This window comes from Pagrus pagrus (assembly GCF_965226575.1).
Source record: "Pagrus pagrus genome assembly, contig: HAP1_SCAFFOLD_125, whole genome shotgun sequence".
NCBI lineage: Eukaryota > Metazoa > Chordata > Actinopteri > Spariformes > Sparidae > Pagrus > Pagrus pagrus.
In genome coordinates, this window is record NW_028175338.1 from 1 (window position 1) to 72,089 (window position 72,089).

A 72,089-nucleotide genomic window follows, 5' to 3' on the forward strand; every position below is an offset into this window, starting at 1 on the left:
CAATGTCCTCTGGCACCTCCCACATGCCCTTTGCCAGTCCCTTTGCACAGTCCGGCTCCCGGGACTTCAGCCCCTTTTCAAACCGCCGCTGGCGGCGAGACTTCCTGGGCCCCTTCATGGGCCCCTCAAACAAACTGCTGTCCAGGGTTGAAAAGAGTTCTGGATCGGGCCCCTTTTTCGGCCCTGGGTCGGCTGTCACCCCCGCCCTGGCCTGGGTGCGGGTGATCACATAACCGGACAAACCCTTCCCCAGGTCACTGTCTTTGGGGCCGGCCTCCAGCAGCACGTCCAGCAGCACAGGTAAGTCCCACCCCAGGATAGCAGCAACAGGTAACCTTTCCACCACCCCGACCGTCAGCAGGTAAGGTTGCTCATCCACCACCACCGTCACCTCAGCTGTGGGGTAGGAATGGCTGTCCCCGTGCACACACAAAATGTCTTCCTGTCTGCTATAATCCACCACGCCCGTTGGCACCAACTCCCTTCGGACCAGCGTCAGGAAGCTCCCCGAGTCAACCAGAGCAGTCACAGACTCACCATTAATGGTAACGTCCTTAAAACGCTGTTGCCCTCCCCCAGCACTTGCAACCTCAGCCCGAGGAGTGTAGCATGCCCCGCTAAGCTTAGCTTTTCTGATGGGGCACAACGAAGCCTTGTGCCCTGCTTGCTGGCAGTAGAAACAGATGAACTCCTTACCGGGGCTGCGCTGGCGAGGTGTGGGCCGGGATTCTCCAGGCGGATGCTGGCTGGCTCTGGCTGCTGGTCTGGGCTGCGACGAAACCTGGCGACTGGGACCACCGTGATAAGCAGGCGGGCCTCCCCTCCGTGCGTTGAGGTACTGCAGCGCTAGCTTGCCTGCAGCTAACCCATCCGTTGGCTTGTGCTCCTTCACCCAGGTGCGGATGTCTGTTGGGAAGACTCGCAGCAGCTGCTCCAAGATGACCTGCTCACCGATCTGCTCCTTGGTATGCTGCTCTGGCCGAATCCATCGACGGTAGAGACCCTTTAAGCGGTGGTAAGTTTCTGTTGGGTTCTCTCCCGGTGGAACTGCCATGGCCCGGAACTGCTGGCGATACGTCTCCGGTGAGACGTCAAACTTGGTCAGGAGTGCCGCCTTCAGGTCCGGGTATGAATGAGCCCTCTCCTCGTCCATAGCGGTGTACGCCTCTAGCGCCTTCCCAGTGAGTAGCGGCACCAGGCGACACGCCCACTCACCATCTGGCCAACCACACGTTCTGGCAATCCGCTCGAAGCGAAGCAGGTAATTTCCAATGTCCTCCCCAGCCAGGTACTGGGGAATCTTGGGGTCACCAAAGGGTCTGCTCTCCGGCCTCGGAGGTTCTGTCCCACTGCTCACCCCAAACCTTGCCGCCCTTAAGGGTGAACTGCGGCGCGGTGCAGCAGGTGTAGGTAAGTCCATTCTAAGGCTCATCAGCGACCTCTCAGATGGTGATAGGGACCCAGGTGCAGGGACAGGTGCTACCGGCCTCGGCCCTGCCACTGCCTGATCCAGTTGCGGGGGCTGGCCACGAAGCCTGGAGTCCCCTGAGCTCTGCCAGGAACCCCTCCTCTCTTCTCTGCTGTCCCTCCAGGAAGGTCCTCATGACCGCCACCAGCTCCTCTCCTGGACTTGGAGCTCCAGGGCCGGCCTGCCGGACTGGGGCCGCCGCACCCCCTTCGTCCTCCTCGGCTGTGGACCAGGCTCCCTCCTCGCCATCTTTGTCCTGCACTGGTTCCTCCTTTTGTGAGCGCAACCCAGTACCCGTCTTCCTGTGTACCGGATGCGCCCTCGTCGACTGGCCATCCCACTTCTGACACCAAATGTCGGGGTTCGATACTTTGAAACGCTGGTTTGGAAAGATGATGGCCCAGTCGGCAAACTTTAGTTTGGTGATTTTCTTTTTATTACACCAAAAACCCAAAGACAAAAATACCCACAGGTGGCAAAGCAACAAAAAAAACGCAGGAATATTTACAATATGACAGAGTAAAAAAAATATTTACAAGGAACAGGCAGCAACTGTTATCCACATGCCACTCAGCCGAATCCTTCCTTCAAGTGAGCCGAGCTCTCTTTAAAAACCCCCTTGGCCCCTCCCCCGGGCAAACCAATTAACAAAACACGGGTTAAGAAACATAAACTGGGAAACAAAGCACAAAACTAACAGAACCCCTTTAAATATAACCCCAGTACTGTGGCACTAATAACCCCTCATATGGCTGTGCCACTTTTCCCACAGAACACATACATTAACAATATTTCAAAACAATTAACACACATAGTTTAGTCCATGGTCGCCTGACCCATGGAAGCACGCCACAGTGCGCTACTTATGACGTGGCCCGGAACTGCCTCGGTTCGGCCCGTGAACCCGAGACAGACCTCCGCAGCAACAGCAGGTGAGCATGTGTGTAGGTGTGTGTGTGTGTGTGTGTGTACGTGTCGCGTAGGCGCCGAGTGTGCACCCTCGACAACCCACGGAGGGGAGAACAGAGTTCAGGGTAAAAAGTTTATGTCACTGCTGGACCGCGACATGCGGCCGGCGGGGAAACAGGTGATAAGGAGCTTGGCTCTGCCGGAACAATGAGGCGCCCCACCGGCACTCTCTGAGAGAGAGAGCGCGCCGGTCAGGAAATGACGGGCGTTCAACAGCGCTCCGCCACACAAATTCAACCAGTTCAGGCTAGAAAACCTGTTTGAAAGACCTTTTTTCAGTGAAATGCAGCTTAGGCGACTGTACAGTGCAAAAACAGGCTCCTCTTGCTCTGAAACGCTCATTTTTCACATAAGCCACTTTTCACCCTTAATGAATTAAATTCCAGGTAAAAACTCCTTTGCCATGAAGAAGATCCAAATTCAACCAGTTCAGGATAGAAAACCTGTTTGAAAGACCTTTTTTCAGTGAAATGCAGCTTAGGCTACTGTACAGCGCAAAAACAGGCTCCTCTCGCTCTGAAACGTCTATTTTTGACTTAAGCCAGTTTTCACCCTTAATGAATTAAATTCCAGGTAAAAACTCCTTTGCCATGAAGAAGATCCAAATTCAACCAGTTCAGGCTAGAAAACCTGTTTGAAAGACCTTTTTTCAGTGAAATGCAGCTTAGTGCAAAAACAGGCTCCTCTCGCTCTGAAACGCTCATTTTTGACATAAGCCACTTTTCAGTCTTAATGAATTAAATTCCAGGTAAAAACTCCTTTGCCATGAAGAAGATCCAAATTCAACCAGTTCAGGCTAGAAAACCTGTTTGAAAGACCTTTTTTCAGTGAAATGCAGCTTAGGCTACTGTACAGTGCAGAAACAGGCTCCTCTCGCTCTGAAATGCTCATTTTTGACATAAGCCAGTTTTCACCCTTAATGAATTAAATTCCAGGTAAAAACTCCTTTGCCATGAAGAAGATCCAAATTCAACCAGTTCAGGCTAGAAAACTTGTTTGAAAGACCTTTTTTCAGTGAAATGCAGCTTAGGCTACTGTACAGTGCAGAAACAGGCTCCTCTCGCTCTGAAATGCTCATTTTTGACATAAGCCAGTTTTCACCCTTAATGAATTAAATTCCAGGTAAAAACTCCTTTGCCATGAAGATGATCCAAATTCAACCAGTTCAGGCTAGAAAACCTGTTTGAAAGACCTTTTTTAAGTGAAATGCAGTTTAGTGCAAAAACAGGCTCCTCTCGCTCTGAAACGCTCATTTTTCACATAAGCCACTTTTCAGCCTTAGGCGACTGTACAGTGCAAAAACAGGCTCCTATCGCTCTGAAACGCTCATTTTTCACATAAGCCACTTTTCAGCGCAAAAACAGGCTCCTCTCGCTCTGAAACGCTCATTTTTGACATAAGCCACTTTTCAGTCTTAATGAATTAAATTCCAGGTAAAAACTCCTTTGCCATGAAGAAGATCCAAATTCAACCAGTTCAGGCTAGAAAACCTGTTTGAAAGACCTTTTTTCAGTGAAATGCAGCTTAGGCTACTGTACAGTGCAGAAACAGGCTCCTCTCGCTCTGAAATGCTCATTTTTGACATAAGCCAGTTTTCACCCTTAATGAATTAAATTCCAGGTAAAAACTCCTTTGCCATGAAGAAGATCCAAATTCAACCAGTTCAGGCTAGAAAACCTGTTTGAAAGACCTTTTTTAAGTGAAATGCAGTGTAGTGCAAAAACAGGCTCCTCTCGCTCTGAAACGCTCATTTTTCACATAAGCCACTTTTCAGCCTTAGGCGACTGTACAGTGCAAAAACAGGCTCCTCTCGCTCTGAAACGCTCATTTTTCACATAAGCCACTTTTCAGCCTTAATGAATGAAATTCCAGGTAAAAACTCCTTTGCCATGAAGAAGATCCAAATTCAACCAGTTCAGGCTAGAAAACCTGTTTGAAAGACCGTTTTTCAGTGAAATGCAGCTTAGTGCAAAAACAGGCTCCTCTCGCTCTGAAACGCTCATTTTTGACATAAGCCACTTTTCAGTCTTAATGAATTTAATTCCAGGTAAAAACTCCTTTGCCATGAAGAAGATCCAAATTCAACCAGTTCAGGCTAGAAAACTTGTTTGAAAGACCTTTTTTCAGTGAAATGCAGCTTAGGCTACTGTACAGTGCAGAAACAGGCTCCTCTCGCTCTGAAATGCTCATTTTTGACATAAGTCAGTTTTCACCCTTAATCTATTAAATTCCAGGTAAAAACTCCTTTGCCATGAAGAAGATCCAAATTCAACCTGTTCAGGCTAGAAAACTTCTTTGAAAGACCTTTTTTCAGTGAAATGCAGCTTAGACAAAAATAGGCTCCTCTCGCTCTGAAAGGCTCATTTTTGACATAAGCCAGTTTTCACCCTTAATGAATTAAATTCCAGGTAAAAACACGTTTGCCATGAAGAAGATCCAAATTCAACCAGTTCAGGATAGAAAACTTGTTTGAAAGACCTTTTTTCAGTGAAATGCAGCTTAGGCTACTGTACAGTGCAGAAACAGGCTCCTCTCGCTCTGAAATGCTCATTTTTGACATAAGCCAGTTTTCACCCTTAATGAATTAAATTCCAGGTAAAAACTTGTTTGCTATGAAGACAAGGGCGCAATTTCCACTGGGGACAGGGGGGACATGTCCGCCCCACTTTTCAAAATCATGTTTTTGTCCCCCCCACTTTTTACACTTTGAAAACTAACAGTAGGCACAGGCTGTAATTGCAAAACAACAAGAAACCCTGCGTAAACTGACCGCTCGGAAGCCCCCCTCACACTACGTGCTCAATCAAAGACACAGACAGGACGCGGCACAGCAGCAAAAAGATGAAAAGGAGCCGACAGCTCAACTTAAAGTCCTTATTTGGAACGGGACTAAAAAGGAAGAAAGAAAATGTGGGTTGATTAGTCATTACTGGTATTTCTAACTTTACTCTATACACTATTGTAGCTAACGTTAGCTAACTAATATGTTAAACCAGGCGCTTAGCCATCTCTGTTTAAAACGTGTATGCAGCGCACTGATCACACAAGGAAGAGAGGAGGTGAAAAGAGACAACAACACCGTTACCTGTTGTATACTGGCCTCAGGCTGTACGATCGCTAAAACGCTGACGACCAGTGAGTAACGAGTTTGAAAGTAGCCTCTAACTTAATCAATCAATCAATCAATCACATTTTATTTGTATAGCACTTTACAATAGCCAGACGGTACCCAAAGTGCTTTACATCAAAAAAATAAAATAATACATAAAAGCAATACATAAAAAACACAGGAAAGTGCTACAGTGCTGCAAGAAAACACAAGAAAGTACTACTAGTGCTGCAGGGTGTTAAAGGCCCTCCAAAAGTGCATTAAGTAAAAAACAGGCAAAATAAGTACACCTAAGAGCAGGACTACCCTAGTCAGAGTTAAATGCCAATCTAAAAAAGTGTGTCTTCAGCTTCGATTTAAAAAGGCTGAGGTCAGTAGTGGTGCGAATGTCAGGGGGCAGTCTGTTCCACAGCCTGGGAGCTGTGACAGCAAAAGAACGATCGCCCCACTGTTTAAGTCTTGACCTTGGTACCTCTAACAGGAGCTGGCCGGAAGAACGGAGGGCCCTGCCATGATCGCGGACAGTTAAAATCTCTGACAGGTAGGAGGGAGCCAGGCCATTAATGGAGTAAAAAACAAACAATAAAAGTTTAAAATCAATTCTAAAACGAACTGGAAGCCAGTGGAGTGACGCAGCACAGGGGTAATGTGTTCACACCTGGACGTGCCTGTTAAAAATCGGGCAGCAGCGTTCTGAACAAGTTGGAGACGCGAGATTAAAGACTGGCTTCATGAACGCAGCTCAAACCAACCCGGTGCCTCAGCAGGATGACCAAGCCTTGATAAATACACCGGATCCGCGCATCCTCATGCATTTCAGCCGGGTCGCTACCGGAGCTAAATTAAAAAAATAAATAAAAATAAAAATAAAAGCGCTCCTTGCGGTGGAGCTGAGAACAGCGGAGTTTCCTCTACTACAGCTGAACAGCTGACATGTGGTCAAGACGTACAGACCTGTCACAGTCTCACGGTGCATTTCATAATTATAAACTTCAACCTCAGAGCTCTCTGTCCTCAGACTGTCCTCACCTGTCCTGAACATCACACAGGGACAACATGGAGCCATGGAGCTGCTTGTGTGATTGGTTACTGAGTTGAGTTGATTTGTGTCTGACTGTCAGTCTGTGACCAACACTGTCTATGGTGCTGAAAGCTCAAGCAGGTTGATGTCTGGCTGAGTCAGTAGCTACCATGTCTTTGGTACAACACAAACATTAAATGGACACAGACAGTCTACAATTAACATGGTAGCTACATGGCTTAGACATGGTAGCCACTGACTCAGACAGTGACCTGTGTGTGTGTGTGTGTCAGAGGGGGTGATCTGTGGCATTGTCTTCTGCAGAAATATTTAGTGTGACTAGCATGTTTAAATAATGGAATAAATGCAATGTTTAAATAACTATCACAAGGGCCCATCGAGAATGCTCCTCCCTCTCTGTGCTGAGACCCACGCTCCGCCACTGGCAGTATGGCTAATGACAAAATAGTAGGCTAGGGTTAAATAGAAATGGCATGATTTAAGCTCTACGCAGGCAGAAATCGAGCGCACTGTGGTGTAGTGAAGAATGAAAACCAACTTGTAAGCTCAAGGGACTTTACTCAACATCTTCAGCAGGAAGTACAGCTTCATAACAACAGCTCCTTCTTCTTCTCTTCACCTACATACATAGTCCTGTCTTATTCAGTGGTGCCATCTAGTGACACTCCAACGTAACAGCGTTACAGAACACAACACGCGCTATGCGTACACAAATTTGCCGTTCCTACTTGTGTCCCCCCCACTTCTGAAACTAAAGTTTCGCCCATGGTTAAGTATATTTCTCCAGGAAAGTTTCTTCTGCCTCTCAAGTTTATAATTACAGTTTATAATTCAAGAGAAGGTCCGAACAGTCTGATGACATTATTTTGCATATGAATTAGCCATGTGCTTCTGTTCCTTCGCAGACCATGTCAATAACACCCGAAGACATAGTGTAGTCGGATTCTCTGAGCACCGCAGACAGTTCAGTCCTTTTGAATTCTCATTCACATCTTTCTTTGACCTCATGACGCTTTCCAACAAGGTCAAGGTGTGGTTTGGTAAACACTAGGAGGTCATTTTTGACTATGCGCGTTCCTCCCAAAACGGCGCTGACGTCCCCTGCAGAGTTTAATCTTGACATTTTCAATACGTCTTTGTATAAAATCACAATCGAGTAAGTCGACATTAAAAAAAAAAGCGTTGAGCATGGAAATGTAATTTGTTACATACTGGTTGAAATAAAATCCATGGTGACTACAGCTGTGGCTAGTGGTTGTGGCTAACCTTGCATGCCACCATATGCACAAAGGATTGTGCCATGAGAACAGCTCATGGCAGTCTATCACAGATGTTAATCATTAAAATCTGAATCACTTTCACTGTTTGTTTCAATCTCGTAATTTATGTATTTTGTAACTTTACAATCGACCTAATACGGCTTGGCTTTATTCGCGGACTTCATGCTACGAGGATACAATAGACGATAGTAATTAAGGTTTCAAACATTTAGTAAATGGGGTAATTTGAATGTCGACAAGATAACATGCAAAAATTAATTAAAAAAAAATAGTATCGCAAACATACCTCCAGTCCTCAGTCAACTTCTCTGCACGATCCGCTTCTCCGATTGCATTCACAGGCAGTGGGAAACTTCACTACTGTTATGGCCTCAAATTGAAAGGAAACTTTTATCAAATGTTTCAATGCAAAAATACTACAGATTGAGGTAATTACTCCCATATTAAATAATTACTTCAAATATAGTTTTAAGCAGAGTGAATACTACGAAAACTGCCTATTAAAAATGAAATAATCTTAATATTCTCAGTCATGCAAGCCATGGGATGGTTTTGATTAGTAAAAATGAGTTAAAATATTTTTTTATCTTCAAATAATTTCAAATCATAAAGGGATTAAGAAGTTAAACATGTATTAATAATCATTATTTATTCAGTTCCAGGAAATCAGTAATTCCTGCCTGCCTTGAACGCAGCAGTGTTTTTGGAGGGAGTTTGGAGGTGCAGGTGCATTGAAAGCTCCCCTCCCCCACCCTGACTTGCACCTGACCTGACTGTGAACTTTCAGAGGAGCATGTAGTATGGCACTTATTCAATCTGAGATACAGAGCAGCACAAGTCTGAACTTTTTAAATGCTGTTTATCTTTAATAGGGATTTTCACATATTTTATACCAGATATGTATATTTAAATTACTATTGAAAATAAAATAAAAAATACAATTAGAATTTTTCTTTTCTATTAAATTTTGTAACTTGTAAGAAATGACTTATAATGGAAGGCTGAATATTGAGACAATATTTAGGAAAGACTGATATTTTAGCTCTGGCAGCTCATTGTAGTGACACTGAAGGTCAGTTTCTAAGCCTGTTGAGTGGCATCCTATGGTGGCATCCCCTCCCCCACCCTGAGTCCTCTCTTAACAGCCTTAGCTTTGAAGTCTGTCTTCTCCCTCTCACTAGAGAGATTTCTGATGCTGCTCGGGAAATTGCCTCCATACAGAATTGGGGGAGCATACGTCAGTCCGACCACCCAAAAGTCCGACTACCCATTAATCCGAGTTACTTTACAGTGTTAGGGTTAGGCTAAGGCAAATGTAATCAAATAATGCCCTATTTGCATATTTAAATATATATTCATGGAAACCTCCAATACAAAGGATGTTCTTATTCATGTCAGTGATCAACCTGTGAAGTTTCATGGATATATCTCTTAGTTTAAATTTTTGCCCTATTCACCTCAATTATACTGGGGCTAATATTGTGGTGGCCATATTGGATTTCCAGCAAAAAATTAACTTGCTTGTCCATATAGGTTGTAATCCTACTGGGTCATAGATATTTTTCTAGTGGCCAACCTTTTATAACATTGCAAATGCAGCACCCCGGGTGGATCATCTTATTTGTCCTCCAACATGTCAATCATTCTGAGGAAATGCTCACGTCACGCTGTCATGCATGCTCTTTCCTGGCTCGTTTCCACTAGCTGCACGTGCACTTTGATTATTTATGTGTCCCATGAAATGTCTGCGAGGACTTTTACCCCAGTTGGTGTGACAGTGGAGCATTACCGGCGGCCCGGTGGATGGTGCAGCGGGGGCTCCACCGGCCGGGACCGCACAGTAAAGCCGGGGGCATGGAGGGGGTGAAAGGGGAGGCTATACAGTAGGATATACAGTAACATGTTTTAATAAAAGTATTTTAAACATGCACAGAACAGTAACACTCTTGCATAAAAGGTATGCCCCAGTGGTCAGCATAATCCGACTCGAAGCAGACTGGTGCATTTGTGTGCAGATTAAGAGGAATAACAGAGTTTGTCATCCTGAATGTGTACAGAGTGTTTTGAATAGGAAAGCTAAGTAGCTTTAGAAAGCTCTAATCATTATGGGACAAAAATATTTTTGTATGACACTTATAAGTGAGCAACATAAAAATCTGGCTAAATCCCTTCAATCCTGTTTTTTCACCTTTAATACCCCCTGTCTCTTTGGCTGCCATGCAGCCCCCTTTCACCTTAGAGACCCCAAAATTTGCATGGAGGTTGTCTTGGGGCCCCTACACAAGAATACGAAAGCAAAATATAAGTCATTTAGAAAAAAGGTCCTTTTCAAAAACCCAAGGGTGTTACACCCTCTGACATACTGACAAATTTATAGCATTTTTTTTATAGAGGTCGTGGAAGTCTGAGCTTTTGATATGTTGTTCTGTAGCCCCAGATGAGTAGATAAGCATTGGTTTGGCTTTGATTAAACATCTACTTTTTGGTAGGCGGGCCTTCAAACTTTCACATTTTTAAACCAAATGAGGCTCACCATTCCAACAAACTGAATGACTTGAAACTTGTTATCTATTCCAAAAGCTCACAACTGCTGGCCACTAGGAAAACGAAGAACGCTCCAATTATGGGACCAAAATGTTCTTGTATTACAATTTTAGCTGAGCAACATACTCAAATCGTATTCATTTAGAATAAAGTTTTGATATTTTTGTTAAACAGTTTTACATGTCTTTTTTGGCCTTAAATGGCCCCCTTTGACCCTAGAGACCCTAAATTTTGCACGGTGGTTGACCCCCCAATACAAGTGTGCCTAAGGATTTTTCATATTGCAGGTTATACTGGTTTACAAAATAAATGTAATGTGTGAAAAATACCATTTGAAAAGTTGAGTGAGGATTTGAAATGTTTTTTCAAGACACAAGAGCACAAATTTAACCGAAAAAGTGAGCACAGCGCCTAAAAACTCTCTCTGTCTCTCTCTTTTTTTTTTTCCAACATCGCGTCATATTACGTCACAAGAGGGAGTTGTATGCTAGCAGCTGCCATAGCTTAGTGTGGGAGCAGATGGCTATTTGTCAGAGCGGTCGTCTTATCGTGAGTCAGTGTGTTTACAGCAGGTTTGGATTGCGTTATCATGGACATGGTAAATTATTCAGTTTGTGGTGGTTTCACAAACTCCAGCCTGTCACGACATCGAGTCCACCGGTCCACCAGAAAAAAAACGGTGCTATCTTCCGTGCCTGGGTGCGTGTTGTGCAGCTGAAGAGACGGGGCTTGACCTCTGCGTCAGCTACGAAAAACTCGGTTGTGTGTCGCTCAGTTTAAACCAGAGGGTTATCACTCCAGCGATCTGATGGAGTTCAACTGGGATTCCGAAGCAAGAACTGTGCGACCCCCCGCCCCCCTCTCCCCTCCAACCCCCGGTGCGGTGCGGTGCCTTCGGTGCCGACAGCCTCATCCGGACCGCTGTCTGTCAGCAGCTGCTGGTGCTGCCGCCCCGGCAGGAGACAGTAACGGATCAGACAGAGACTCAGCTGAACGTGAACAGCCACTTGTAAGTCTTGTTTTATAACATTTGCGTGAGCTAGAGTGGGTGACATCATCGCTAGAGTGGAGAGCAGCTGCAAAAACTTGAGAAAAAACTCTCTTCATCTTGATTTGGGTCCCACAGCTTTTACTTCACATAGACAATATATACATAGAAATGTAGGAAATCTTGTTGGCTTTCAGGTGATGTTCTTATTTCAGATGTAGGACTTAAACTTTTGGCTGTAGAAGCCCTCGAGCGACAAGCACTCCAGCAACTCCCCCATAAGCTGCAGTGTTAACTTTGAGCCTAAATTTCTGGAGTGGAGCAGACGGTACCGGTTTTGTCTCTCGCTCTGGCTCCCTCATTTTTCACTTTACAGAAATAAAAAAGACATCACATGGTTCAGCAATGTCTCCTGTTACTCACTGTATACATATTTTGGCCATAACCATTACACTTTTTTCTAAACCTGCAGGAGTTTGGGAGGTGTTTTCCCATTCATTCTTATGGGGACATTTTCAACTTTGGTTCTGCTATTGCTCCAGCATATGCAGCTACAGAAACTGTTTGGCTGTCAAACTGTTCAGCTTTTTAAGCTCTTTCAGCCTATTACTTTTCAGCTTTTCAGCCTTTTCATCCTTTTCAAATATTCAGCTTCATGTTCAGCTAGAGAAACCATCCAATTATCAAAATGTTCAGCTTTTTAAGCTCTTTGAACCTATTACTTTTCCGCCTTTGACTTTTCAGCTTTTGAAAAAAGACAGCTTTTTCTGCAAATTCTTGACCATTCATTCTCATAGTTGTATGCATTTTTTATGCATTAGGCAAGTGTTTTCCAGCACATTCAGCAGATTTCCGAAATCACTTCAGCCGTCAGCATTCACGCTGTATTTTCGCAGGAAATACAATTTTTCGAGTTATATATGCTATCTATATGCATACAGGCGGTACAACTCCAACACTATCTGACCTCCATTTTTAACACACTTGAACACATTCTGTGACAGAGCTGTTGTATGGGATTGCAGGTTGGACAAGGGTATATGTAGTAAACCAACCATTGAATGTATTAAGTTACATATTTGTATAAAGATTGACCTCTTATTATCCTAGCTTTCCAGGCACAGCCCAAGATGTGTCATGGTGCAAATTAATAGGTAATTTTCTTTTTTCAGGGCTACTGACAAGTTCATTGTGTGCCAAAGCCAGCTTATGTCTCTATTTACTAACTGCTCAGCCTGTTGTGGAGAAACTGAAGTAAGTAACTCCAACGGAAAGAAACATTGAGACGCAGGAGGGAACTTGTGCAAAAATAAAGCAGGTAAGGGTCTTCTTGTGATTTCTGATGAAAAAGTATCATAACTTGTATTTCAGTTTGTATATCTTGTGTTATTTATGTACTGTAATCTTCTGCCTTTCACATATGTCTTTCATGTCTGTCAGCATTTTTGGCTCCTCATGGATTCTCTGAGAGTGCGAGAGTGCAGCACTGTCCTGTCCTCGTCTGCTGCGGCTCCCCTTTCCAGATCCCTCCAGAAGATCAACAAGGAGGAAGCTGTTGGCATATTCACTGCCAGCATTCATGATTTGATACAGGACATTGATAACTCTGAGGCTTTTCATACTCATAACACTGTTTTTTTTTTTTTTAAATGGGTCAGATGGTATATTTCTTTTGATTATTAATGAATAATAACCGTTTTTTACAATCTGGACCTTATTTCTAGCATAAAATACGATCATTTACTCACCCAGATAACTTTGGTGTCATTACAAGTCGTTCCAACGAAATTAGATCCAGCTGAGAGCCGCGTATATCTGTATAATGCAAGTACACAGGGCAGTGCAATGTAGCCTCTAAATAACACATTATCTGCCGCAAAATTCGTTAATTTCACCAATATTTTGTTATGATACGCTACTGCTATTCCCCTCTGAGTCCGGGGTTAGCTGTTGGTCTGTAGGTTGACCTACTAACCTCTGATCTGGATGATGTCATCTCCGACTGCGGCGCGCCTTGTTGCTATCGCTAATGCTACGGTTCGTTTCTGCGTGTGTCCGACTTGTCTGAACAAAATGAGCAGCTGGACGAAGTTCAGCTTCCTCTCCGCAACCTAGACTTACTAAAGCTCTGGCTAGTTGCACTAAAAATGGACCCGAATGCCGAAGCGGAATGATTATTATCAGAATGAGCCGGGCAGCGGTCGGAGATGATATCGTCCAGGTCAGAGGTCAGTAGGTCAACCTACAGACCCCGGGTGTTGATAACCGCTAACCCCCGGACTCAGAGGGGAATAGCACTAGCGTATCATAACAAAATATTGGTGAATGAAAGAGTTTCGCGGCAATTTTTTATTACTTACTAGTATTACTGTTTTTTTTAAAGAGAGTAATTATTGATAATGGCATTGACATACTGTCATCATATTCTCACACTTTTGATCTGTCTCCCTTCAGGGACCAAAGCTCCTCTCAACAGCAGCAGCAAGAAGCACCAGGTACCACAAGATCAAGGAGAGCCTTATGAACAAGAGTAGCAGAGGCTGTCAAAAGAGGTATCTGCATTCACTACTGACCAATGATGTAGGCATACTCAAGTGTTGGAACCAAGTGATAAAGTCACAATCTCTTTTTCAGTAATTCAGTAATGGATGGTAGTCATTTGTTTTACTCACCCATTACTTGTCCATTATACTCACACAAGGATACAGTAATAAGTCTGCATGAATAATAAAATGCATACTTTGGAACTGTGAGACAGTAGATACAGTAGATCATGGCCACATTCATGCCAACACCAGTAGAATTTTTTTTTTTACAATTGTGTGTTACTGACTATACATTTTTATCATTTTAACAGATCTGTGAAACAATCCTGGGCCATGCCAAAGACAGGTTCTCCTTCACCAGCTACCTTGTGAGTGCCGTGCTGCTAGAGGCAGAGCTGTTTGACCGGCATCTGAAAACATTCCCTGAAGAGGCTCTGAATACCACCATGAGGGCATACCCCATGCTACACAAGGAGAGGCTCAGGACTGAGCTTTCTCTCATCTACGAAAGTCCAGACTTCAGGGGCTCCTGCAGTGCACTGGCTCTGTACCAGGTTCTACAGAGCTACAACCTCCAGGAAACCTTCTCTGAGACTGTGGCGCTGTTGAACATCCTCATAATCACTCCAATGACAACAGCTGAAGCTGAGAGGTGTTTCTCCACCTTAAAGAGGTTCAAGACATTCCTGAGAAATACAATGGGACAGGAACGTCTGAATGCATTGGGCCTGCTTTCCATGGAGAGGGAACTTGTCAGGAACATGCCTGATTTCAATGAGAGGGTGATTGATCGCTTTGCTTGCTTGAAAGAGAGGCGAGCTAAATTCCAATACAAGTGATGAGTGAGTGTGTTCTTAAATGGTGAGTTGTGTTATGTTGTACTCTCCAAATGTTGAATTGTAAATAGTTGTATTGATTGCATATTGCCAGCCAAATATAAACTGAATATGTTCTGGAAAATTTTGATTAATTACAGTTTTGATGATAGTGTAATTTGATTTGATTATCGCTATGGCATCCATGATGGCTATAAATTGTAGACTGTGCTAAATGTGATTTCATGGGCAAACTATTAGATGACAATGTATCTGTTAATGTGTGTTTTATTGTGGAACCAAATTTATTGTATTTGAGACATTTAAATAGCCTAGCTATACAAAAAATACTGAATAGTATGAATATTTTATGTCTGGTGTTGCCATCTAGTGGTTGAACAGGAACACCAAATTAATCAATGAAATGTGACACTGTAAAGCTGGCTATCTGACTTTTATTTATTATTATTTTACCCATTGAATGGGTCACCTTAGCCATCATTGCAACTTTTGCCTAGTGGTGGTGAAACCGAAGCTTTCTGAAGCACTGAACCACTTTGACAAAGTTGCCTGGAAAATGATGCACTGCTTCGAAGCATTCGATACAGTCAAAATAGTGACATCTGCTGGCTGTTGAGGGGAAGAATTGACGTCATGACTTTCATGAGTCAGTTTTTAATAAAATGTATGTTCTCTCACCAAACTTGTGTCATAATGTTACTGTAGTCAATCTAAATATTCTATATATTCTGTCATTGGTAAGTATCAGTACTCCGACATGTATTAGATAATCAATACTAGTTTTTTTATTGCATGATACATGGTAGTAATCTGTACGATGTTGTGATGTAAGCATATCCGTAGCTAATGCGTATACAGTAAGCTAAGCCACCAGTCTCTGACCAACTCTGCACTGACTGTCCTGACACCACAGCTCAATTTCTCTCTCCTCTGGCCATCAATTCTCCTCCTGGTGTCTCTCTGCTCTCTAATGTGCATAATGGACTCCTAGTTATACGGTTGTGGTCTGTCGTATTTGTAATTATACACATGTAAAGTTCCCTCGGGGTCAGAACCAGCACCACAATCCATTGTTTTCCTATTGTTCAAACCGACCGCTCTCCCTCTGCCTACGTCACTTCCGTTAAGGGTTTTTCGATGCGGAAGTAAAATTTTCTCCCAAAAACGGAAGTCTTATTTATAAATTTATATTTATAAATATAATTTTAAGAAAAACTTGTTCCTACATTATATTTCTAAGCATTGGTTTAAGGGGGGGGGTCTAACCTGCAATATGCTCTTTAAGTCTTTTAGAATGTGAAAATTTATAAAAATAAAGGGGTTTATTTGAAGACCTCACATGCACCAGGATGACCTTTCAAGTTTCTGAAGGTTGTATGGGCTGGGGACTTTACAAACTGCAGAGGCCATGTCAGGATTTCAGCCTTCTCGGACAAAGCTTTGATCATTTATTAAAGAAAAGGGACTGTCCTGCCTTTTTAAAATTCAAATGTGTTGGGGCGGTGTTTAGTTCAGTTGGTAGAGCACCCGCCCCATGTGTAGAGCAGGCGGCCCTGGTTCGAATCCCACATTCAGCGGCCCTATCCTGCCTGTCATTCCCCCTCTCTGCCTCCCATTTCCTGTCACTCTCTGAACTGTCCTATCAATTAAAGGCATAAAAGCCCCAAAAATATACTTAAAAAAAAAACAATTCAAATGTGTAAAACCTGTCTCTTTTTTTTTTAACCTTAAATAGTCCCCTTTGACCCTAGTCAAAGTCACTCTAGGGTCTAATAAACTCACACACAATTGGCCCATGTATCGCGTACCATCACATAAACGGTATCATCATTGCCAGACTTGGCCCACATCTGGTTAACATACTATTTGCCTTGTCAGAAATAGACAAGAAGTGCCGGCTTGATGCCAGATCTGGCCCAGACCTGTCTGCTACGTATCTGGGCCACATACAACTAACCACAAATGGCCCACATTTGGCATGCCATTACATAAACGGTGCCATCATTGCCAGACCTGGCCCACACCTGGCTAACATACTATTTACCAGGTCAGAAATAGGCCAGAAGTGCCGGCTTGATGCCAGATCTGGCCCAGACCTGTCTGCTACTGTACAGACCTGGGCCACATACACCTAACCACAATTGGCCCACATTTGGCATGCCATTTCATAAACGGTGCCATCACTGCCAGACCTGGCCCACATCTGGCTAACATACTATTGCCATGCCAGATGTAGGCCAGAGGTGCCGGCTTGATGCCGGATCTGGCCCTGACCCGCTTGCTATGTGGGGCTGGCATTTCTAACAAGAAAACGGCTTGAAAACAATCTCACTGCACACACCTCTGCTGTGTGTGTGACTGCGGGCACAGCGGGGTTGGTTGCACCATGAGACATGAGAGGGGGGGATTCAATTACATTTTATAAAGATTAAAACACTTTGTTTTATGCTCTAGTCGACTGCCTATACCCCCTATGCCAAGAGCCGGCCCTGCAACCTCCTCTAGGACAAGTATCCAACATTTTAAACTGCCTCATTAAAACAGGTAGCACACAACTGAACACCTGCTAGGCTTGCTAGCACAATGTTTCCTTCTGGAAGCGTGGCAAAGCACATAAAAAATAGGGACCCGCCATTTCTGCTATTTTTTTCGACACGCACCCAAAATACAACTAAATGTTAGTATATTAACAATATATGAACATTCAAAACTTACAGTAAGTCCAGTGAGGCTGACTGTTGCCACGTAGGTCCAACTTTCTGCAGTCCTCCGTGCTGCCTGTCTTCGGTGCTCCCCCCCTTTTATTGCATTTTAGCATGTACAAGGCCTATTATTAAATTCCACCTATTTGAAATAATAGAAATAAGAAGACTTTACCATTCTTATATGTAGGCCTTAATTCTATTAACTTGTACTTAAGTTGTGTTTTTAATTTATGCTTACTTAATAAAGAAATATTTCAATTTAATCAAACATTATTAGTATAAATTACTCAAAAAGAAAGAACATGTTACACAAACTTGACATAATTAAGTTAGTAGAACTTTTTTAAAACTTTGAGTATGCAGTACTTAATCTATTTAATTAATTTGAACGTTCGGGTTTACAGTGTAGCATAAGCTGTATTTGACTGAAAAAAGGTCTTTCACTGAAGTTTCCTTGCCTGAACTGGTTGAATGTGGATCTATTTCATGACAAACAAGGTTTTACCTGATCTTTAATTCATTGAGGGTGAAAACTGGCTTATGTCAATTTTTAGCATTTCAGAACAATAGTAGCCAGTCCAGGCTAGGAAACTTGCTTGAGAAACCTTTTTGCAGTCAAATACAGCTTATGCTACTGTACAGTGCACAGAGCACACAGTACAAATACACATAACAAAGTAGAAATATACAGAAAACTGTAGAAATACACAGTGGAAATACACAGCACACAGTATAAATATACAGTAGAATTACACATCACAGCAGAATAACTCCTCACAATAGAAATACTCAGTCGAAATACAGAGCAGACAATAGAAATGCACAGTAGAAATACTTATCACAGTAGAAATACACTGTAGAAATACAGAGCACACAGTAGAAATGCACAGTAGAAATACACATCACACAGTGGAAGTACACAGCACACAGTCGAAATACACTTTAGAAATACAGAGCAGACAATAAAAATACACAGCAGACATAAACATCACAGTAGAAATACACATCACAATATAAAAACACAGTGGAAATACAGAGCAGACACTAGAAATACACAGTAGAAATACACATTACAGTAGAAATACACATCACAGTAGAAATACACAGCACACAGTGCAAATACACTAGAAATACCACACAGTCAAAATACACAGTAGAAATACACAGTAGAAATACACAGCACAGAGTCGAAATACACTTTAGAAATGAAGAGCAGACAATAGAAATACGCAGTAGAAATACACATCACAATAGAAATGCACAGTAGAAATACACAGCACACAGTCAAAATACACAGTAGAAATACACAGCACACAGTGCAAATACACTAGAAATACATAGCACACAGTTGAAATACACAGTAGAAATACAGAGCAGACAAGAGAAATACACAGTAGAAATACACAGCACACAGTAGAAATACAGAGCAGACAAGAGAAATACACAGTAGAAATACACAGCACACAGTAGGAATACACTAGAAATACATAGCAGACGGTAGAAATACATTGTAGAAATACACATCATAAAGTCCAAATACACTGTAGAAATACACAGTAGAAATACACATCACAGTGGAAATACACAGTAGAAATATAGATCACAGTAGAAATACACATCACAGTAGAAATACACAGCACACAGTACAAATACTATAGAAATACATAGCACACAGTCAATATACACAGTAGAAATACAGAGCAGACAATAGAAATACACAGTAGAAATACATATCACAATAGAAATACACAGTAGAAATACACAGCACAATAGAAATACACAGTAGAAATACAGAGCAGACAATAGAAATACACAGTAGAAATACACATCACAGTAGTAATGCAGAGCAGACAATAGAAATACACAGTGGAAATACACGTCACAGTAGAAATACACAGTAGAAATACACAGCACACAGTACAAATACACTAGAAATACATAAGACACAGTCGAAATATACAGTGGAAATACACATCACAATAGAAATACACAGTAGAAATACACAGCAGACAATAGAAATACACAGTGGAAATACACATCACAGTAGAAATACACATCACAATAGAAATACACAGTAGAAATACACATCACAGTAGAAATACACATCACAATAGAAATACACAGTAGAAATACACATCACTGTAGAAACACAGAAGAAATACACAGCACACACTGCAAATACACAAGAAATACATAGCACACAGTCAAAATACACAGTAGAAAAAAGGAGGAGACAATAGACATACACAGAGAAATAGAAATCACAATAGAAATACACAGTAGAAATACACAGCACACAGTGCAAATACACTACAAATACATAGCACACAGTCAAAATACACAGTAGAAATACAGAGCAGACAAGAGAAATACACAGTAGAAATACACAGCACACAGTAGAAATACACAGTAGAAATACACAGCACACAGTAGAAATACACTAGAAATACATAGCAGACAGTAGAAATACATTGTAGAAATACACATCATAAAGTCCAAATACACTGTAGAAATACACATCACAGTGGAAATACACAGTAGAAATATAGATCACAGTAGAAATACACATCACAGTAGAAATACACAGCACACAGTACAAATACTATAGAAATACATACAGTAGGTACTACTTCAAAGTGGCCATTTCACTCGCGGGGAGCGAGATTCACGCAACGCGTGAAATGTCAGTGACAACTGTAGCCACTAGGTGGAAGCATAGTACTGAATTGCAGCTGAAACGATTTTGGGACAATTCCACATTTGACCACAATGTAGCTGCAATGGAGAGTGGCGCTGTTTTAGGCTACAGGTAGAGTGAATGGAGAGGGGGACTGCTAAACCGTATCATATTGATTCAGACTGATTGTTTCACAGCGGTGGGACACCTCAGTTATCTGGGTGACCTTGGATAATCACTTGTGCTTTCTTTGTTTTACAGTAGAGCTAAACTACATTAGTCGTTTTTTAAGGAACATTTGTTTACTGGTAAAATTGCCGACCTGAATTATTGTCCCAGTCCGCCCCCGTGAGCATATATCACGGCCTGACTGGATGTTGCTTAAATATAAGAATAGCCAATAAAAATATCTGATACCCTAAAGACATCTGAGGTTGTGATTTCGCTTGCTCGCTCGCTGCAGCCATGGCTAATAAGCGGAGGCAGAAACAATTACGCACAGCCTACAGAATTTTCTACGTCCATACAAGCATTTAAGAAATTATTCTTATCAGTTCCATAATTCAGAGAGGATTTTTACTCAACGAAAAAATTTATAAAGATCATCTTTTAGGTTGAAGACACGACAGCAGCACGTATGTCCAGACGCTGGTGTGTGTTATAACTGACGTATAGCTCCCCTGGTAGAGCAGCTCCCTCAGAAAGCAGAATCTGCCGCTAGTGTGAGTTCGAATCTCAGTTTAGGCTGTAACTTTAGTTAATGTGTTTTCTTTTCTCATCATCATCATCATCATCATTATGATCACATATAGCTCCAAGTTTGAGCAAATAAATGAGCAAATGAGCATTAATTCTCTGCCGGGCCGCGGCACCAGCTTTCCTGCTTGTGTACATAAAATACATTAAATTCTGACACCACAACTGTAGCGTACCGAATATCAATAGATGATAACCAGAAAAAAAACGTTCTATTGATCTGATTCACCGGCTTCATGGACGTCGGAACTATTTTCTGAGAGGGGGGGCGGGGGAAGCACGCACTTTTATCAATGATTAAGGATTTGATTTTAAGTTATTTTATAATGGCGTGCAGTTATAAGAGAACTAGATGGATGAACACGGCATCTTTATTGTTAAGAAAATGAAACTCCAGGAAGCTCCCCACTGCGTAAAAACGCAGCGCAGCCAGGAGCTGCACCTCCGGGCTGAGGGCAAAATTGCAGCGGGTTGCTCTCTGGATGTGTGGAGACAGAGTGATCAGCCGTTGGATCTCCGCACGGGGCAGCCGGTACTTTGCCTGGACAGCCCGGTCTGACAGCACGTCCAGTGGGGAGAAGTGCTGACGCACGTATGCATTTATGTAAACCGTCTGGCTTCGCGCACGGCGACGCTGTTGGTTCGCAGCGAGAATGTGCTGTATTGTAGCCATCGTTTCTCACACGCGCGGACTTTGGCAACGCATTTATATACTGTAGAGTAGCAGGTGAAGCCTCTCTGGATGAGGTTCAGTTGAGTTTAATTACATCTGTTTCCTTGATATCTGTGAAATGCCACAGGGTTGTTGTATTTTTATGTGTAGCAGCCTACTATAAACTCATATGCAGATATGTGTGGAAAACTTAAACGTGTAATTCAATAACAAGGTTTTTTCTTCTTCTTCTATTAGCCTATGTTTCTTGCGCCAGTGGTCCGCAGCTATGAGCGCATTTCAACATTGAGCATTGTTTTATTATTTCGAAAAGTGGAGGATGTAAATTTCCCTGACGCGGCTTGATCACTGAGCATTTGGCTGTAAGAAGGCTGTTAAGAGTGGGTCAGCTCGATCTTACATTTCCTTCTTAGTGAAAGATCTTCTTAAGCTAAGAGCGACTCTGGAAAACACATCCTTCTTTCACAGCGTTCTTAAGAGCGCTCCTAAGAAGATCTTAGCACTTAAGAGCTCCTTAACGAATCTGAGAAACGCGGCCATTGGCAGGGCCAGACACAGCTTAATGAGCTTCTCCACCTCCGAATGCAGGATGGACACATCCTGGATGGTGCTTACTTCTCGTCCCCTACACACATTCCTCAGTATGGGGGAATGCAAATGTTAAGGCATCTGGAACAAGTTGCTTAACTGGAAAGACCACATCCATCCCCCACACTTTTGAAAAGCTTGCTACGCCAGCGCCCCCACCCCCACCCCCGCGCGCTGAGGACAGCAAAGAGGTCTGCAACAAATACATTGATCACTTGGCCAAGGGATCTCCTCCTGCAGGGAGACGGCTTCAGGGACTCAGTCCGCTTTAAATAACCTTCTGTATATCCGACTACTGTGAAGCTGCTGATTATGTATTTTAATAAAGCTAGAGAAAACTGTCTGACATGACGTGGCGTCGTTCTTCTTTCTATAAGCCTGTTGTAGAAAATATAAGGAATAGAAAGCACAAATATTTGTGTTAAATTCTGACACCACAACTGAAATAAAGAAAGCCGGTCATAGACGTCGGAACTCACGCACCCCATCAGCCACCCTACCCACGGGAAGATACGAGAAGTAAGCACCATCCAGGATGTGCATATGGACCTGGTGCGCTCCGAGGCGGAGCGGCGTTTTGATCAGGAAGGACTCCGCATAGCTGCAGGGCGAGAGCAGGCAGTTCTTGAGGCGGCTCAGGGGAAACGAGTGGATGTGGGTTCCTCGGAACTGACCCCCTTTCCACGAGAGAGGTGGAGAAGCTCATTAAGCTGTGCCTGGCCCTGCCAATATCTGTCGCGGCATCCGAGCACTCTTTCTCAGCCTTGCGCAGGCTGAAAACCTGGCTGCACACCATGACGCAGGAGAGACCAACACATTTGACCGTTATGAACGTTCACAGTGACCTTATGGATGAAAGCGATGTCTCGACCCTGCTTAAAATCTTCATCAGTGGGTCAACTGAGAGAAGGTCCACTTTTGGATATGCATGAAAGCCCTGAGTCAGGAGCGCAGACTTTTCTTTTTTTCATTCAAGGGTACAAATAATGCCGTTATGTTCCTTAAATGGCTTGATTTAGTGATCAAAGTTTCATTTTCTTAACAATAAAGATGCCGTGTTCATCCATCTAGTTCTCTTATAACTGCACGCCATTATAAAATAACTTCAAATCAAATCCTTAATCATTGATAAAAGTGCGTGCTTCCCCCGCCCCCCCTCTCAGAAAATAGTTCCGACGTCCATGAAGCCGGTGAATCAGATCAATAGAACGTTTTTTTTCTGGTTATCATCTATTGATATTCGGTACGCTACAGTTGTGGTGTCAGAATCTATGTACACAAGCAGGAAAGCTGGTGCCGCGGCCGGTGGAGAATTAATGCTCATTTGCTCATTTATTTGCGCAAACTTGGAGCCATATGTGATCATAATGATGATGAGAAAAGAAAACACATTAACTTAAGTTACAGCCTACACAGAGATTCGAACTCGTATCAGCGGGTGATTCTGCTTACTGAGGGAGCTGCTCTACCAGGGGAGCTATACGTCAGTCACAATGTTTTCATGTGCCTTATCTTTCACCGACCCGCTGCCCCAGCTGACACACCAGCGTCTGGACATACGTGCTGCTGTCGTGTCTTCAACCTAAAAGCTGATCTTTATACACTTTTTCGTTGAGTAAAAATCCTCTCTGAATTATGGAACTGATAAGAATCATTTCTTAAATGCTTATATGGACGTTGAAACTTCTGTAGGCTGTGCGTAATTTAAAAGGCTTCATAGTGAAAAAAAATCATTCATCTCATCCGCCATCAACATCATCAACAACTCACTAAGTTTGTCCTTGCTAGAGGGACCCTGTAGCGACAGGCTGAAGGAAGGAGTTGGAATGAGGTGTGGAGTGGGTGAGGTATTATTAGCTACATTCTTGTATTTAAGCAACAATGAACAGAAACATAAATCAGGCAACTCTGTCCATTCCCGTTCATGGTCACTGCTCCCTGCTGCTGCATGTTGTCGTCCTCCTGCTCACAGATGCCACCTGGTGGTTGTTTGGGCACATTGCCGCTTCTCATGAAAACACAATTTATCCGCCACTAAAAAGGTGTGTGATTCTCGCGTGATTCACGCGAGAATCACGCGTGAACTCGGCCACAACGAAGTAGTACCTACTGTAGCACACAGTCAATATACACAGTAGAAATACAGAGCAGACAAGAGAAATACACAGTAGAAATACAGAGCCAACAATAGAAATAAACAGTAGAAATACATATCACAATAGAAATACACAGTAGAAATACACAGCACAGAGTTGAAATACACTTTAGAAATACAGAGCAGACAATAGAAATACACAGTAGAAATACACATCACAGTAGTAATACAGAGCAGACAATAGAAATACACAGTGGAAATACACGTCACAGTGGAAATACACGTCACAGTAGAAATACACATCACAATAGAAATACACAGTAGAAATGCACAGTAGAAATACACAGCACACAGTACAAATACACTAGAAATACATAAGACACAGTCGAAATATACAGTGGAAATACACATCACAATAGAAATACACAGTAGAAATACACAGCAGACAATAGAAATACACAGTGGAAATACACATCACAGTAGAAATACACATCACAATAGAAATACACAGTAGAAATACACATCACAATAGAAATACACAGTAGAAATACACATCACTGTAGAAACACACAGAAGAAATACACAGCACACACTGCAAATACACAAGAAATACATAGCACACAGTCAAAATACACAGTAGAAAAAAGGAGGAGACAATAGACATACACAGAGAAATAGAAATCACAGTAGAAATACACATCACAATAGAAATACACAGTAGAAATACACAGCACACAGTGCAAATACACTAGAAATACATAGCACACAGTCAAAATACACAGTAGAAATACAGAGCAGACAAGAGAAATACACAGTAGAAATACACAGCACACAGTAGAAATACACAGTAGAAATACACAGCACACAGTAGTAATACAGAGCAGACAATAGAAATACACAGTGGAAATACACGTCACAGTAGAAATACACATCACAATAGAAATACACAGTAGAAATGCACATCACAATAGAAATACACAGTAGAAATACACATCACAGTAGTAATACAGAGCAGACAATAGAAATACACAGTGGAAATACACGTCACAGTAGAAATACACATCACAATAGAAATACACAGTAGAAATGCACATCACAATAGAAATACACAGTAGAAACACACAGCACACAGTAGTAATACAGAGCAGACAATAGAAATACACAGTGGAAATACACGTCACAGTAGAAATACACATCACAATAGAAATACACAGTAGAAATGCACATCACAATAGAAATACACAGTAGAAATACACATCACAGTAGTAATACAGAGCAGACAATAGAAATACACAGTGGAAATACACGTCACAGTGGAAATACACATCACAATAGAAATACACAGTAGAAATGCACATCACAATAGAAATACACAGTAGAAACACACAGCACACAGTACAAATACACTAGAAATACATAGGACACAGTCGAAATATACAGTAGAAATACACATCACAATAGAAATACACAGTAGAAATACACAGCAGACAGTAGAAATACAGAGCAGACAATAGAAATACACAGTGGAAATACACATCACAGTAGAAGTACACATCACAATAGAAATACACAATAGAAATACACAGTAGAAATACACATCACAGTAGAAATACACATCACAATAGAAATACACAGTAGAAATACACATCACTGTAGAAACACACAGAAGAAATACACAGCACGCAGCGCAAATACACAAGAAATACATAGCACACAGTCAAAATACACAGTAGAAAAAAGGAGGACACAATAGATATACACAGAGAAATACAAATCACAGTAGAAATAGACAGTAGAAATACACATCACAATAGAAATACACAGTAGAAACACACAGCACACAGTACAAATACACTAGAAATACATAGGACACAGTCGAAATATACAGTAGAAATACACATCACAATAGACATACACAGTAGAAATACACAGCAGACAGTAGAAATACACAGCAGACAATAGAAATACACAGTGGAAATACACATCACAGTAGAAATACACATCACAATAGAAATACACAATAGAAATACACAGTAGAAATACACATCACAGTAGAAATACACATCACAATAGAAATACACAGTAGAAATACACATCACTGTAGAAACACAGAAGAAATACACAGCACACAGTGCAAATACACAAGAAATACATAGCACACAGTCAAAATACACAGTAGAAAAAAGGAGGAGACAATAGATATACACAGAGAAATACAAATCACAGTAGAAATACACAGTAGAAATACACATCACAATAGAAATACACAGTAGAAATACACAGCAAACAGTAGAAATACACTAGAAATACATAGCACACAGTCGAAATACACAGTAGAAATACGCATCACAGTAGAAATACACAGTAGAAATACACAGCACACAGTACAAATGCACTAGAAATACACAGCACAGTCGAAATACACAGAGCAGACAAGAGAAATACACAGTAGAAATACAGAGCCAACAATAGAAATAAACAGTAGAAATACACAGTAGAAATACACAGCACAGAGTTGAAATACACTTTAGAAATACAGAGCAGATAATAGAAATACACAGTAGAAATACACATCACAGTAGTAATACAGAGCAGACAATAGAAATACACAGTGGAAATACACGTCACAGTAGAAATACACATCACAATAGAAATACACAGTAGAAATACACAGCACACAGTACAAATACACTAGAAATACATAGGACACAGTCGAAATATACAGTAGAAATACACATCACAATAGAAATACACAGTAGAAAAAAGGAGGAGACAATAGACATACACAGAGAAATACAAATCACAGTAGAAATACATAGTAGAAATACACATCACAATAGAAGTACACAGTAGAAATACACAGCAAACAGTAGAAATACACTAGAAATACATATCACACAGTCGAAATACACAGTAGAAATACGCATCACAGTAGAAATACACAGTAGAAATACACAGCACACAGTACAAATGCACTAGAAATACACAGCACAGTCGAAATACACAGTAGAAATACAGAGCAGACAAGAGAAATACACAGTAGAAATACAGAGCCAACAATAGAAATAAACAGTAGAAATACACAGCACAGAGTTGAAATACACTTTAGAAATACAGAGCAGATAATAGAAATACACAGAAGAAATACACATCACAGTAGTAATACAGAGCAGACAATAGAAATACACAGTGGAAATACATGTCACAGTAGAAATACACATCACAATAGAAATACACAGTAGAAATGCACATCACAATAGAAATACACAGTAGAAATACACAGCACACAGTAGAAATACACTAGAAATACATAGGACACAGTCGAAATATACAGTAGAAATACACATTACAATAGAAATACACAGTAGAAATACACAGCAGACAGTAGAAATACACAGCAGACAATAGAAATACACAGTGGAAATACACATCACAGTAGAAATACACATCACAATAGAAATACAAAGTAGAAATACACATCACAGTAGAAATACACATCACAATAGAAATACACAGTAGAAATACACATCACAATAGAAATACACAGTAGAAATACACATCACTGTAGAAACACACAGAAGAAATACACAGCACACAGTGCAAATACACAAGAAATACATAGCACACAGTCAAAATACACAGTAGAAAAAAGGAGGAGACAATAGACATACACAGAGAAATACAACTCACAGTAGAAATACACAGTAGAAATACACATCACAATAGAAATACACAGTAGAAATACATAGCAAACAGTAGAAATACACTAGAAATACATAGCACACAGTCGAAATACACAGTAGAAATACGCATCACAGTAGAAATACACAGTAGAAATACACAGCGCACAGTACAAATGCACTAGAAATACACAGCACAGTCGAAATACACAGTAGAAATACAGAGCAGACAAGAGAAATACACATCACAATAGAAATACAGGGTAGATATACACCGCACACAGTACAAATACACTAGAAATACATAGCACAGTCAAAATACACAGTAGAATTACATATCACAATGGAAATACACATCACAGTAGAAATACACAGTAGAAATACACAGCACACAGTGCAAATACGCTAGAAATACATGGCACACAGTTGAAATGCACAGTAAAAATACACAGTATTTAATAACAACCAAATTGTGATAAGACAGAGGCCCATTACTTTTTCTCAGTGGGAGAAGAAAGGCATTCACACCTTAGGGGATGTTTATAATGATACTGGTCTTCGCTCATTTCAGGATCTGAAAGACTGTTATGACCTGCCAGGCTCATCTTTCTTTTTTTATCTTCAGCTTAGGGCGGCACTTAAGGCCTATGGAGTCCCGTGGGGTTAGCCACTGAAACAACACCCCTTTCACAAACTTGTTACGAGCAGAGGAACCTCCCGGGGCTTTGTCTCTACTTTTTATACTTTTCTACTGAAGTCCTCTTACAAGGACCTGCTCTTAGACAAATAGTGGAGAAGTGATTTTGATTGGGACACGGTTTGGTCTGACATTTTGTTGACTTCACGTAATCCAAATCACCAACAAATCCACCTGAATTATGCTCATAGAACTTACCTAACCCCACGAAGATTGCACTTAATGGGTCTGGTGGCTGACTCCCGGTGCACCCTGTGTTCCCTCGGGGCTCCTGGTACATTTCTTCACATGTTCTGGCAATGCCCTCCTGTCGCTAGTTTTTGGAGCCGTGTATCTTCTCACTTATCAAATATTTTTTCTTTGACAATTCCGGTGTCAATAACTACTTTACTCCTGAATGATTTATCTCAGTTTTCAACATCTGGACAGCAGAAAAGACTTATTTTTGCTGGCCTTACTGCAGCTAAGAAATTAGTAGCTATGAGGTAGAAACAGCCCGATAAGCTGTCAGTGAACAATTGGATCCTCACATTTCTTGATATTATTTACCTGGAGTTGTCCACTGCTCGTGTGATTGGAGTCAAGGAATCCGAGATTGAGCTGTGGGTCTCAGTGGCAGGGAAACTAAAGGAGCGGATCTAGCCACCTAATTTGCTAGTAGCTTTTGGTTCTGGGGGGCCCAGGGGTGGTGGTGGTGGTGGTGGGCGGGTGGGGTGGTTATTTTATATGTTGTTTTTTTTTTTTTTTTTTACTATTGTGGTTTTCTCATTCTTATGTCTGTCATCATGTTTTGTATTTGTTATTAAAATGCACTGCCTTTTTCAAAGTTTGGAAAATAAAATAAAAATTTCATCACAAGAAAAAAGAAATGCACAGTAGAAATACACAGCACACAGTCAAAATACACAGTAGAAATACACATCACAGTAGAAATACACAGTAGAAATACACAGCACACAGTGCAAATACACTAGAAATACATAGCACAAAGTCGAAATACACATTAGAAATACAGAGCAGACAAGAGAAATACACAGTAGAAATACACAGCACACAGTAGAAATACACAGTAGAAATACACAGCACACAGTAGAAATACACTAGAAATACATAGCAGACAGTAGAAATACATTGTAGAAATACACATCACAATGTCCAAATATACTGTAGAAATACACAGTAGAAATACACATCACAGTAGAAATATAGATCACAGTAGAAATACACATCACAGTAGAAATACACAGCACACAGTACAAATACTATAGAAATACATAGCACACAGTCAAAATACACAGTAGAAATACAGAGCCAACAATAGAAATAAACAGTAGAAATACACAGCACAGAGTTGAAATACACTTTAGAAATACAGAGCAGACAATAGAAATACACAGTAGAAATACACATCACAGTATAAATACAGAGCAGACAGTAGAAATACACAGTAGAAATACACATCACAATGGAAATACACATCACAGTCGAAATACACTTTAGAAATACACAGCACACAGTGCACATAGACTAGAAATACATAGCACACAGTTGAAGTACACAGTAGAAATACACAGCACAGAGTCCAAATACACTTAAGAAATACAGAGCAGACAATAGAAATACACAGTAGAAATAGACATCACAGTACAAATACACATCACAATAGAAATACACAGTAGAAATACACATTACAGTAGAAATACACATCACAATAGAAATACACAGTAGAAATACACAGCACACAGTACAAATACAGATCAGACAATAGAAATACACAGTAGAAATACACAGCACACAGTGCAAATACACACTAGAAATACACAGCACACAGTGCAAATACACTAGAAATACATAGCACACAGTTGAAATACACAGTAGAAATACACATCACAGTAGAAATACACATCACAATAGAAATACACAGTAGAAATACACAACACACAGTACAAATACACTAGAAATACATAGCACACAGTCTAAATACACAGTAGAAATACAGAGCAGACAAGAGAAACACACAGTAGAAATACACATCACAGTAGAAATACACATCACAGTAGAAATACACAGTAGAAATACACAGCACACAATGCAAATACACAGTAGAAATACACAGCACACAGTGCAAATACACTAGAAATACATAGCACACAGTTGAAATACACAGTAGAAATACACACCACAGTAGAAGTACACATCACAATAGAAATACACAGTAGAAATACACATCACAGTAGAAATACACATCACAATAGAAATACACGGTACAAATACACAACACACAGTACAAATACACTAGAAATACATAGCACACAGTCTAAATACACAGTAGAAATACACATCACAATAGAATTACACAGTAGAAGTACACAGCACACAGTAGAAATACACAGCGCAGAGTCAAAATACACTTTAGAAATACAGAGCAGACAATAGAAATACACAGTAGAAATACACATCACAGTAGAAATACACTTCAGAAATATAGAGCAGACAATAGAAATACACAGTAGAAATACAAAGCCTCGTTTGCCATAAAGAAGATCCAAATTCAACCACTTCAGGCTAGAAAACTTAAGTGAAAGACCTTTTTTCAGTCAAATACAGCTTATGCAAATCAAAAATCAAATCAAATAAAATTTTATTTGTATAGCCCAAATTCACAAATCACAGTTTGCCTCAGAGGGCTTTACAATCTGTACAGAGACGACACCCTCTGTCCTTCGACCCTCGATTCGAGTGAGGAAAAACTTGCCCCCCCAAAAAAGGACCTTTTAACAGGCAAAAAAAATGCGGAAGAAACCTCAGGGAGAGCCACAGAGGAGGGATCCCTCTCCCAGGACGGACAGACGTGCAATAGATGTCGCATGTACAGAGCAGATCAACGAGATCACAATGTATTCAATTATAAGCGATGGTTGACAGGAGTGAAAGTACATAAAGATGTATTACAGCAATAATAATGAAATGCACATGGAAATGTGATTACTAGTGATAACAGTAGTAGTGATTAATGGTAAGGATGGTATGTAGTAATGCATTACAATAATAGTAGTGGAACGTATGTAACAGAGATGTGACTGTAGGGAAACATGCCTAATGCTCTCATGTGGACCTTTGACCTGCTGAGGCCCTGTTTTTTCATTATTAACACTTTCCATCTGTGTGAGGACGTTATCAAGATGGAGACGCCGGGATGTCTCCCCGTGTTATCTCTAAGAGGGAGAACAACACTCTCTCGTCATAAAACCACCAGAGGGAATCAGTTTGAATTAATTTACGATGGTAACCTCTGTACGAACTATTTTTGACCTAACAAACAGGAACATTCCTTTCACACAGGTCAAACGAAGGAAACATATGAAGTACTTCTCCTTTAAAATCTCAACCAAAGGAACCGGGATTGTTTGTGATAAAATTGTTTGTGATATAATGTCTTTATAATTGTAATTAGGTAACACGTCTGATGGACCGATCGTGCTATCTGTCCCTCAAACGTGTTCTTCTTCTCCCTACTTTCCAATACACACACTAGAGAAAAGGACGGTGGAAAACCCCCCCTTTCTCTACCTCCTCTCTTTGAAGAGATTAACGACACATCTGGTTCAGTGTTATCTGGTACATTCCAAACAAATGGTCAGAGTTTCCTCTAGACTTCAGAAGCATTTCTAATTAACAATTAAATCAGAGTCTCACCTGTTTAATTCTTACAATTTGAAATCCAGTAAAATAAGCTCATCAAACTGAACCAATTCCTAAGTTTCTGTGATGAACATGGACTGAGATCCTGCTTAATGCTCACTGGTGTCTGGTGTTTGGTGGAGTCACAATGCCATCTAGTGGTAAGTTATGGTTAACTGGATTAGACTGTCGGAGATCTTTTTAGTTTTCTAACGTGTTTATAAACTACAATTTAAAAGTCTGTAAAATGTTTTTCTTCACAAGCCTTAAGCTAACACTAGAAGGAACATGTATAAGCGACCAGTTTCATCAGTCCTACGTTGTTTTCAAGTGTATTCTTATGTTCTGATCCAGTGTTGATTTCATTTAAGTGTTCAATGATTTTAATCAGATCATATTGTCTTATTGTTTCACAAAAGTCCATCTACTTTTGCCATGGTAAAGTTCTGAGAAAGGCTAAGCGCGATTTCGAAGCGTTAACTTGATAGTTGGAATTAATCAAGTTTAAAGGTGTGGAATTAAAACATCCACACTAGGAGTGTGGTCGGTACGCCCCTTTTGGTCCGCCTGCAAGCCGGGACTACTAAAGCCAAGGGACAGAACTCCCTCGCTCTCTCCTCTCCTTCTCTCTTTCTCTTCTTTGCTAAATTTTTCAACACTTTACTTTGCTTCTTTTTGTAACAAGCTCCTAGGTATAAAAATCTCCGTACAATCGACCACGTGCGATAATCTTTAAGAGCTTTTATTTTTGTTAGACGTTAATAGAAGTAAGTTCCGTCCTTATTATTTTTGTTAAGTATCACTATTTTATTCAGTGGAACAGAATTCAGTTTAATTATTCTTGTATTGAGAAACAACTGAGGAAACGCCAGGCCAGCGTCATCCTTTCGTTATCCTCGTCAGGAAAGTTAAATATCAGTTGAATTAGAGTTAAAAGTCGCCACTCAGAGTGTGAAGATAAACAACAGTCTTTTTTTAAGACTAAAACGCCAAGCAAAACGCGCAGTGTCACTGCCTGTTTCAAGGACTTTGTGCCAAGCTGAAGTTAAGCTGCCCTCTACGCTCACGAGCGGTACCATCCCGCTGGGCAGCGAACCGGACCATCCTCGGCTGAGCGCTGGACCAGCTGATCTCTCTCCGACACCTGGACGAGAGAGAGCCGCCTGCTGTGAGGTCGAACCGGACCATCCTCTGCTGAGCGCTGGATCAGCTGATCTCTCTCCGACACCTGGACGAGAGAGAGCCGCCTGCTGTGAAGTCGGATCGACCGCATCTTCCCTCATTCTTCGGGACCCGCAGCTACCGCGAGCCAGCAATCCCTCAGACGAAATCCGGCAGAAAGATCGAAGCGAAAGGCTTCTCCACTCTTCAGACGAAGTAGGCTTAGCATCTTGCACACGTTTCACTAAACGTTCATGAGTTGGTGTTCTTTTAATTCCTAATTCATAATAATCTTTTCACAAGACAAGTCCGGTTAGGGTCTCGTTAGTATCAAAATTACTCTCGTAACATTTGAATGCTGCCCAAACTCACGACTTTACCATCGCTCATCCACCTTAAATAATCCTGTCACTTTAACCATATAGTCTTCACATTTCTGTTTGTTTTATTGTTGTCTGAATCATCATTTCATTTATTCACCTTGATTTATTTAGTAAATAAACATATTTAACCGTACGTCGTTGTCTGTGCTTACTTGCTTTGATGTGGAGAATCGAGGAAACTGTATAAAGAAGTCACTAATTCAGCTATGAGACTAACTAAATTGATTTAAATTGATACAAGTTAACCTTGTTTAGTCGGATTTGATTAATTACCTCCGGATTATTCAAATAGACAAAACATCGGAGGTGGTGCCCCATTAACGAGTGTTTTATTAATCTTCAGTGATTAATACATTGCCTTTAATACAGTGTATCTCCTACATGACTAATATTAGCGACAGTAGTGGTGGGTGTCAGGCAGGGTCATGGCAGTAGGCGCATCCACGATCAGGCAGGGCCATAGCAGTAGGCGCATCCACGATCAGGCAGGGCCATAGCAGTGGGCGCATCCAGTGGGCGCATCTATGCTACTGTAAGTGCAAAAAAAGCGACTTTCTCGGTCTGACACGCTGAAAATTGACATGAGCCAGTTTTCACCCTTAATGAATTAAATTCCAGGTAAAGCCTCGTTTGCCATAAAGAAGATCCAAATTCAACCACTTCAGGCTAGAAAAGAAGTGAAAGACCTTTTTTCAGTCAAATACAGCTTATGCTGTTGCCCAGCAGCCAGCAGCCAGTCAGCCCAGCACAGGTGCTGGCAATGATGACGACGAGCAGCCCAGCTGTTCCACATCATCATCTACTCTGCCTGAGTATTAGAGGAGGCTGAGAGGGGGCGCCCGTTGCTTGAACGTCGACTATTGTGGTCAGGTTAGCCGGCTGTGTACTAGCAGCACTCGTAAATCTTCGAATAGACTGTATTGTATATCTTTGCTAATCCTGTTCTCCTCTTTGTTTGTTCCAGGCTCCCTCCGTTAAAACCAGTGTCTCCTCGCTCCGTCCATGCCTTCCAGGCCCCTCACCTTCACCCTCACCTAACCACCACGTGGACCCTCCACCCTCTCTCCTCTCCCTGGATACCCAATCTCTCCCTCCTCTGCTCCACTCCCACGTAAAGTTGTTTAATAAAGTTGTTAAACTTGAAGCACGGTTCTGTGTCTTTGTCTCTGGGGTACCTGGCACATTTGGCTACTGTAACTTTAGAGCCTAACAGAACGTTCAAGTCACCATGAGCCAAGCCGGGTCCCCAGGGGCAGGGAACCAGACTCCTGCAGATTTAGGAGGTTTGATTGCCAAACAGGCCCGTGACCTTGCCGAGCTGCAGCAGGAGTTGAAGAAGGCCTTTCTCACTGTGCAAAGTCAGATAGCAGTGCTTGAAAGTGCCTCCCGTTCCACAGTAGGAACTGTGGCGTCCCTTTCCACCCAAGTGAGCGCCATCTCCGGAGCGTTGGCCGACATTCAGAAATCCCTGGATACCCTTACAGCCCGAACACCGGTCAGCGGACTTCCAGCTCCCATCGCCAACACCAGTCCCAGCCCTCCCATTGCAGCGGCGGGTTCAGCGGCCTCCCCAGCCCAGTCGCACCCCCAAACTGAGCCCAACTTGGTCAGCCCTAGGCCGTTCGACGGAGACTTCATCCACTGTCGGGGTTTCCTCGCTCAATGTGAGTTACTTTTCACTCATCAGCCGTCTAGATATTCTTCCGATGGGTCTAGGATTGCCTTGGTCATGTCTCTTCTGATTGATGAGGCTCTCAGTTGGGCTATAGCTGCAGTTGAAGGCAACCTTTCTCTTGCTACTGACTACGCACAGTTTAAGAGGGAGTTTCAGGCAGTGTTCGATCACCCTGTAGACGGGAAGGACGCCGCCAGTCGTTTGCTGGTAATCCGTCAGGGGTCTCGCTCTGTGGCTCAGTATACCCTGGAGTTCCGAATCCTGGCAGCGGAGAGCCGATGGGACACCAATGCCCTTCTCAGTGTTTATCGCAAGGGGCTGAGTGATGCCATCAAGGATCTCGTTGTCCGTGACTGCCCTGAAACCCTCAACGACTTAATATCCCTGGCCCTCCTAATGGACTCCCGGCTTCAGGAACGTCGCGCAGACAGAGCCCATTGAGGCTCTCCTCGCCAACCCTCCCACCACCCAGCTACGGAGGTTCCAACTCTGTTCTCTGCTAGCCGAGCTGAGCCCCCTCCTTCACCTCTGCGTTCCCCAGCTCCTTTGGCTGATCACGACTCACACCAGAGGAGAGAGAACAGAGACTGAACAACAGGCTGTGTCTCTACTGTGGTGAGTCAGGTCATTTCATTCGCTCTTGCCCCACTCGCCCAAAAGATCCTGCTCGCTGGTAGGGGCTATACTGGTGAGCAAGACTATTTTCCACCAGCCCAAGAAGAATCCCAACCGCCTCTTCCCTGCTACGCTGGCCTGGGGCACAGAGACACTTTCTGTCAGCGCCCTCATTGATTCTGGTGCGGATGAGTGCCTCATGGACGTTTCCTTTGCCCGCCAAGCAGGTGTCCCCTTGGTTCCCTTGGACCACTCGTTGCTCCCCCAGGCCATAGACGGACGTCCATTAGGCGCTATCTCCTATTCTACCAGGCCCCTCATGCTCACCCTTTCAGGTAATCACACCGAGTCAATCTGTTTCTTTGTTCTACATGCCTTGGTGTTGGGTCGACCTTGGTTGGAGAAGCATGAGCCCCATATCTCCTGGGCCTCCGGCCGGATCCTGGGATAGAGCACTACCTGCCATGCAACCTGCCTGCGTTCCGCACTGTCCCCGCCCTGTGGTTCCCAAGCGGTGCCCTCTCCCCCAGACCTCACAGGTGTTCCCCCCGAGTATCATGATCTTGCCCCAGTGTTTAGTTAGGACAGGGCTATGTCGCTTCCCCCTCACCGGCCGTATGATTGTGCCATCAATCTCCTACCTGGGACCCCCTTCCTGAAGGGACGGCTTTACAACATCTCTCTTCCAGAGAAGGAAGCAATGCGCAACTACATTGCGGAATCCCTGCATTCAGGCATCATCAGACCCTCGTCTTCCCCCCTTGCAGCAGGCTTTTTCTTTGTGGCTAAAAAGGATGGCGGCCTGAGACCATGTATTGATTACCGTGGGCTAAACAAACTCACTTTGAAGAATAAATATCCTCTTCCCCTTATCAGCTCCACCCTCGAGCCACTTACTCATGCCAAAGTTTTCAAGAAGCTTGACCTCCGAAACGCCTACCACTTAGTCCGGATCAGGGAGGGCGACGAATGGAAAACGGCCTTCAACACCCATCTTGGCCACTTCGAGTATGCCGTTTGGCCTGTCCAATGCCCCGGCCGTTTTCCAAGCCCTTGTGAACGACGTGCTGAGAGACATGCTTAACATCTTTGCGGTGGTGTACCTGGACGACATCCTCGTCTTCTCCAAGTCTTTGGAGGAACACCACCAGCATATCCGCCTGGTTCTTCAGCGGCTGTTGGAGAATTGCCTGTACGTCAAGGCTGAAAAATGTGTGTTCCACTCTGACTCTGTTACGTACCTGGGCAATGTACTGGAGAATGGACAGACCCGGGTGGATCCTGCCAAGGTCAAGGCAGTAGAGGAATGGCCACGTCCCAACGACCGAACTCAGCTAAGGCGTTTCCTGGGGTTTGCTGGCTTCGTCTGCAGGTTCATCAAGGGTTTCAGTCAACTAGCAGCCCCTCTCAATTCCCTCACTTCCCCTTTCACTCCTTTCTCCTGGACAGCGGAGGCGGAGGCAGCTTTCTGTAAGCTTAAGAGCCTGTTCGTTTCAGCTCCTGTGCTGGTCTACCCCAACCCAACAAGGCAGTTTGTCGTCGAAGTAGATGCCTCGGATACGGGCATCGGGGCAGTTCTCTCTCAACGGTCTGAGGGGGACCAGAGAGTGCATCCTTGTGCCTACAACCCCGCTGAGTGGAACTACGACGTGGGTAATAAGGAGCTACTGGCGGTCCATGATGCACTGAAAGAGTGGAGACACTGGTTGGAGGGAGCGAAGCTGCCATTCATAGTGTGGTCAGACCACAAGAATCTGACCTACTTAAGGACAGCAAAGAGGCTTAACTCCAGATAGGCCCGCTGGGCCCTATTTTTCAGCTGGTTTGATTTTGCCCTTAGTTACCGCCCGGGTTCCAAGAACATCAGGGCTGATGCTCTCTCCCGTCAGGTCACTGGGGAACTACCTGAGGTCCAAGAGGTGCCGAACACCATCCTTTCCCCCACCCGAGTCGTGGGTGTAGTCACCTGGCCTATCGACTCCATGGTAAGGCGGGCCCAGCGAACCCAGCCTGATCCGGGCAATGGACCCCGAAACAGACTGTTCGTTCCCACCTCTGTCTGCCCACAAGTGTTGGAGTGGGGTCACTCCAGTCACATTGCCTGCCACCCAGGGGAACGCCGAACAGCAGAATTCATCAGCCGCAGATTCTGGTGGCCCTCCCTCAACAAGGATGTTAAGGAGTTTGTAGCTGCCTGCACCGTCTGCGCCCGGAGCAAGGCTTCCCATCGTCCTCCAGCGGGCCTGCTTTAACCACTCCCCGTCCCCACTCGGCCATGGTCCCACATAGGTATGGACTTTGTTACAGGGCTCTCGGTATCCCAGGGCAATAATACCATCCTGACTGTGGTTGACCGGTTCTCTAAGGCTGTCCACTTTATTCCACTCCCCAAGCTTCCTTCCGCTGTAGAGACTGCAGACCTCCTCACCCTCCATGTTGTTCGCCTGCATGGAATTCCCTCAGACATTGTGTCTGACCGTGGTCCCCAATTCGTCTCAAAGGTGTGGCAAGCCTTCTGTAAGGGAATCGGGGCCACAGTCAGCCTCTCCTCTGGCCACCATCCACAGACCAATGGGCAAACAGAGCGTGCCAACCAGACACTTGAGACGGCCCTTCGCTGTGTCACCACCAGCAACCCTTTGACCTGGTCCAGATACCTGCCCTGGGTGGAGTACTCTCTCAACGCCATGGAGAGCGCAGCAACTGGTATGTCCCCTTTCCAATGCTCACTGGGTTACCAACCCCCTCTGTTTCCCCAACAGGAGCTGGAGGTGGCAGTCCCATCCACCAGGGTCCACCTCCGCCGGTGTAGACGGGTCTGGAAGGCGGCCCGGGCTGCGCTTCTTCGTACCACCGCACAAGCCCAGCGTGGGGCCAACCAGTGGAGGGTATGCGCTCCTGTCTACCAACCTGGCCAGAAGGTTTGGCTGTTGGCCCGGGACCTGCGCCTCCAGACCTCTCAGACCTCAACCCGCAAGCTGAATCCCCGGTATGTTGGCCCCTACTCTGTGGAACGCGTCATTAGCCCTTTGGCAGTACGTCTGATTCTCCCTCCTGCTCTCAAGGTTCACCCAGTTTTCCACGTCTCTCAGCTTAAACCTGTGGCCACAAGCGCCTTGTCTCCTGTTTCAGCTCCTCCGCCTCCCGAGTCCTGGCTGATGGTGACCCTGTGTGGACAGTTCACAAGCTGCTCGCCGTCGGTCGCCGTGGTCGGGGATTCCAGTACTTAGTGGACTGGGAAGGCTATGGTCCCAAAGAACGATGCTGGGTGCACTCGTCTTACCTCGCTGACCCCTCCTTGTTGGATGCTTTCTACAGGGACAACCCAGGTGCCCCTGAGCGGTCATCCGGTGCCTCCCCTCAGGGGGGGGGGTACTGTTGGGGCTGCCCAGCAGCCAGCAGCCAGTCAGCCCAGCTCAGGTGCTGGCAATGATGACGACGAGCAGCCCAGCTGCTCCACATCGTCATCTACTCTGCCTGAGTATTAGAGGAGGCTGAGAGGGGGCGCCCGTTGCTTGAACGTCGACTATTGTGGTCAGGTTAGCTGGCTGTGTACTAGCAGCACTCGTAAATCTTCGAATAGACTGTATTGTATATCTTTGCTAATCCTGTTCTCCTCTTTGTTTGTTCCAGGCTCCCTCCGTTAAAACCAGTGTCTCCTCGCTCCATCCACGCCTTCCAGGCCCCTCACCTAACCACCACGTGGACCCTCCACCCTCTCTCCTCTCCCTGGATACCCAGTCTCTCCCTCCTCGGCCCAGCTCCACTCCCACGTAAAGTTGTTTAATAAAGTTGTTAAACTTGAAGCACGGTTCTGTGTCTTTGTCTCTGGGGTACCTGGCACATTTGGCTACTGTAACTTTAGAGCCTAACATGTGCTACTGTAAGTGCAAAAAAAGGGCTCTTCTCGGTCTGACACGCTGAAAATTGACATGTGCCAGTTTTCACCCTTAATGAATTAAATTCCAGGTAAAGCCTCGTGTGCCATAAAGAAGATCCAAATTCAACCACTTCAGGCTAGAAAACTTAAGTGAAAGACCTTTTTTCAGTCAAATACAGCTTATGCTACTGTAAGTGCAAAAAAAGGGCCTTTCTCGGTCTGACACGCTGAAAATTGACATGAGCAAGTTTTCACCCTTAATGGATTAAATTCCAGGTAAAGCCTCGTTTGCCATAAAGAGGATCCAAATTCAACCACTTCAGGCTAGAAAACTTAAGTGAAAGACCTTTTTTCAGTCAAATACAGCTTATGCTACTGTAAGTGCAATAAAAGGGACTTTCTCGGTCTGACACGCTGAAAATTGACATGAGCCAGTTTTCACCCTTAATAAATTAACTTCCAGGTAAAAACTGCTTTGCCATGAAGAAGATCCAAATTCAACCAGTTCAGGCTAGAAAACCTGTTTGAAAGACCTTTTTTCAGTGAAATGCAGCTTAGGAGACTGTACAGTGCAGAAACAGGCTCCTCTCGCTCTGACACGCTGATTTTTGACATAAGCCACTTTTCACCCTTAATGAATTAAATTCCAGGTAAAAACTCCCTTGCCATGAAGAAGATCCAAATTCAACCAGGTCAGGCTAGAAAACCTGTTTGAAAGACCCTTTTTCAGTGAAATGCAGCTTAGTGCAAAAACAGGCTGCTCTCGCTCTGAAACGCTCATTTTTCACATAAGCCACTTTTCAGCCTTAGGCGACTGTACAGTGCAAAAACAGGCTCCTCTCGCTCTGAAACGCTCATTTTTGACATAAGCCACTTTTCAGCCTTAATGAATTAAATTCCTGGTAAAAACTTCTTTGCCATGAAGAAGATCCAAATTCAACCGGTTCAGGCTAGAAAACCTGTTTGAAAGACCTTTTTTCAGTGAAATGCAGCTTAGGCGACTGTACAGTGCAGAAACAGGCTCCTCTCGCTCTGAAACACTCATTTTTGACAAAAGCCACTTTTCACCCTTAATGAATTAAATTCCAGGTAAAAACTCCTTTGCCATGAAGAAGATCCAAATTCAACCAGTTCAGGCTAGAAAACCTGTTTGAAAGACTTTTTTTCAGTGAACTGCAGCTTAGTGCAAAAACAGGCTCCTCTCGCTCTGAAACGCTCATTTTTGACATAAGCCACTTTTCACCCTTAATGAATTAAATTACAGGTAAAAACTCCTTTGCCATGAAGAAGATCCAAATTCAACCAGTTCAGGCTAGAAACCCTGTTCGAAAGACCTTTTTTCAGTGAAATGCAGCTTAGTCGACTGTACAGTGCAGAAACAGGCTCCTCTCGCTCTGAAAGGCTCATTTTTGACATAAGCCAGTTTTCACCCTTAATGAATTAAATTCCAGGTAAAAACTCCTTTGCCATGAAGAAGATCCATTCAACCAATTCAGGCTAGAAAACCTGTCTGAAAGACCTTTTTTCAGTCAAATGCAGCAACGTATTCTCATGAAGGGTTCGTATGGAAACGTACGAAAAGTTATGCACACATTTTTCGTGCATTATCCTACGAATATCAAAATGACACCAGTGCAATGACACCAGTGCGCATGCGCACATGACACCAGTGCAATGACACCAGTGCGCATGCGCACATATGTACAAATCTTTCGATATCCAATGACACCAGTAGCATGCGCAATTCCCATGCAGTGGAAAAAATGGCTTCCATTGCAGCATTTTAAGACCGTTTCGGCATTAAAGTGCGTTTTGATAACATTCCTTCGCTGTCGCTGACATACTTCCGCCAGTTTTTTTCTTCTTTTTTTACCGCCAACCTTCTCCCGCTTCAGGTAAGAACGCAACTTTGTTAGTAAATCAGAAATGCAATGAGCTTTATTGCCTTGAATATATTCTATTATTCTGTTCTATCTTTCATTGTACTATGCCTGCATGCCTTTTATTGTACTATGCCTGCATTTTAACTGTACAGAACTTTGGTCAACCTGGGTTGTTTTAAAATGTGCTTAAGAAATAAACTTGATTGATTGATTGATTGAAACCAGTCAGTTTTGTCAATAACAAACAAAGTTTGACAAATTTAGATAGATAGATAGATAGATAGATATACTTTATTGATCGTGACTAGAGAAGGCTTTCTTGATTGTGCTCTCATTCTACTTTTATTACTGTTTTACAGATAACCAGTTTCCCTCAATCCTCTGTCCCTGTTCCTTCCTTTATAAAAAACCAACGGCTCTTTTAAGAGCCAACCTATTTGTCTGTGTGTGTGTGTGTGTGTGTGTGTGTGTGTGTGTTCATTTCTCTGGTAAGTAGTATGCACAATTTGAGATTGAGAAGGCTTTCTAGACTATGCTCTCACTGTACTGTTATTGCTGTTTTACAGATAACCAATTTCCCACATCTCTCAGTCCCTGTACCTTCTTTTATATAACCAACGGCTCTTTTAAGAGCCAACCAGAAGTCTGTCCAGAAGTGTCTTCAATTCTCTGGTAAGTGGTAGTAGCCCTTATAGCCCTCGATGTAAACAATATCAAAGGCAAGCTGGGACAGAAATATATATCATATAGGGTGCACTTTCCCCACAGATCAGAGATGGAGGATTTAACATCTTTTATTTTTGCTGTTTAGGCACTATGGCATCAGATGAGGATACCCTTAAGGATGTGATCAGAAAGGCACAGAGCCTGGCAGAGCATCTCAACTCACTAGTTGAGCCTGCACAGGTAATGTAACATCTTCAGTATCCTGTTCCATGCATGGGGATCAGATATTATGATGCATAGCAACATTCAAGAAGTTATTTGTGCAGGAAGTCTATATGGTTTACCTGCGTTTCTTTGATTATCTTGTGCTTTTTAGGTGAAAAAAAGAAGAAGATCAAAACCACCAGTCCAGATCCGGTGGAGACAGCGGGATAAAGATGGCAACATTATTGCCCAGACCATCAAGTCCTCTTCGTCCAAATCCCGTGGTTAGTTTATTATATCCAACTTTTCATAGCGTACTAAGCATTTTGTTGTAATAAGGTCAATGAATACTACCCACAGAAGAAGATTGTAATTATACTGGGTAGCTCTCAGTTGTGGATGTATTTAACTTTCTGAATGATCAGCAAGGCTTTTCTGGAAAAGAGCATACATGTTTGGCAAATCTTTCCTCTGTAAATTGTTCATTTCCTGAGCTACTGTAACCAGTAGCGAACTCACATTATGAATAAACATTCCATTCACATTGACACAACACTGATATTCTGTTGGCATCCTACACATTTAACTTTATCTTTTCAGGTGGAAGGGCCAGATCACTTCATCGCAGTGTTCCTGAGGAGACATCAGTGGAGATGCCTGATGAGGAAGAGGCAGGACTTAGTAAGTAATCATAATCTTTTTGTCTTATAGATTCCCATGAGTTTTGGCGTGACAGGTCAAACAATCAAGCATCGTGGTGTGATTTCTGTGGGGATCTACCAATCCAAGTCTGTAGAATACGATTTATAGGCCTGCACATCTCAGCATCGCCATAATGCTTAATGTGGAATGGCATTTTCATTCAATCCTTTATTTCAGACTCCAATACAGGGTCCATAGCATAATAAAATGACATAAAAGCACAAAACAAACAAAACTAACAAACAAAAGCAGAACAATCAGACATAGAGGCATTCTCTCCAATGTTTTCTTAACTTAGAGTAGTACCTCAAGGAACTCCTTGCTGGATTAACTAGGTTATCAATAATACCATTACCTGAGCTATCCAGGCGACACATAAATTTGTACATTAAATTGCTCAGGACTGCCTCACATGATGGCACACTGGAGACCGCAAACAAGTAGCTGGCACTGAACCATCTGGGTAACTTCAATAACATCCTCATAGTGTCATTATACGCAACTGTAAGCTCTTGTAGACTGCTTTTCTTGTACCCACACCACAAATGAGCAGTATACATAGGTGTACAAAAGGCTTTAAACAGAGAACATTTCACATTGAAAGAGCACATACTAAACTTGCGAAGTAACATGTTCGCTTGAGCATATAGTTTGCGCCGTTGACGGTATGTATCTTTGTCATCACTGAGATCATCTGAGAATATGTGACCAAGATACTGTACTTCTTTAGACACCATAAGTGGACTATTACAGAGATAAAATACAGGATCCTCTCTGCTTCTAACTATCTTGATACACATTTTCCTCTAGAAAATATTTGTAGCTTGTAAAATTACGATTCATTGCTAAGCCCCAATTTTGCTTTATCAACATTTTACCCCCCTCCTGAAACAGATGCTGCTTTAAAAGAACTGGAGAGACATCTCAGTGCATCACACTGTGATGTCGGTATTGACGATGTGGACACCAGCCCACCAACAGCAGCCATGGACTGGAAAACCAGGAACGCTTTCTCCTCAGAGAGATGGAAGGAAGCCAGACAGATGCTGTTAGACAACATGCTGAAAGCTAACAGCATTAAACCAAGGCTCTGCCAAAGATGCCTCAGCAAGGAAGCCATCATAAGATGTCAAGAATGCATGCCTATGCAGTATAACTGTTTTGACTGTGACATACACCATGAGTCCCACGCACTGCACAATCGGCAATCAATGATTCATGGCTTCCACATGCCTCTGCCACCAACAGTTGTGGTCAAGGAAGCTCCAGAAGGGGGCTATTCCCATCACACGTGCGGTACTATATATATAAAATCTTTTTCTTTTCTTTGCAAAACTCAATTTATTTTTGGCATCTTGAAAAAAGACCCCTCTCTAATTTTGGAATTTTTAAACCTCTCTTTTCCTTTTGTAGCTAGAATATTGCCAATGGAATTGCCACACCAGATTTGTGACTGCCCCCCAGAGAACATTTCTGTCATTCCTGGGAGGCCTGTGGTGTTCATCAACATGAAAGGTAACTCCATACCATAACCTCCATTTCCCTATGGTTCTACCCCCCCCTCTCCAATATAACATGAATTTATGCTTTTTTTCCCCAGGACAATATGATCTGACCCTCCCAGAGCTGCGATGTGGTGGCTGCTGTGCCAGCTGGACCCCAGGGCTGTATGATGTCCAAGTCAGTGGCTACTGGCCTGCAACCCTCCACTTCCATACAGTCTACGATGTAGCTATTTTTCAAGGTTTTCGGGAGATGAAGTTGGCTGCTCCATGGATTTCCCGCCTGACCTTTATGAGAATGCTGGAAGCGCAAACAGCAGCATATGGCAGGGTGGGCTGGCTACACAATATTTACCATAACCCCCTTTAAATTATGCATGTTAGTATAAATTTGTCTTTGATGATTCTTTCAACAGACTGGTAAAGTTTGCTCTGACACATTTTTCAAGAGCTTCATGGAGTGGGTCATCAGCTCCTATGAAGTGGACAAGTTGTGCTCAGAGCAACCATTCGCCTGCACAGCCTGTTCTCCCCAAATGCTGGCTGTGTCTGTGGATGGAAACAGGAAGCACTACCGCTTCAAAAAGGATGGACAGTCAGTTTATATTTTATATGTTTCATGGTCTAGGCATGTCCATGTATCAGCTCTCATTTGTTACACCAGTGAGCACATGTTAATTCTAATGCTAACATGAAATGATTGCAATCATCCTTGCAATTTATATTTCCATGTCTGATCTTTAGGTCTGAGGAAGGGGGTTATTTTGATGGTGTGCTCATCTGCAAGGATGACGAGGTTGCAGCATTTGTGGACGACCTCCAAAAGAGGGCCAAGCATGTAAGAACATTTTTTATTTATTTTTAATGAAATATATTCTCATTATACTTTGTATACCTTAAGTCAAATTTTATTTTAGGTAAGAACTACTATTGGCTATTATTTACAATTGCATGTATTCTGCAGTTTGATGCTGCAGAATTACAGCCCAAACTGTTAAATAAATTAAACATTATGTGACTATTCTCACTTTGTCCTTTTTGTAGTTACCAGGCAAAGGGGTTTGTGGCAGGTCTCAGCTGAACGCAGCAAAGGAGACAACAAGCAAGAGGGCTTGTTCCAGCCTTGATGAGCAAGTATGTTGTCTAGAGCTTTCCCTTTTCACAATATTACATTTTGTGGTAGTGCATTGTATTCCACCCTTTGCTTACACCACCCCTGTGAATTTCCCCATTGTGGGACTAATAAAGGAATATCTTATCTTATCTATAATGATAGGAAACTAGTTAATGGGAAATTCTTTATTTGCCAAATACAACATTTTAAGATAAGATAAGATAATATTTCCTTTATTGTCCCACAATGGGGGAAATGCACATTAACCTATCCTTACTATTTAGAGGCAGTGGGCAGCCATGGTCCAGGGACCAAATGCCTGTGTCCTCATCAAGGGAAATGGCAGTTGCAACAGTTAACGAGCATGCATAGCAAAATGATTTGCTTTTTCATATGGAGAAAAGTAGCAGTAATAACATTTAAATACGCATACAGAATTGAAGCAAAGGCCGAATTATTGTTAAATTAAAATAAATTAAATTGAATTGAATTTTTAATTCTTCCCCAGGGTCTAGAAGTAGCAGTGTGCCGTCATGGCATTATCATTCGGGCCCTGAATATGTACAGGCAAGTATAAAAACATTCTTTGTATTTTCACTACACTTCCATTTATTTCAAATGCTCATGAAGTGACACTTAATTAATGCAATGCTGTTATACAATCCCACAGGGGTGAGATCTTTGCATATCCGATGTTCCTGCAGAAGGAAATCACAGCCAGTCCACCAGCCTTCTTCTGCATGGACGTAATATGCAAGTACTGGCCTTACATCCAGAGAATTGCTGAAGCCTGCCCAGAGTACAGTCACCTCACCACCATGAAGCCTCTGTTGTCTGTGCTCCATGCGAAAGCACATGGCATCAAGTGTGAGGTATTTTTTACTCATCTCTTGTGTTTCGATGCCAGTAATTTTTCCATGTCAAATCCAATCTGCTTGATTACAGAGCCAAAACAACAATGCATGTTTCCCTGAACTCAGATTAATAGACTGCACTGTATATTCCTAAAATGTCAGATAAAATGGGGAGGAGGCAATCAGGATGGAGCGGGTTCTACCCTGGGAGAGGAGGTGGAAATGGTTAACTCCTTCCTGTCCAGGACCGCCATAATCACAAAGTTCATGGGCAAAGGAGGTTGGTTATAGGCTTTGATATTTTATGAAATATCAAATCTTTTTCATATTTGATATTTTATGTCCAGAATAGTCATATAGATAGCATGACTTGACAGCATAGAGTTACACTAGTGGAGCCTTTTAACAGCATTGTTGTTAACTGGAGCTGCTAGGCAAACATAATTTTTGTCTTCTTTTTTCGTCTGTAACAGCACGCACAGACATGCTAACTGTCCAGATTATGGACTGGAATAAGAGAAAGATGGAGAACATGTGTAAAACCTTGTGCACAAGATTTCGTAAGGTAACCGTCTTCTTTCAGAAAAGCGGCCACATTGCAATATGAGTGACAAATGTCACTCTTAAAGTTTAATTCCCCCCATCCCTCCTTTTCCTACAGACACAGCAGAATCTTGAGAGGGAGAGGCAGAGCCTAGAGACCCTCAAGGGAGAGATGTCTGCAAATGATGGGACTGTGGAACAGTGGGTCAGAGATGTCCGGGACTGGGCTGAACATGGTAGGTATCTTTAATCAACTTGTATAATATGTAACATTTCCGCATTACAATTGAAACAAGCATTTTTGCTGTTTCTGCAGAAAGCAAAATGTTTGGTCAATGTTTTTATCTGTTATGGACCATGGCAATGTCAATTATGAGCATGTTCTTTCTTTGAGTTGGTGTTGTCTGTTATGTTGATTTCCTTGTATAATTTGTTGATTTGCAGTACACTGTAACTTCAGTGTTCTTCTATTGTTTTTATATATACTTTAATCAGGGTGTCCATGTAAAAGAGAGCAGTCTCTTAAGGGCCTTCTCTGATTAAATAAATCAGTCAGTACAATGTTCTTGCATAACTCAACATTGCTTTGTGTTAAAGAACCGCCTGCAGCCAGTAATGATTCTCTGCTACAAGTGAGATCAAGGATTGAGGAGACTTATCTGGGCCTAAGGCAGCGCAGGGCACGGCTTTATAGCCAAACAGCTACAAAGTTTGTGAAAGACATCAGATGTTTTAAGAATGTTTTTCACATTTGATTATTAGAGTTTTTTCATGTATCGGAATGTGTCTTCTCTGATTTCTCCCAGACAGCAACTCAGGACGCTCTGTGATCCGCAACCGCATGTGGAGGGAGCAGAAGCAGCTTGAGATCTACAGTACAGACCAAAAGTTTGGCCACACCTTCTCATTCAAAGAGTTTTCTTTATTTTCATGACTATGAAAATTGTAGATTCACACTGAAGGCATCAAAACTATGAATTAACACATGTGGAATTATATACTTAACAAAAAAGTGTGAAACAACTGAAAATATGTCTTATATTCTAGGTTCTTCAAAGTAGCCACCTTTTGCTTTGATTACTGCTTCGCACACTCTTGGCATTCTCTTGATGAGCTTCAAGAGGTAGTCACCTGAAATGGTCTTCCAACAGTCTTGAAGGAGTTCCCAGAGATGCTTAGCACTTGTTGGCCCTTTTGCCTTCACTCTGCGGTCCAGCTCACCCCAAACCATCTCGATTGGGTTCAGGTCCGGTGACTGTGGAGGCCAGGTCATCTGGCGCAGCACCCCATCACTCTCCTTCTTGGTCAAATAGCCCTTACACAGCCTGGAGGTGTGTTTGGGGTCATTGTCCTGTTGAAAAATAAATGATGGTCCAACTAAACGCAAACCGGATGGAATAGCATGCCGCTGCAAGATGCTGTGGTAGCCATGCTGGTTCAGTATGCCTTCAATTTTGAATAAATCCCCAACAGTGTCACCAGCAAAGCACCCCCACACCATCACACCTCCTCCTCCATGCTTCACGGTGGGAACCAGGCATGTAGAGTCCATCCGTTCACCTTTTCTGCGTCGCACAAAGACACGGTGGTTGGAACCAAAGATCTCAAATTTGGACTCATCAGACCAAAGCACAGATTTCCACTGGTCTAATGTCCATTCCTTATGTTCTTTAGCCCAAACAAGTCTCTTCTGCTTGTTGCCTGTCCTTAGCAGTGGTTTCCTAGCAGCTATTCTACCATGAAGGCCTGATTCACACAGTCTCCTCTTAACAGTTGTTCTAGAGATGTGTCTGCTGCTAGAACTCTGTGTGGCATTGACCTGGTCTCTAATCTGAGCTGCTGTTAACCTGCGATTTCTGAGGCTGGTGACTCGGATAAACTTATCCTCCGCAGCAGAGGTGACTCTTGGTCTTCCTTTCCTGGGGCGGTCCTCATGTGAGCCAGTTTCTTTGTAGCGCTTGATGGTTTTTGCGACTGCACTTGGGGACACTTTCAAAGTTTTCCCAATTTTTCGGACTGACTGACCTTCATTTCTTAAAGTAATGATGGCCACTCGTTTTTCTTTACTTAGCTGCTTTTTTCTTGCCATAATACAAATTCTAACAGTCTATTCAGTAGGACTATCAGCTGTGTATCCACCTGACTTCTGCACAACACAACTGATGGTCCCAACCCCATTTATAAGGCAAGAAATCCCACTTATTAAACCTGACAGGGCACACCTGTGAAGTGAAAACCATTTCAGGTGACTACCTCTTGAAGCTCATCAAGAGAATGCAGAGTGTGTGCAAAGCAGTAATCAGAGCAAAAGGTGGCTACTAAGAAACTAGAATATAAGGCGTATTTTCAGTTGTTTTACACTTTTTTGTTAAGTACATATTTCCACATGTGTTAATTCATAGTTTTGATGCCTTCAGTGTGAATCTACAATGTCAATAGTCATGAAAAGAAAGGAAACTCATTGAATGAGAAGGTGTGTCCAAACTTTTGGTCTGTACTGTATATATATTAAAATAAATAAATAAATATATCTCCGCAGTAAAGTGGATGCGCCTGTAGAGAGATTTACACAATAAGTAAAACACAGTGAGCTGGATAATTTAGCTTCCCCAGTACACACGAATAGTCTAATATTAGCCCATTTAACAATAATAATATGTATTTATCTCTGCTTTCAAACGTTCGGGCCGCCATGGGCAGGTAGCTAGGCTACTTACACTCACAATGGAGGTGCGCGGTGCAACTTTTCTGTAGCATCAAAATCGCTATTTTTAAAACACTAAGAAGACTCGACACAACATGAAACTTTGCTCGTAGCATCACCAGGGTCTCTACACATGAACACGAACATTGAGAACATCATTTGTGTACACAAAGTTTGCTAAAAAGGTTTTTCACAACTCACGTTAGCAGTAGCCTAGCAGTAGCAGTCCTGCCAGTCCTGCGTCGATCCCCGAGTGCGGCGTAACATGGAGCTTTCTCCTTCATGTTATGCCGCACTCGGGGAGGTCATCCTTCTTCTTTTCAAAATGATCCCATATTTTAGACGTCTTTCCCGACATGGTTGGCTATTAATTGTTAACTGTCTAACCGCGATGTCGAAGGGACCTGCCGTGTGAAAAAAAAACACTGACAGTGAGTGAGTGTCACGACCTCCTGTGTCTGGCCCTTCAAATTAAAAGCCCTCCAGCCTTTTATACACAGACCAGCCGCCATTCACATAGATTTTGACTTAAATTTGACAAGACACGGCTCCAAATGTTTTTGGCTTTTTTTTCTGCGACCAATCGACCAATGAAATTTTGGTCTGCTAATGATTTTTTGGTCGACCAGTGCTTGGTCGACTATTTGGGGGCAGCCCTAGTGCTAACTTTTCGGTCATTCACTGTTCTGCTGATGGCAGCGGTCATGGGTGCCGTCCTTAAATATCTTTTTATTAGTCTTTATTTCTGGTAAGGTAATGTGTGCACGCCAACTAGTTTGTATGGGAAAATTTATAGAATATAGGTCTACTCTCTTTTCAAATTGGCACTCGGAGGTTAATAAGTGTGGGGGATGGGTAACTCTGACATTGGCTTTGGCGAAACGTGGCTGCGGTAACAAAATGGAGGAAAACCGACTCGCCGATATTTTGTTTTGGGGGTGGGGGGTAGTTGCTGATAGTGGTTGTGCATGTTTGCCTCATGCTAATCTATTACAGCAGCATGAGAAAGGAAAGGGAGAGTAATGAATAGCCATTTTTAGATAGAAAAGGGGGCACATTTGCTCCAAGGTAAGGGCGGCAATCTACCGCCTTGTCTTTCTGAAAAGGGAGGCGTAATATTCCTCCTTTTCCAAAAACTGCCACTTGGCTGCCACTGGGGTAGTCGTAAACATGTGACGTGACATAAAGCACGAAGTTGGGCAGTGAACAGTGAAAACGAAAAAATGAGAGCTTTACATTGCACCCCATTGGATTTTAGAACTGTGTTTGTAGCTGAGGGCTTTTAATTTGAAAGTAGCGACCGTTCGTAGCTTGCCGCTACACAACAGGTTGACAGCAGCTACTAGCTGTTTGGTTGTGTCCGCTAGCTGTCAGCTACAGAGACCGAGGGGACGCTAGCACCTCCCGGATGTCAGCGGCTTTCCAGTTGCTCATCTTGACGTCCGCGGATGAAGTGATGGACTGACTGCTGTGATCAGCTGTTTCCTGGTTTTAAAATTCTCTGGCTGTGGGTCGCACAACAGTGCAGGTCATCGACACCTCCGCCCATCTCACGCAATTGCCGGCACGTTGATGAACTGCGCCTTGCCTGGAAGGTGGACAAGACCAGGCGGCAGCAGCAGGGGGCGGTGACAAAAAGCTGCAGTCAAGTTGAACAGTTTCCAGCCGCCGTCAAAGAATATACAGGAGGTCACAGAAATATTTACATCCTGTTAGATCCACCTGTAGGCTACATGTAGTTTGCAGAACACGTTCGGATAGCTATGGCTGAAGAAATTGCGAATGCGTTCTTGATCGCTGATGAAATTGAAGCAGAAGAGATCCCCCTACTTTTCCACTTTGCACATAAATTCCACTGTGTTAATCCTCTTAATGGGCAGATGGGATGTAGTGTAATTTTTACTATTTATTCTCAGAAATGTAACAAATAGAAATACAAACTTTGTACCAATGAATTGATCATACTTTTTAGGTTCACGGTTTTGAGGTCATACAAAATAGATTTTTCTAAAATGACTACTACTTTTCTCTGATGAGAATCAGAACGATTGGGCATATGTTGGCCCTCGGAAGTCATATTTATTGAATAAGAATTGCCTACAAAGTAGTTTTATGTAAAGGCACTGTCATTTATTAATCATACAATCCCTAAATTTAAGAAGTTGAACCACTGAATTAACAGTCCAAACGTTCTCACAGCTACATATATAGGCTACACATGGGGAGGACAAGCAGCAAAGGTTTCTTATAATCTTTATTTATTGATGTATTTATATTTGTAATTATATACAGTATATATGTGGGAATATATTGTATTCTACCCTTTGTTTTTTGTCTGCCTTGAAAGCACTGATTGCTCATTTTGATAAGTGTTATATAAATAACCTTTATTATTATTATTATTATTAATATTATTATCAACCACACAAAATATGTGTGTGAACAGATTGAACCTTCATTGCATAACATGACAGTCATATAATCTAGCATCAAATATAACAGTTATACAGAAAATTAGGATTTTCGACAAAACGTAGTGTCTGTAGTCTAACTAAGAGCCAATCAGCTCTTTGATCAGGCGACAGCCAGGTGTTTCCCATCATACCCATACTCTTGCAGTCTTTTCTTTTTTTTTTTTCAAAGCTTTATTTCAATTCACAATTTGTCTGAGGTCTTGCAGTCGGTGGAGAGCAACTTTTTTTTTTTTTAAACTTTATTTAACTTCTCAAAAATACTTACAAATTCTCTCAAAGGGAACATAAATTGCATTTATCGTCTCTCTATTACATAAATAAAATCTACAAGGCTTGTCAAAAATAATAAGATTAAAACAAGGGAAAAATAAATAAATTAAAAAAATGCAAGATTACACATCAAGGCATACTCTCTAATTGAGACTCTTCTGCGCCCGACACTCTGCATCGCACAGCAGCCTCTATCAGCCCACAAATTCCTTCATATTCATCTTAGGGGTGTTCCAACAAGGGTACCTCACGATTCGATTCGATTTCGATTATGGGAGCTTCGATTCGATTATTGGCCACGATTCTTCGATTATTGTGACTATAGCATAGCAGGAGACGGTAGCATCTCCCGGATCTCAGCGGCTTTCCAGTTGCTCATCTTGACATCCGCGGATGAAGTGATAAACTGACTGCTGTGATCAGCTGTTTCCTGGTTTTAAAACTCCCGGCTGCGGGTCGCACAACAAGTGCACGTTATCGACACCTCCACCCATGTCCCGCAATTGCCAGCACATTGACGCCTCGGATTTAGATAGCCATGGAGGCGGCAGTAAGTGTACCCTCAGAGGCGTCAAATTGGCGGACCAAAACAGACCGCCAATTTGCCGCCTTCTGTCTAAATGCGCGGACCTAGCAAAGCATTGACGTTAATTAATCGATGCCGAATCGTCACGTGAAGCATCGCGATGCATCGCCACATCGATGAATTGCACCCACCTCTAATTCATCTGCCAGCAGACCCAAGGCTTCAAAGTACTTGTTCAACTAATTTTTAAAACACATTAAAGGATAACTACCGTTTTTTACAACCTGGACCTTATTTCCAGCAAAATATATGGTCATTTACTCACCCAGATAACTTTGGTGTCATTCGGCGTCGTTCGGACGAAATTAGATCCAGCGTAGCGCCGATATATCCATATAATGCGAGTGACGGGGCAGCGACACACAGCCTCTATAACGCATTATCTGCCACGAAACTAGTTCATTTCACCAATATTTTGTTACGATATGCTAGTGCTATTCCCCTCTGAGTCCGGGCTCATCCGTTATCAACATCCGGGGTCAAACTAGCAGCAGCAGCTACAGGTAAACAAGCTGGGCTGTCGTGGGTGCGCACGCAGCTCAGAGACGACATCTTCCAGGTCAGAGGTAGTAGGGCAACCTACAGACCCCGGATGTTGACAACAGACGATAGAGGGTAGATAGAGGGTGATCTACCTTTCCACTAACAAGTGTGTATGTGATATTTGCCTAAAACTATAATTATATTGATTAGATCAGACATTTTTGGGGGGACATTTTCATTGTATACCAAAACTTGAACCTTATTAAAGGGTGTGATGTTATCTGTTTTACTTTTTAACCAGTTATACATGGATTGCCAAAACTGGGTCACTACCGGACATGAATACAAAAGGTGCTCGATAGTTTCACTATCTAATTGACAGAAGCCACATGGCTCCACCTCGAAACCAAATCTTCTTTTTAATGTGTCTGCAGCTGGATAATAACCATTGATAATTTTAAATTGTAATTCTTTTGCTTTTGGGGAGATTGGCCATTTCATATATTTAACATGTTTGTTTGAGATTTTTGAGTTGCTCTCGCTTGTTTTAATATTTATTGCTTTATAAGATCATGAAAAAGAATTTCTTTACACTTATTCCGTATGACTTTATTGCTGCATTTTTTATCTCCAATTTGGATTTGTCCAATTCGAATATCTGGTAAGATTATCCTTACTTCTGAATGTGCAAGTGTGTTTTGAATTTGCTGGATTAAGGGAGCTGGTATTGCTTGACATATTTTACTGTATTCTCTATAAGAGCTGTATATCAAATTTTTCTTTGAAGGAGTCAAGTTTCATGATTGACCCTTGATTATCCATCAGATCAGCTATAAATATAATTTTCTTGTCATACCAAGTTTGTGTAAATAGAGTTTTTCTATTTATTTTGACTGTTCTGTTATTCCATAAGGTGGAGCCATGCGGGCTAAAATTATGTGTAAATATCATTTTCCAGTAGTGTAATACTTGCTTATGAAATTCAGATAGTTTCACAGGCAATTTTGTAATTTCATAATCACATTTTAACAAAAAATCCAAACCTCCCACTTTTTTGAATATATTTTTGGGGATATGAAACCATATGGATTCAGTTTGTGACAGAAAGGCTTTTATCCAATTTATTCTGAACATTCCTATCATTGATTCAAAGTCTAATGTATTTAATCCTTGCTCACATTTTTGACTAAATGTGACTTTTTTATATAACGTGTTTTATTTCTCCATATAAAATTATATATAATTGAATTGGCTTTCGTGATGTTTTGAGGAGCAACAAATAAAGACTGGCATGGGTGAACCAGTTTTGAAATGCCTTCAGCTTTGGACAATATGTTTCTTCCAAAAATGGAAAGATCTCTAGTTAGCCAATGATTTAGAGTTTTCTTCATAATCTCTAGTTTTTCATGAAAATTATTACTTTCCCTTAATGTGTTATCTTTGATTATATTTAAACCCAAGTATTTTACTTCTTTTTTCACAGGAATGGACATTATATGGTCTTCGTTGCAGTGGGACAGTGAGAGAAGCTCACATTTGTTTAAATTCAAACTCAAACCAGATGCTCTGGAGAATATGGAGATTACGTTTAAAGCTTTTTCAATTATAGATTTATCTCGTAGAAAGAATACTGTATCATCAGCAAACTGACTGATACAAAAATTCATAGTCAAAAAAGGTAATCCCTTTCATTTCCTAATGATTAACAATCAAATATGCCAGTATTTGAGTACACAAAATGAAAAGTTTGGGTGATATGGGACACCCTTGTCTAATTCCTCGATTAATTTTTATTTTAGGGGTCATCCCTGGATTAAGAGAGATGTAGCTACTTATGTCATTGTAGAACATTTTAATGATCGCACAGAATTTAACCCCAAACCCAAATTTTTCAAGTGTTTTGATCAGAAATGTATGTTCTATGGAGTCAAATGCTTTGAAAAAAATCAATGAACAGAATAAAGCCTTCTGTTTCAAGGAGGGATTGATATAGTCTAGCATATCTAATATTAATCTGACATTGTTATGAATATTCCTACCTTTAATAAAAGCAGACTGGTATTCATCCACTAATTCAGCCAAAACCTGTTTGAGTCGATTAGCGTACACAAGACCTAGTATCTTATAATCATTGCAAAGCAGGGTTATTGGTCTCCAATTGTCAAGCTTCAGTAGATCCTTATTTGATTTAGGTAGTAGAGTTATCAACCCTATTATCAATCCCCTCATTGTTGAGGATAAGCATCCTTTTTTCTATCCATTCAATGAAGGCATTATATAACAAGTCTTTGATGTAATTCCAAAAATGTTTGTAGAATTCAGTTTGTCAGTTTACAAATCTTCTTTTTACTTTGTTTGTGCTTTTCTAATCCGAAGAAGTAAACTGAATTTTTTTCTCCATGTTCGAGCCACCTGGCTCTTGATCTTACATAATCCCTGTTTGCCTTTTCTAAGTAGAGTTCATCTAACTGAAGTTGAAGGGCATGTAGTTTAGCCTTTTCCTCCACTGAAGGTTCCGATTTATTACATATTTTATTTATGTTTTCAATTAACTGTTTCTGTTTACATTTTCTTTTTTGTGATAATTCTTTTCCAGTTTCTATTGCTATCTGTTTGAGTTTGAATTTAAACCATTCCCATTTATTTAGGTCTGACATTTCAAGCATGAGAACACTTTGATATAAGGCTTTAACCTGACTACAGAAACCCCTATTATGTAGCTTAACTGTTGTTAAATTTCCATATATTGTCTGATTTCCTATTTTGTTGAATAGTCACAACTTGTATGTTAATCATACAGTGATCTGTGAGCGGGGATGCTGATATTTCACACTTCAAGATATCTTTACATAACATTTGAGAAATAAGCCAGTAGTCTAATCTTGAATAGTGTGTGTTGTTTGAAGAGCTGGTCCATGTGTACTTTAAGGAGGTAGGATTTGATTCTCCAGTAATCAACTGTGTTAGTTGTTACACATAAATTGGACAAGGTGTCATCATATTCTGGTTGTGGATCTCTATGAGGTATTCGATCCATCCAGGAGTTTGGTGCTATATTAAAATCTCCTCCTAATATCGCCTTTCACAAATTTCGTTTTCCATTCATTTATGAGTATTCCCAAACTTTCTATCATGGCTCTGTTGTTAGTTCGATTATTGTAACCATATACACATGCTAAAATTAATCTTTGGTCATGAATTTCTACCACTACCATAAGCCAGTGTCCACCCGTATCACTTTTGTGCTCAATTATCTTTCCAGGTGATCTGTTGAACAATATCATAACCCCTGCAGAGTGAGAAGTTCCATGTCAAAACAGTATTTTATCTCCCCACTGTTGTTTCCATAGTTTTTCATCTGTTGTTCCCGAATGAGTCTCTTGAAGGAAAATGCAATTTGCCTTTTGTTCTTTACAAAATAAAAAAATAGCCTTGCGTTTAACAATATTTTTCAACCCTCTAACATTAACAGAAACACATAAAACAGACATTGTACTTTCAAAAGTCCTTGAATGCGCTTTATGTATTAACTGAGCGCAGGAATGAACATGTTGTCCTAAGATATTAGTTCCAATGCATCAACTTATTAGTTTTGGTTAACTCTCTTAACTCTCTCTTAACAACCCACACTGTAAAAAAAATTCTTGTCAAAATTACGGTGAAAAACTGGCAGCTGTGGTTGCCATTTCTTCACCGTATAAAACACAGAGATCTTGTATATGGATTTACGGTAAGGTATATTAAGACTTGTAGAATCAACATTTTCAAGATGTTACAATAAAGGGGAGTTACTGTTTAAATAACAGTGACACTCATGTAGGCTCATGGTATATAGCTGTATAATTCACAATGCAACCCTGTTGTTTTTTAAGTGAAATACTAACCATTCCACAGCATTCATTGGCCTATTTTACAGTCAATTTCTGTTAAAACAACAGAAATTATTTATGCCTTGACGGTATGACTGTTCAATTTACAGTATAAAGCATTTGTTTTTAAGGTGAATCTCTATTCATTCCACAGAATTTATAACCTTATTTTATGGTTCAATCCTGCTAAACCAGCAGCACAATTGTGTTGCTCAGGCGTAGGATTCACAGTTTATACATGTTGCATTTAAGTGGAATTCCCATAAATTTCACATAATTACCTCATTTAAGAGTCAAAAAGTCCTGTTAAAATCTGAAATAAGATTAATCTGAGAAATACCAGTACCTGTGGATGGCAGCACCACTGGACAATTAAGATTCATTCAATCATTTATTACACTCATTACCAATATTAAACACAGTAGCCAGGTATTCAAGCAGGTTTTTTTATTATATCCAAACCTTGAATAATCAGTTTTGGCGGATATGACGAAAATCCAGGACCAAACAGACAAAATACAAAGCCCTCATGCATTGAAGAGCACATCATACCCATTTCGATAATCCATGTACATTTTGGAAATAACTTGTGCTTAAGTTCAATACATCTGCTGAGTACAACAGAAAAAGCAAGGTCAATAATATAACTTAAGTGACCCTTTTCCATGATTTTTGTTAAATCAAAAGTGCACTCACTTTTGCACCTCTATAACTGCACAAAAATGGAACACTGTCACATGTTATACTATTAACCTTACTTTTCTTTTGTAAGCTCAAAAGATGCATTAGACTTGCACTATGCACATTTTGTGGACGACATAGGTACTTATTGGAACATTGTTCAAAAATGTTCATTGTATAACATAGTAGGGCGCTCTTCAAGCAGAACTTAAAACAGCATTAAAACCATCTCGACACTCAATCAAACTTTGAGGATGAATAGTAGAACCACCAACGTCTCGGGGTAAAAAAAAAGTTACTGTGGATAGCCAACCAAAATCCAGAAGCAAAGCAACACTGCTGAGTTTACAAAAAAGTAAGGTAAATAATACAACTTAATCTGTGTCAGTTGTCAGACAACAAAACGTAGACCCTCGTCTAACAGCTTCAAGCCTTTATTGACAAGACTGTGGCATCTGTTCCCCACAACTAGCCCTTCGATAACATCCTTTAATGAGGACCTTGCCAACAACCTTTTTGGCAATTTCTGTAGAAGCTTGCTTCATAGGAGACGGACACACCATCATCTCTGTTGCAACGATTCTGATCACTTCTCTTAAACTCGGGATAAGTCTCCTGCCTCGAGACATTGGGTCGACCGCTTTGAAATTCCTACTGAACTTTACGGAGGCTCTGATGCAATCGCTATTAAGCAGGTTTCTGGAACACTGTCAGTTATATTTTACTATTAACCTTACTTTTCTTTTGTAACTCAACAGATTATTAAACGTATTAAACGTACGTTTTGGAGATACCATGTGTACTTATTTTAAAAAGGTATTTTAAATAATCAACTCCTATGTCACAGGGTACAACCCCCAAAATACAAAAACAATTAAAACGTAACCAAAAAGTTAGCAAGTTGGCAAGTATCGTCAGTCATTAAAGGATGTCATCGTAAGGGAAGTTGGTGGTCCAGATACAACAGTCTTGTTCAACAGCTCCAAGCCTTTTCTTTGTCTGCTATGAAGCAAGCTTCTACAGAGACACGCCATCATCTCTGTTGCAACAATTCTGATCATTTCTCTTCTCTTAAACTCGGGACGGGTCTCCTGCCTCGAAATTACTACTGAAAATTTTTCAGGAGGCTCTGATGCAAAGTGGTCAACCTAATCAGCATTAAGCAGGTGTCTGGAACACTATGTCAGTTATATTTTAATATTAACCTTACTTTTCTTTTGTAACTCAGCAGATGTATTAACCTTACTCTATGCACATTTTGCACAAATAGCACATGTACTTCTTGAAATAATGACTATACCCCTTGTGAGGTGATATTTTGAACATTACCTGTAAAACACAGACTTATATTCAAGAGGGACTTTGAAACAACAAACAAAAAAAGAACAATAAATTCCAATAACAGCCCCCACACTTATGCATATCACAAATGTACATCAAGACTGAAGTTGTCTTTTGGACCAGTCCCAAGGAGCTGTCTCGGCACGAGTGCAGGGCGTGGGTCGTTGTGGCTGATTATGTGTGTGCGTGTGAATGAGCACGAGAGAGATGGATGTACCTGAAGGCAGGTGCAGGACAGTATGTGGGCCTACGCGTGTTATGCCAGGTTGGATGGGTGAGTGTGCACTTCTATGAAGCCATCACATTGCTGAAGTGGAGCAGACCTGCTACATTATATACATTCCTGAGCACACCACACTCCTTTTGAAAAATAACATTTTGTATAATATTTCAATTAGCACAAATTCTTTCCAAAATGTGCATATAGTAAGTTTACAACATCTGTTTAGTTTACAATAGCAAAGTAAGGTTGATAATAGATCATTAAATCTGTGTCCTTTGTCGTCTATACAGGCTTGAAGCTTTTTAACAAGACTGCTGCGTAGGAGACGGACACGCCATCATCATTTCTGTCAGTTAAGAGAAATGACCAGAATTGTTGCAACAGATTTTAAAATCCTGAGTTTGTCAAACAAAAAGTGACATGCAACCCCAAGAAAACAAAAAATGTTAACCCTTATCTATATGGGCTTGAAGCTCTTTAAGACTGGTATCCGGTCCCTACGACTTTCCCAGCGATAACAGCCAAAAAGTTAGTTGGCAAGTATTCTCAGTTATTAACAGCCCCCACACTTGCATATCACATATCACTTGATGCATATCACAAATGTCCATCAAGAATGAAGTTGTTTTGGGGAAAAGTCCCAAGGAGCAGTCTCGGTACGACTGCGGGGCGTTGTGGCTGAGTATGTGTGTGCGTATGTACACTGGAGTTCTTTCAGAGGTGTGTGTGTGTGTGTGCGTGCGCGCGCGCACGCACGCACGCACGAGATTGATACACCTGAAGGCAGGTGCAGGGCAGTATGTGGGCCTATGTGGCACCGCTAAAGGAGTGGCACAACTAGATTGGGAGCACGAGTGCGCATGAGTGTGCGTACCTATGAAGCCATCACATTGCTGGAGTGGGTATCCAGAGTGTTAATTAGTCTCTCCACTCATGATCTGCTAGATCAGCGATGAGGGTAAGGACCCTAGGGTTTACCGGCAGTTGCTTCTTGTTTTTTTTCGTCTCGACCTTTGTGCCCTTCTCTGGATTGATGTTGAAAAAGCACCTATGTAAAGTAAGAACACAAAAACACAGTTGTTGAAACACCCAAATACACATGGTGTGCCATGTTCAGACAACTTTGACAACAAAGAAAAAAGGTCAGTATTTTACAATTTCAGCCCCATTTTTGATTAAATTCTGATATCGAATCACTGTATTTCGAGAGGCACTGTCTGCTTCCACCAGCTGGGGGCTATACTACAAAGCTGGTTCAGGAGAAAAAACAGGACCCAGTTTGTCAAAAGCATTGTTGCTAACCAGTTAGCAAAGATGTTGTCGAAAAACACACCCCAGGTTTAGTTGAGGTAAATAATCTAATAGAAGAGCAGAGTCCTCATTTTCTTGAGGACTCCGTGCTCTTCTATTAGATTATTTACCTCTTTACTGCTGAACCAGCTTTGTAGTGTAGGCCCCAGGTGAACTTTGCGGACAACACAAAACTGGTGGGTTTCATCAAGGCTGATGAAACCCACTACAAGAAAGAGGTAAAACATCTGGCTCTATAGCATGGGGAACCCTGAGAATCCACTCCACCTGTATCACTTAGTGGGGCAGAAGCTGTGTTATGTGCCCAGCATTTCAAGCTCACAGTGGCTTAAGAACAAAACAAGTACATGCTGTACTCGGGGACAATGCATGCAACAGAAAAGCGGGATGTCCAACATCTTGAGGTACAGCAACTATTTTCTAAAGCACCACATGTGGTGGTAAATTGGCAACAGACATATAAACAGCAAGCACTTTATGCTTTGCCTTTGCGGATCCAAGTGGATTACTGACCTCAAACGAGTCTTCATAGAGCACGAGTTTTAAACTGGATGGATTGCTCTTGAAAAACTCGCTCTGTTTAAATAAGCTACCATCACTAATGTCATTCAAAACCCCCGTCTCTGACTGTTCTGTCACATGTGCACTCTGATCTAGCCAAAGTTTAGATTCTAGGAAATGTCTCAGAGTGTCTTTGATGGGAACATAATATGCAAATCTGTCTTTCCCATTTTCATCTCTTCCTAAGAGTAATTTCTGTGGTTCCACATAAAGGAACATTTTTTTGAAAGTCTCAGTTCTTGAATACACAGTCCTCATTGGCCCTGTGTGACATTCAGTAAAGAGATCAGACTCTTTGACAGAATCACAAACTTTAGTTATGTCATCATCAGAGAGCGATGTGTCCTTTTGTAGTAAAGAACGAAGTCTGCTCAAAGTATATGCCTGGCCTAACTCGTGAATGTTAACCATTTCCTCAACAATACTTTGAATGGTTGAAGCAGGAAGCAGAAACTTTCCCTGCAATTTCAAATAAAACAAACTCACATTTCTCAAATACAGATCACCAAAATCTCCTGATGCATCCATATCCTCTTCCTCTCTCCCCTCCGTCTCCATCACATTACCAGTCTCGGTAACTTCAGTTGTAGCTACGCCTACCGCTGACTCTGATGGCCGCCTTGGTAAGTCCCTGTACATGTCATTAATTCTGCTGTCTGTAATGTCTCCATGTTTTCGTGAAATGTGAGATGTAAGTGTAGATTTGATTTTAAAAACACTTTGACATCCACTCACCGGACAGCATACTTCATGCCCTTCCTCCAGGTGTTTCTTCAGATGGCCTAAAAGGTCCTTGATCGTTTGGCATTTGTGGCTGCACAATGCAACTGGACACCTGTAAGCACCAACGACAGCACCAACATGATCAGATTCAGGCACATTGTGTTTGCGGTAGAAGTGTGCTTTAAATGCACCATATCTGAAAAATGTCTTGGAGCAACCAGAGCCATAACATTTAAACAAACAATGTGGCTCATTTCTATGAAGTTTGCAATGGAGAACATAACCCCTTAGTGTTTTTAACGATTTCCCACAGAAGTTACACTGCCACATTTCTAGGTAGTTGTTGTACCATATAAAACTGTTACATTTTTTCTTTAGTACCCATTGGGCTTAAACATTCACTATGCATACACAACATTCACTACGGGATACACACACTAGTACAATGTATAATGAACTTATTTCTCATCACAAACTAAGCCTGTGCAAAGTAAATGCCTGGCCTTACTGAACACTTACAGCAACATACAGCAGCTTAAACAACATTCAAATCCTTACAACACTTAATGCATGCATGTGGACTTGGTGAGACCCTGTGCATACACGTCAGCGAAATCTCACAGGTAGCCCAGGATACATGGTTTTCAAACTACTTTGCAACAAAAAAACAACTTCACACTGCTGCAGCCCAACATAAAACCCAATACTGCATAACCTTAACCTAACACAGAAAGAGCGGTACAAAGGAATTATCTGCAATTTCAACAATGAATCGAGTCTGTACAAAATATGCTTCGAAAATGAAAATAACACGTGCGCCTTGGTTGATTGACGCTGCACCAGTGCGCAAACACTATTGAAGCAAAGCCACTCACCCACGTGGGCTGCCTTGCAACAACTATGTCACGTTACTGCAGCCCAACATAAAACAAATTAAGTGGAATCAAGTCTGTACAAAATATACCCGACTAGCTGCTTCGAAACTAAAAATTACACGTGTCTTGCTTGGTTAACACCACACCAGCAGTGAGCAAACACATCTCGAGCAAAGCCACGGTCACACACAGCCAGGGACACCACACTGCTGAAGCCGAATATAAAAGAAATTACCTAACTAACAGAAAAAATGGTGCACTGCAGATATAGACCTGCTATCGATTTTAATAATGCATTAAGAAACTCGCTGAGTATTACACTTTTTCTTGCAGTCTTACCGTTTGCATGCCTGATTAACACCTGATGAAGGTCGTTCAAACTAAAAGTAGCATGGGGTTTCCCAGGCTAGTATGCATGGGCATGCCCGGGCAAATGCCCGCTCTAATGACAAAAAAACGAAGTCTGTACAATGTACACGCCAATGCATCTTACTTAGCGCCCGTGTTGCATTTCACAATCAACAAGATCGACATCATTAACAAAACAAAAGAAAGGCACATGGACATGCTGAATCTCACCTTGGTAAACTGCAACGATGAGGAACTTCTCTCCAATGTACGTGACTTCTGATTCAGTTGGATTGCAAAGGGATTCTTCGCTGTCGTCTTCTTTTTTATATAGGGAGGGGTGGGAAGTTGAGGGTAGGTCGCCACCTTCTGGCCAGGAGTATGTCTCGGAAGTATTAGTCAGTTATTAGCAGTGTTGGGAGTAACGCGTTACAAAAGTAATGTAATTACTGTAATGCATTACGTTTTGCTGTAACGCGGTAATGTAAGGCATTACAAAGGAAAAAAAGGTAATATTTTACTCGGTACAAATGTCAGTAACGCGCGTTACAATGCATTTTAAACCCGAAATTAAGTTGTTAGTTGTTTTTATACAAATTCGCCAACAGTGCGAGATTTGCAGAGGAGAAAAAAAGTCCGCGCAGATGTTTACTTCCTGTTAGTGCTGAGCCGACTGCAGGACCGTCTCACTGAATGTCATGTGACCTAAGTAACATACTGATGAACGCAGCTGCGGCTAATGCTAACGTAGCTTCTCAGGGATTGAAGCCGTTATTGTTCTAACTTTGACAATCTAACATGTGACAGCATATTAGCTCAGAGCTGAAGGGCTGTGACTGTTGGTAGTTGTGGTTGATTTTGTTCAAATACGCCGAATTGTGATATTATGGGCTATTATTGTTCAGACGATTTAGCTAAGCTAGCTAACAGATGCTAACGTCAGCGGTCTCTTGTTGCCATAGCAACAGTAAACATTCACGTGGCCTGATGAGCTGTAAATAGAGATGAATCAGGCTGAGATACTTTGAATTTTAGCACAAAATACAAGTAAACCTATAGGAGATAATAAGTTTAATATGCAGTATTTACCATTGAATTTATTGTAATCTTTCCATTCATTTATTGTTTACTGAGGGGATAACTATCTAATAGGTATAATTTGTGTGTAACTTTACTTTGTGTGTAAGTGTGTTACTTTTACTGTAGTTTTCTAATGGCTGTGTAAAGTGTTGTCTTGAGCATTTTCAGGTCACAAAAATCTGGCTTTTTTGCATTGGAAAACACCAGTAAAGTGTCCTAATGAAAACATGATAAAGCCATTTGACTATCTTGTTCATATGATGGTGTCAGGACTTTTTTTTTTATTATGACACACACACTTTCATTGATATGAATACTTGGTTTTGAGGAATGACCTCTATTTGAACGCAACTCTATTGAACGCAATAAGATATATTTAGAACGCCAAATCCATATTTCCAGTTATTTTGGTGAAAGTAACTTAAAAGTAATGCAATAGTAGTGTAATGCCTTACAATTCAAAGACAGTAATATTATAATGTAACTAATTACTTTGAAATGACACCTGCCCCTCCAAAGGTCTCTGCACGGGCCTGGTCCAGACTGTGATTAAATAGCCTACCTTAGGCCTGACTATGGTAATAATGCAGAAAATAGATACAATAATAAGGGAAATTATTAAAGATATAAGGAAAACAAATTATATGAATTAGGCTAGTATTTCTCAGGAAGCAAAGCTAAATCTAAGGTCAATGAATTTGTAATGACTGCACTAGGCCTAATGCAGTAAGTCATATTTTCCAGACTGACATAGGCTATAGGTGGAAGTGTGAGCTTTTGATTCTCAGCACTTGCACTGTGTACCATGGGACACTATTTTGGTCAGTAGAATCCACACAGACTAAGCTTATGCACATTGTTGGTTGAATGTATATTGTTTGTTGGTGATTTTTTTATCTGTGGAAAGGCTGGTGCCTAAATTAATTATAGTAATGTGCTGTTTTTAAAGGGGCTCTATGTATGATTAAAAGTTTAATAAATCTGTCCCGAGTCAGCCGATGCTTATTTGAGTGATTAGTAAGTGAACGATGATCTTCGCGACCACTTTGACAGTCCGTCCGCTGAGAACCCCACATGTAGGGCCTAACTTTGGACAGAGCGGTCTGCTACGAGTGTCGTGGGAAACACTTTTCATACAAAAAAATCGCTTTAGGCCTACATAGCGTATTCAACTGCTGCAGTATCAACTGCTGGCCTTCTGTGATGAAAAACATTCTCACAGCGAGCAGCATTTTTTCATGAAGGTGTAGATTTTGAGACAGGCATGCCAGGGGCACCACGCAAACTACTTAATCCTACATTGTGCCCCTTTAATATTACAATCTATTACCATTTCCGTTTCAGTTTTCACCCTGTATTTCACGTATTATAATAGTAAAAAATATCATTGACAGCATGTTTTTTAGTTAAGGTATTTACACTGTGAATAATACAGTAATGTGCTATTTTTAATATGACTGTCCAATGCTGTCACCATTTCAGCTTTTCACCATATATTTCACATGTTAAAACAATTAAAAACAACATCTTTGACATTTTTTTCCTTTATGGTAATTCTGTGTTTATTCTACAACAATAAACTTTTTCTAGTTTTACAGTTTATTTCTGTTGCCATTTCACAGTTTTTCACTGTCATTTTCACCGACTTTTTTAACAGTGCACTTAACTTTTTTTTTCTCTCTTCTACCTCTAATTAGGTTCTCTCTTAAGGTATACAAAAACATATTTCACCTCTTTATCCAACACAATAACTGACTCAAAATTATTTTCTTCTTCCATTTCTAAGGTCTACCAGTTTAACCTGAGTTCTGTGTTGCCACAAAATAAAAGACAATTTGACTTTTATCATGTCCACTTATTAAGGTTCAATTCTCCGTCCATCGATTACCGCATATCCCTCTTTTAGGAAGGCCCTTCTGCCGTTTCGTCGAGCTTCCTCCACTTTTGGCCACAGCTTTGCCCGAGCCTCTCTGTCCTCCTTCGAAAAGTCCTCTTTGAAGTGGATGTTCATCTCTTTGCAGACTCTTGCCTCTTTGGATTTCCTCCAGACTTCGTTTCGGGCCGTCCGCGTTGCAAACTGTATGATGATGGGCCTCTGCATCTTGTTCTGTGCTGCATCATTTTTTTCCCCCAGGTGATGGACCATGTCGACCATTTCTTTGAGTTTGTCAACCGCCACTGGGATCACCCTTGTGAGAATGCCGACCACCACGTCTTTTGAGTCCTCATTTTCTCTTTCTTTCAATCCCATTAGTCTGAGATTCCACCGTCTTTTATATCTCGCATTTTCAAGGCATATTTCCTTGAGGGAGCGGTTTTTATTTGTCAGAGCCTCAATTTATTTCTGTACTTTTCCAATATTCTCCTTGTTCTCTTCGACTGCTTTTGAATTGGCCTCTATGCGGGATTGAAAGATTTTGAGCCGCTTGTCCTGCTCGTCAAATTTCATGAGAACTGCTTGAACAGCTTCGAAGATACTTTTATTGCTCACCTCCGTTTCTTTTTCTTTCGTGTCGTTCTTGATTTTCTTTGGGTTTGGAGTTGGCAGTGGCGTGTGATCTTTAGTAGTCTCTTTTTGTCTCTCCATCTCTTCTAGCATGTCTTCATCGCATGCCTCTCGCAGAGCTAGCATGCCATAGTTGTGGTCCAGCATGCTACTGTTTTTAGCTTTAGCCATTAGCATTTTTCAGTCAATGCAAAGTTCGAACTTTTCTGGTGTGCCTTTGCTGATCCAAAACTTGTTTCCTGGTGTCGGGTTGGTTTTCCGTGGTTTCTTAATTTGTTGGTGCTTTTAAATGCCAGTATTAGGACTTTAAAAGTAAACTCTTTCTGCCCCTGCTGAAAATTCAGCCGCTCACTCCGCCATCTTGACGCCCCTCAGGTGGAGAGCAACTGCGGCGCCTGGCTCTAAAAACTGCGGCTGCCTTGATCTCGTGAGGTTATCGTTGCCGGCGCGTGCATGACGTCAGAGCAAGTCGGACACAAATCTAACCGGCATGTATTGTGCGGTGGTCGCCAGTGATTGATTCTGCCCAGGCCTGGCTCATCTCGAACGAGCCTATTGACGTCTCAGATTTAGATAGCAATGGAGGCGGAAAAAAGTGTACAAATTGGGTACAAAGGGGTCAAATTGGCGGACCAAAACAGACCACCAATTTGCCGCCTATTGTCTAAATCTGCGGTCCTGGTCGCAAAAAGGATGGCCAATTGGCGGCTTATTGCCCGGTATAAAAACAGTTCATGACTGCGGACAACCAGTGCAAGTCCACTGCACACAGCTCCATGGACCTGCTTCTCCGGCAGCAACATGCAGGGTTTGTACGGCTGCTTGAAATCCTTGAAAGTGCTTGAATTTCAATGTTGTGTTTTCAAGGTCTGAAAAGTGCTTGGATTTTAGTTTAAGTGCTTGAAAGTGCTTGACATTATCACTCTATGCCCTGTGCTCTTCAAAATAAAAGTTCTTCCGTTTGATAATGTCGACAAAAATATTACTGTATTATAGACACTAGCAGACACAGAGGTCCCCAACACCCACAGTCAAGACTGACCCGGCTTCAAATAAAAATAATAGTATTCATTAGTGGTGTCAACAATAATCTATGCGGCGATGCATTGCAATGCGGGGCATGCACAATTCAGCATCGATGCTATAAGCCTTGCGGGCCGCCAGGTCTTACTTGCCCCCCCGCCAGGCTAAGCATTGTTTATTTATTTTCTTGAAATCAGTTTTTGTGCTCCATCAACACGTGATCAGGTGTCTTTTTCATCACCTGACAATGTCACAACTTCGTCGCACATAACGCGACATGTCACGGACATCATGCTCATCAGACCGCTGCTTTACCAGCTGACCGACCTCGTAGCCGTTAGCGTGAGCCGAGCCGCGGCTCTAGAGGCTCAGCCAGCTGCTGCAGCAGCTAGTAGCTGTAAGCTGTTAGCACGTCGTCCCCTGCAGCGTCAGAGCTGCTTTGAGCCGAGCTGCTTTCACCAGATGTGAAAATGACCGAGTGTTTCATTTTTCAGCTCGTACGGTTCGCGTTTACACACGTTTGTTTTCTGTGGCCCAAACAGTAGATTACAGAGTATCTTTGGTAGATCTGTGATTGTCACGTTTCCATGACGACTGACCGGAAACAGACACGTGGTCATGTTCATGTGACTCCAGATTGTAAAAATCTCTGAGGAAAAAAATAAAAATCTCTGGAGACACCAGGCAGTTGTTTTTTAGTTTTTAGTGCACGTTGCAGCATCGATGCTGAATTGTGCATGCCCCGCATTGCAATGCATCACCGAATCGATTATTGTTGACACCACTACCCATTAGCACTTGGTACTTTCCTCCTGATGAAGTCAAATATATCATACGCAGGACACACACCATTGGGATGGAGAGGACTCGCTACGTGTTTGCGTAAATTAATTAAAGTAATTAACACGTCAAAAATCGACCAATCAGAATTTTGGTCGAGCCAGAACGTATCGACCAATAAATCGACCAGTCGACTAGGAGATTACAGCCCTAGATTATATAGTATAGTATTAAACAGGGGTTGCCTAGATTGGACACGGCCATCTTCCCCCCTCCCTGAATCGAATGTGGACGTCAAGCTGTTCCTTTTTTGTTGATTTGTTGAGCGACTCATCAAACATTTAGACGAACTAGCCAGCCTTGTTGATTGTGTCGATGAGCTCCTGCTTTAAGTATCGTGCTAAGCCGAATAGTATAATGTAACCAGATTTGTCCTTACCACAAGCAAAAGACTTGGCTATGTCTGAATCGGGAAACAAGTCCCTGAAAACGTCAGCCAAGTTTTTGTTACTGTTCAGCGAGTGGCGTTTCTCCGCTGTGTGGAGACACCATAACACCTACGCACGCAGCGTTGCTGTGCCGCCCAGCGCCACCCTGATGTCGGCAGAAAATGAGGAGGCAGATCGTAGCTGTAATGTTAGGTTCAGGTTCGGCTGCCAGTGGTAGTGTGATGGCACTAGGTTGTGGTGGTGCACAGAAAGTAGCAATGGAGAGCTGCCGCTCTCGGCTACTAGCAGCGGCTTTGTGGCTAGTGCAACACATGTTGGACCTTAATGCCTTAATTCCCATAGACACGATGTTAATCCTCTTCTTGCACATTCTACAATATGCCTCCTTGGTATTCCCCTCCACTGGCTGCAGCCATTGTTTAAAGTCCTGCATGTCAAGCCAGGACTCCGCAAACTTGCACTTCCCCATGACCGTTCACCATGCCTTCTCTTCCGTTTTTTCGCGCTGAGGGCGTCATGTGACATAAGGTGCGTTTTTAATATGCACTGGGAGCGCCAGAGCGTACTTTGTGAATTTCAGAGTGCACTCTGGCGCTCTCGGAGACAATTTACGAACGCACCCACAATAGCGTAGTTTTTTATGTACGGGTTCATCTTTGTTTTTTAATGAAATGAATAAATTCTCACACGGTTACGATGTTTTTAGGACCCAAACTCTTCTGACCCAAATTCAGAAAAAATACCTTCAAAATTTAAGTTGTGAAAAGTTTTTTAAATACTCTTTAAGGGTCTTAATTTTCCCAAAATTGATTTATCACCTTTTAATACTTTTTAAAGACACCGCAGATACCCTGTACATTATTAGTTGATACAGCGCCGAAACTGGCAATGTTTACCTTTGGTCTCTGGAGAACGTCCCCAGGGCCTGGCACGTACCAGACCGCGGATTTTGCCCCGCTTCCTCCCTGATTTTCTAAAGGCTGTGTCATAAGAGAGAGGGGGGAAAAGAAAACAGAGAGAGAAGGAGAGAAAAGGAAGTTTTAAGTCAGAGCTGTTGATGTTCAATGGTTGCAATATGCCTTGTCTGTCGTGTAAGAACAAGTTAACTAACAATACTAGGACCAATAATTACCAGTTACAAGTTACATAAGCAACCTGCTAGTTCCAGTCACTTAATGAGTGAAACTGCCTCGACCTGGTTTAAGAAATGTAAAGTACACCCAGAGATTCCAGAGGCGGTCCAAGTCGGACCTGGCATTGGCCACGGGACCTCCCTTCTTCCAAACGAAGAAGCAGCCCATGTCACCCTGTGCTTGAGCTTGCCTCTTCAGGCAGAGTGGCCTCATGCCCGTGAAGTATGCATCAAACCACTGTCGGTGGGAAAGGAAATGCCAAGCTGGTTTTTCAAGTCTGCCATCTTATGGAAATGATGATGCAGGGCAACATTTGGCCAATCATCTCTCTCAGTGCAAGGTACACACTTATGGAATTCTTTACCATCAGAAATTAAATCCCAAACAGAACACAAGAGGTTTAGTGTGAAAGTTAAACATTGGCTTAAGGAGCAGCAGAAATGTGAACATTAACTTCTCTCAAGTCATTGTCAATACAGCACTTCACTAATGTTGAATGCTAAATTTAACTCTTTTGTTTAAATCTGAAATTTATAACTGCAGCTGTGTTTATTTATTCATGGTACCTACTCACTGTATTATCCACTGTATTTGTATCACTGCATATTTTTGTATTCAGTATATTTTATTCTATTCTAAAGCCTGACCAGGGACAAAGACTGCAAATTAGCTGAAGCTAAACGTCTTATATGCATCAAATTTTCCGATTTTCTGTGGTAATGTTGTACGTATCGTCCCTGTTAAATAAACATTAAATAAAATTAAAAAAATGTTTTTTTGACTGACTTTTGATTACCACTGTGTCCGCCGGTCTTTCTTTGAACTGGCGACACCCCGGCACCGGCACCGACACCAACCTGCCTGTATTTCCAGTCAGTCGCCTGTGATGGGGGATTATTTTTGTAGGCAAGGACACAAACAACTTTCGATGCTTACCTTGAAATCCACAACTGTGTAGATTTGACACATCGAAAAAAGAGTCAGCTTAAATGTCAAATAAATCATAAGCATAACCAACCTCCCCTCTGCACCCTGCGGTGTCTCCTCTCCTTCACTGAGCACAAAGAGTCCTTTGCTCCTCATTCGTTGCAATCAAGCCTATTCAACACACCTGGCTTGGTAGAAACTCACTTGATAGCTACTTAACTTCAAT

The 72,089-nt window shown here is 41.9% G+C and overlaps 1 protein-coding gene across 3 annotated transcripts; it reads left to right on the forward strand.

Moving 5' to 3' along the window:
• The first annotated feature begins 9,747 nt into the window (after positions 1–9,747).
• Positions 9,748–15,458, forward strand: LOC311254006 (uncharacterized protein). 3 transcript variants are annotated; one of them, XM_084384436.1, is made up of 4 exons: positions 9,771–11,421; positions 12,573–12,718; positions 12,841–13,895; positions 14,258–15,458. In XM_084384436.1, the coding sequence occupies exons 3-4, from the start codon at positions 13,800–13,802 to the stop codon at positions 14,783–14,785; spliced, it is 624 nt and encodes a 207-aa protein (XP_084240562.1). In that variant the 5' UTR covers positions 9,771–11,421; positions 12,573–12,718; positions 12,841–13,799; the 3' UTR covers positions 14,786–15,458. The 3 variants fall into 3 exon arrangements, 2 of the variants coding, with proteins under 2 accessions (XP_084240562.1, XP_084240561.1); XR_014622135.1 differs by having other exon boundaries at positions 9,748–11,421; positions 12,573–13,952; XM_084384435.1 differs by having other exon boundaries at positions 12,573–13,895.
• Positions 15,459–72,089: the final 56,631 nt, after the last annotated feature.

Coding starts and splice junctions, on each gene's coding strand:
- LOC311254006 (XM_084384435.1), top strand. CDS start 13,800: ATGGCATTGACATACTGTCATCATATTCTCACACTTTTGATCTGTCTC. Junction 13,896..14,257: donor GCAGCAGCAAGAAGCACCAG/GTACCACAAGAT, acceptor TCATTTTAACAG/ATCTGTGAAACAATCCTGGG.